The 72089-nt window shown below is 33.7% G+C and overlaps 1 protein-coding gene and 1 long non-coding RNA gene across 2 annotated transcripts; both read left to right on the forward strand.

Annotated features, from left to right (window-relative positions):
• Positions 1-7811: 7811 nt before the first annotated feature.
• On the forward strand, positions 7812-29352 carry LOC137394792 (uncharacterized). The gene is made up of 6 exons (XR_010978375.1): positions 7812-7950; positions 10730-10785; positions 12525-12580; positions 19405-19518; positions 25040-25177; positions 28665-29352. It is a non-coding gene; the product is annotated as an uncharacterized lncRNA (long non-coding RNA).
• A 3632-nt stretch (positions 29353-32984) lies between these two features.
• Positions 32985-45867, forward strand: LOC137394391 (toll-like receptor 13). Its single transcript, XM_068081105.1, has 7 exons — positions 32985-33059; positions 36781-36882; positions 38505-40071; positions 40629-40810; positions 41385-41544; positions 43282-43406; positions 45667-45867. The coding sequence occupies exons 1-7, from the start codon at positions 32985-32987 to the stop codon at positions 45865-45867; spliced, it is 2412 nt and encodes an 803-aa protein (XP_067937206.1).
• The last annotated feature ends 26222 nt before the right edge of the window (positions 45868-72089 follow it).

Here is a 72089-nt window from a genome sequence, read left to right on the forward strand (position 1 = left end):
CCAATAAAAAGCTCAATATAAAACTTATCGTAGAACTGGTTTATGACAAACACTTCGGGTTTTACCGAAGACACCAAATCAAATATAGATGCTTGCTACTTTACCGTTTTCTTTTGGTTTGGTCTAATCGGCAAGTCGTAATCTGATTATGTGACCCAATACATCACATACAATTTCTGCAGCACTTTTCGGTTACAATCCAAAGCGTACAATCCGGATGACGCATTTTAGATAGTATACATACATTCCAGAGAACGCTCATCAGATTCATTTAAAAAACCTACCTCAAGTGACTCATGTGAATTATTTCAGTGATGGATCTGGCGCCCAATACAAGAATTACAAGAACTTTGCCAACTTACGTTACCATGAGCTTGATTTCAATCTTACAGCATCTTGGAGCTTCTTTGCCATCTCACATGAAAAAGGTCCGTGAGATGGGATTCGCGGGGTGGTCAAGAGACTGGCCACCCGTCACTCCAAGCAGTTAGTTAAGTCAGGAAAAGAAAGACTGCTCAGTGCTAAACCACTGTGCAAGTATGCTAGAGAAAACATTGCCGGGGCGGAGGTGTTTTATGTACTCACTGAAGAAGTTGCAGAACAAGCAGCGAATTAAAAACCAAGGTTCAAGGCAGCACAACGAGTCATTGGTTTTCAGAACCAGCACTGTTTCAAGCCGCTCAGTAGAACAGCCATTGAAGTTTGCTAACTTTCACCACTGGTTGATGAAAAATGTATGCTACAAGAATACAAAGTTGGGAAGACTGATGACTCACATGTTACCAGCAATACCTTAACACCCCAACCTGGTCAATATCTGGCCTGTATATATGATGGTCGATGGTATATGGGGATGGCAATTATCTATGATTGAGAGAACGTTTGTGTTAATGTGAGATTCATGTGCAAAGGCTCAACAAACAATTTCATATGGCCACAGCAAGATGACATCTGCTGGGTACCACAAGAGCATGTTCTATTAGCTGTGGCGCCACCATCTACCACCAACTCAGGCAAAGCATATGCATTTGAAGCTACAACAATTGATAACATTGAGGAATGTAAGTTAAGAAAATATTTTAGGCTCATTACTATCACAATCACAAACCACAATTACACGGCATATTTGAACTTGATAGGATAATATTCTAATAATCAGCCAAGTTAAAGCTTGACAAGGGGGGATAACCTCATTTGATTGAGGCAAGTTTTAAAGGAGTTTGGAGGGCATTTGAAACTCAATTTTCAGCATTTTACAGGCTGAAACACAAACTTTTGATAGTTTTAATGAAATCTGCATATGCTAATTGGTGTAAAACATGAGAAAAATGTCCGACTGTTGAAACCGCAGGTTGACCTTGACCTCTCCTTTTGCAGTAATTCGATAACGACGTTATTCTTGTATGGCTTCTAGACGCTGACCTGATACATCTACAGAGAAGATGAGACTAGTTTTGGATAGCTGAGGCATGGAGAAATTCAGAAATAATAACAGAAACAAAGGCAAATTATATGATAGGAGAGATAATTGTTTTTGAATAGTCGCTAAAATAGCATTTTCGTTCATTTTTGGATGAAGTTATCTCCCCCATTATTTATCCAAAAAATTTCAAACCTCTTTGTTTGTGTAAATATAGAGACTTTGTGTAGACACAAAAATCTAGATATTTAACTTGTATATTCTTCAGATCATATGAGTCTAAAGTGAGATACATGTAGATGTGCTATGCCCTCAAACTCGGGCTACAAATGGTCAATGTTCAAATCTTCTTAGCACCTGAACCAATGACCCTAGAATATCAAAATTTGGGATATAAGCGTTTTCAACATGGGCAACAACATATTAAAAAAAATCATCAAAATCTGAGACTATGAGGTTTTTTAGTTAAACTTGGTAAATTATATGCCAAATATATTTTTGCAAAACTCCAATTTTTAAAATAAAGCCAAAACATGTGTGCTTAACTGAAATGGTTGATTTTTACAGTCTCATTTTTATTTAATGAGTTTCCAACATACTTTTAACTTGTCCATGAATGACATTTGAACAAAGATAGCAACAGGGATTCACACAAACATCTATTAACAAGGGGACAAAAAGATTCTTACTTTTACCATATATCTGAAAAATATTAGGAAAACTTGGAAATGTTTATAATACAATAAATTCTTTATACTTCAAAGTTTAGTATGTCATAACTCAAATTATTTTAGAGTGTTTTTTATCATGACCATGTCTAATAGTTGTTGAGATGAATTGTTGAAAAAACGCAACTAGATGCGAAAATTCAATTATTATCACAATTTTCTTATTACACACGCTGTCTGTTGGCATGTAGCAGCCACAAGTAAAAAGGCTTGACCTCAATATTAATTAACATCTATGGAGCCAGGTGCCCTTTTTGAGAACCCGCAAGGTTGGCCTTGGTGTCATGAAAGCAACCAGCATGAAGTTTTGGCCTTCAGTTACCACAGTTCTTAGATGGGTTATTTAAGAGACAGGAGTGGTTTTGAAGTATTTGACGGTGCGATTTATAAGATTTTGAAGCGATGTTGAGGCCTTCACTGTTGGTTTGCACCTTCTTTAAAAACTCCATGTATCAGGAGGGGAGGAGTCTACAAATGCTATAATATAGTTATTTTGATTATACTTCAACATTAGTCATATTGGATGATGTAGCAATGAAAATGTGAGTGAAGCCAAGATTAATTTGTATCATCAGCTTGCGTTCAGCTCTGTATTTTGCCAGATCATCAAGCCAGCCCGTAAAACAATGTTACCTAACCAACCTCAGAGCTAACCTTTAGAGCTAATTGTGGTGTACCAATTCATTGCCTATAGTTGCTGGGACAGGCACAAATTTCGGTCTGTTACTCCCTTTATTTTTAGCCCTGCCTAATTTAGGTGCAGGTGACCAATGGACTGAGAAATATGGGTCAGAGTGGTCAAGTTTCAGCTGATTGCCGAGGTTTATCCTGTGGGCCTATAAATACACCTATTTATGAAGCAAGACTAACATTAATCGTCACAGTATTGCTAGATGTGACAGATATGTTATTTACGGCTGCTGCAGTCAAAGCAAGGCCAATGTTATTACAGCTGCTTATCTAGTATTTTGCAATATTATCACATACTCGTTATATACGCATTATGTGGCTCTCAGCCTGAAGGGCCAGTTTGTAAGGCAGAGCTAGTTAAAGAGTGGTAGAACACACATGGGAATAATAAAGCCTGCTCTGAAACACTTACTAGAATCAACATGTACATTCAAACATAAAACATTAAAAATACCTATTTTTGTTACGGTATATGCTTGCATGCTATATGCTGACCTTAGAGCAAATCAGATGATGCAGTTTACAGAAAGCTGTTTGGAAAATAGAACTGTCTGGGCCCTAGCTTGTATATTATTAATGTTAGCCGTTTGGCCTTGCTGCTAGAATTTTTAAGATAACACAATAGCAGTTTAAACAAGCGAGAATAAATAAATGCAGGGTTAAATCCAGATATATATATATACACAAATCTCAATGTTTGTCTGTCTGTCATTCATTCACCAAATTATAGCGATAAAGCTTTAGCAATGAGAAAATCGCCTTGCAGTATATTGGACTCATGACATTCAGAAAGCAAGTCTACTAACAAGAGTGACTAACCACAAGGCTAAGCTATTCTTATCACTCCCATCACTCTTACCATATACAGTAAACGCTCCTATAACGTAGGCCTATACTTCTTAGAACTAAAGTCTAGACGACATACATTTCTGTAAAGTTTTTGCTTTCGACTACCAAAAAAATTCCATATTACATGCTAAGTCGAGTAAGTTCTCAACTTTGATTTAAACGTTAGTTTATATTGATTGCTTCATATGCAAGAGAGAAGACTATGTGCATATAGCATTATACATATTATGTATATAATTTTTGTAGCAATCTAGTTGGTTGTGACAGATTGCCAGATGTACCGACAAAACAGAGAATAGGGTAATTGTGCAATGTTCATAAATATAAAGGCGATTGATTGGCGCAGGTGTTACAGCGTTAGTCCACCAATGTGAATGTAACGAGTGGGAGTATCATCACTAGTTCTATTTTTTCCTAACCTTGACCTCTGAGTACAGATAGGTGATGAGCAGGCAGAACAGCTTTTGTAAAATATTTTGTTGTTTTGTTTCCTCGTAGACATAAAATATTTGTTATTAGTTTTCCTTTGCAGATTATACATTGCTGTTTAGAAAAATTAGTAAATCGTTGTAAATGAACGTCAAATATGTACGCTCCCCAAGTTATTGTGGAAGTACTGAAAAATGGTAAAAAACAAATGAAGTTGATCAAAAACAGAGAAAAGTTGTCAATGCACCCTAATATTACTGCAGTTACAGTACACCCCACATATTTAAAAAAATTACGTCAAGTTTTTCCTCTTTGTATGCCCGAAAGGTCAGTTTGGAAAGGTCTTTGCATAGGTTGTGCAATTCACATGTATTTTAATGTTCTTATATTGTACAATCAATATATTGTAAACTTCACAGGAAAAGATTATTTATGCTGCAAGAGCTCGTAATGTAGGCCTACTGTATATTCTTTCAACGATTGGAAAAGCCAAAGTTGCACTTCCTATAGGTAGCTAATTGATATTACCTTTGGTGTTTTTTTTAAATCTAATTTTTACCATTATACATTTTTAGTTGGTAGTTTTCAATGGATTTCAATTTTCAATTTTCAATTTCAATTTCAAAGGTCCTGGTACACTCATGTTTCTGGTTTTCCTAAGATTCGATCACTAAATATACATATGACTAACAATATACAGTGTCGTATATGCTTTCACTGTCGTATGCTTATTTATGTGAAATATATGGTCGACTGCGCATTTTCACGAACTTCCCAGTAATTGCGTAGTAGCCTAATTTTATTATCCGTTGACAACATAACCAATGATATTTAGGACTTTTATGGTATTGACAATGTTGTCCAAAAATGTTGTATTAAATTAGCATTGAATCACAAGGTAATTTTAAATTTTTGTTTGGAAATTTCCAACCGAAAAAACCAACATTATTGTGTAAGTTTTATGTAAGAACCTTCCGAGATACATGTGAATTGGATTACCTATCATAAGCAGAGTAGGATTAAGTCTGTCATTAAATACGTCATTAATAATAATTTTAGCACTGGCTCACATTCAATCATCTGTTAAAGTATTCATGATGTTTGTCGTCATTAGTTAGTCTTGCCTAAGGTATGTTATGGTATGCTATTATAAAGCAATTATGCTGTGGTTTTTGTATCTGTTTTTGTCGTTGATGAGTTATGCTAGTAGCATTGTTTTGCTGGAGTCAGTGAGCTATGTATGCTTTAACAGTAAAGGAGAGTATCACAACAGAGCTGAAGATGAGAGGCATTTAGTGAATTTTAGTAGAGCAAGATACATAACTTACATTAGACAACAGATAATGACTTATGTTGATGATATTATAGCTAATTCAGATTTACTTTTTTTTTCAATAAACCGACAAAAAATAGCAGCACTGACTCTGATGGTAGTGAAAGTAATATTTTTGTAAGAGTAAGAAATATTGAGGAGGATTGTTTTAGCTTTGTAGTGATTGTACTTTACATCGCTTTATCAATGCACAAAAAAGTTATAAAAACAAACTGAAATATTGTTTCCAAGTCTATTTATAAAAGCCTTTTATGAAATTTTTTTCATATCAAATATTCCAGATTTATAGTTTTATACAATTATTGTTATGAAAATGAAATACAGATCAACAACATACTATAGGGCTCAGCAAACGTTCAGAGTATGACATAGCAGAACAGTAGAACCTCAGCACATTTACTATTACGCAATCTAGACAGAAACTGGTAGCCACTCCCTAATTGATTCATTATACCAACTACCTAACTGTATATGTAGAAGTAAAAGCATTAGCTCTTGCTACTATGCTTTTGAAATGCACAAAATGCCATTTATTTGCATTGCAATTAAGTAGCTTGGCTATCTATCACAAACCACTCAAGAAAACATGTTTTTCAATTCTTAATGAAATTGTTGCCATAAAATTTGGCCAATATCTTATAATTGAGTTATATAACATCTATTATAGATGTTATATAACCCAATAATAAGATATTGGCCAAATTTTCTGATACAATAATAATAATACATTAGTTACTTATTTGGCTTCAGCTGTTAGCCAAACCTAAAAAAACAGCAACCTATTTGGGCTAGGGGCGCTTATCGGATCCAATCATTAGTATTTACAAGTTTGGATTAAACCAAACAATGTTCTTCTGTTTTTTAGGTGTGAGCTGTCATCACAAACTTGGAGAATGATTAAGCTAGGCTCCTTTTTAACTTCCCACCCTTTCATAAGTTTCATTATCTTTTTAGACAGCCGTTGCCTGTTCAATTAGAACTCCTGGCATTCAAACTGTGGTTCATTGTTCAATTCTCAAATAGGCTCCTATGGATGGCCAGATCTACATCAACCCCTGAAATGTTCTCTTAGCCAATGTTCTCCGCTAATAACTGTTACTTGTTATTGCTATAATAGTTCAAAAAGATTGTGTTGGCAGAAGATTGTTCCATCATACAATAGTTTTCAATTATTATCATGTATGTTTTATTAGGAGTTGCATAATTTCCAATTAGGGATTTTAAATGTTTTTCAATTTGATGAATCCAAACATCTATGTTTAGAATGATTGTGATTAGAAATAATCACTGCCAGAGCAACGAGCTATGGGGATCAGTGAATGTCCAATTTGGCGCAGCAGACCCTCAATGCTAAAGTAATTACGTAATACCTATGGAGTGTCTCCAGCTCGACAAAGGATGAGAGAAATTAACAGCAAATGACACAGCAAAAGTGTAGCAGTGCCTGGCTTTGATAGAGACACACTAATTAAGGCAATGTCATTTCACTGTCACTCTGAACTTTGACGTTTTTACTTACTCCAATGCTTTCAGTAAAAGGCTTTCAATAAATTTTAAAGATGTTGTATTTACTCAGATATCATATATATTAAACTGCAAAAAAAAAGATTTAACAAAAGTTTTTACTGCCGCTTAATGTAGCAGTGTTTTTAAACTACTGTCATTGACAATCAGTTAGCCATGATGGATTAAGCATGCTGATAGCTTGTGAACTGTATACTGTTTTAAAGCTTTGCAGAAAGCCATGCAGTCTTAAAATAAATTTCATAGACATACCAGATAGGTGAGCCTTCCAGAAAGCATTTAAAAAACATTAAAAGGCACCTATATGCTTCAAATGAATTTTTTTCTAAAGCATTTTATGCACTATGCAAATATTGTTTTTTAAATTTGTGCTCAAATTCATCCCCGCTTTCATCATTGCCTTTTGAACTGATGATTTGGCAAGTCTCTTGCAGTTATTGTTTTAAAAATATAATGATATATTGTATATATATATATATATTATTGTGCATGTGGTAGCGTATAAATTAAAACCATCAAAAATTTACAAATCCTGTAGTGAAGTTTATCTTATCTTGAAATTATCAAAGTGTGGCACTCCTTTGTCTGCGCATGCTAAGGTGAGGCCGGGTTCAGACCTGGGGACAGCTGCGTAATCTCGACTCATTATGTATCCAACAGCTGGAAAGCAAACAAATTGTGTAGCTGCGTATAGTCATCAAATTAATTTAATTGCGCAAATGACGACATTTCTTTCTGTAGGACATAATAGTCGCGCACTCTGAGCTTGTAGTCCATGAGCGATCGCTTGCATAACAGGTACTCTGTCTCACGTGTCTTAGATGCCATATTGGTTCGAACCAGGCCTAAGTAAGGCTGTAAAACTAACTCATTCCATCTCGTTTCAGTCAGACTTTTAGCTTTTAGTTTCTGATTTAGACGAACAAGGATAGGCTAAAACTCTATTTAAGAAATAGGACAGATAGTGAAGGTAGCAGGTATGTGTGCTTATGCTTTAGCTCTGGCTTACCATGTACTTTGGAGATTACATTGAACTAAAGAATTTATGGTTGTCACTCATCCAAAGTAACAAAAAATTAGGACTTTTATTAGAAGCCTGAATGATTGTAGCCTAGCATTTATTTTATATTCATGTTTTTGATGCAGTCACTCTGACTTTATATATGTGTTAGTCGTATAACAACTGAAAAGCAGAAAATCAAAGAAGATAAAGGCTGTTATGAATGCTTAGATATAAAGTTATAGGGAGCAAAAAATATGCAGGTACAAAACCCACCTGACCGCGCAGGCCAAGACAACATATGTAGTTTTAAACTCTGCAGATAACTGTAGAAATGTCAAGTGATTTGCAGGAATTGAGAGTCGCTATCCTTGGTAATGTTTCCGTAGATATGGATTACAGAAAAATGTTGTCTTGCTAACTGGTTGCTAGATGCAGGCTTTACATTAAAGCTTCAAGGTCGCGCATGATAAGTTTTTCAACATTTTAAAGATGTCAAGGGATTCAAAAATGTACAGCAACTGTTTCAATAATATGGTTTACAGAAGGATATTTAAGAATTGAATAGTGAAATGGTATATAATTTATATTGTAATATTCATACAAAAATTATTTCCGTACCATATGCTTATCAAAGCTTCCATTGCAAGGCAAAAGTTAGCAGTAGTTCATTTTTCAGTATAGAAATATAGGACGAAAAATGGATGTAAAATGAGCAACATTGTATAATGCTAGAACTACATGTAGCATCAGCTTTGCTAGCAAGGCTTCATGAAGGATATTAGATACGCATGACATGAGGAAAATCTTTTACCATGGATGTTTATACTATCAAATGATATTATTAATATTCCCAGTCGCAGATATTACTTTAGGGAAAATGACTATTTTGCCATTAGCTTAGCTTTTGAATATTTTTTTGATTAGCTAATCAACCATGATACAGATACATGCAAAATAATTAAGCTCTTTGTATACACATTAATATACTAGTTAGCAACAAATTTGTGTGTAGCATTAGCAAAATCAATGGCTAAAATTTGCTTTATAGTTTTCCAGTGTGCTGCAGGACACTTTTTGTCTCTTGTGAGCTTTAGCTTTCAGAGCCAGACATTACCCAGTTCAAGAACTGAAGGTCATAATCTAGTAGCTAGCATTATTTAAACATCCATTTGTATATAGCTGAGGGTATGGCATTATGTAATAGCATGGCTGGTGGTTGTTTAGTTCAGGCTAATCCCATCAGCCACTGTCAACACCTCGCTGGCACTTGTTACATGCATTACTCTTGTCTTTGTCTTGTCACATTAGTCTTTGTCTATTGGTGCGTTTAAACTGGCCGATTTTGTCACCCATTTTGTCGAGCACAGACCAATTTGATGAGTCGGTGTCGGCATCGGTCGGTGTGAGCAAAGAGATCGGTGTTGGTACTGATTTGAAAGTCGGTGTCGGTGAATCCCAGCAGCTCATCAGCCAATCAGAAGCTAAGAGCCTCTGATTAAATGAGCCTAAGCTTTAATGACAGTTCTAAGTTTATGAAACGAAAGGGCTAGGTTTAATGAGAGGCTAGGACACTGTTATTAAACTTTCCCTAGTGCTCTTTCTGATAGTGAGCTTTTATTTAAAGTAATTAAAAGTGAATAGCCAGTTGTATGACTACTACTAGTACTACTGCTAGTTCTACTACATGTAGCCTACTACTTTAAAGGAATTTGCCGGTCCTTACTTGGCACGATCTAAATTATTTCATACAGAAATAAATTGAGTGTGATTTTATTCAATGTTTTATTAGCGAAGGAAATTTACTAGCCGAGGAGCGTACGGACATTTGCTCTGTCTACTAAGTGTGCGTTGCTCCCTTATATACAATAAAATTGCCCGTTACGGCTAACGGGACTGAGTAGGAACACCAGGTAATAATGTTTAAATGGCCAATAATTAGGCCCGCTAGTGCGCTGATATGGCAACATAAACGACGACAATTGATAGTCTAACAAGTAACAAGGCTATAATGAAAAGGAAGACACATATAATAAAATATTTATAGACTTAAAATATATACAAACATATAATTACATATAATACAGACTGTCAGAGCTCCCGCAGCCGATCCTACCATCAACAAAATCTAATCGTCATCGGAAGATTCCATTCGGCAATCAGTAGTTGCTTCTAGCGGTAGTATTAGGAGCAGTAGTAATAGTGTAGTACTAGTATATAATTTTCCACATCAAGCGCGTTGATTTTTATGTGTACTCGTCTTTGCGTGGTCGGGTGAAGGTCAGAAGATACATGATACATGATACAGATACAGATACATGCAAAATAATTAAGCTCTCTGTATACACATTAATATGTTAGTTAGCAACAAATTTGTGTGTAGCATTAGCAAAATCAGTGACTAAATTTGCTTGATAGTTCTCCAATGTGCTGTGGGACACCTTTTGTATCTTGCGAGCTTTAGCTTTCAGAGCCAAACATTACCCAGTTCAAGAACTGAAGGTCATAATCTAGTAGCTAGCATTATTTAAACATCCATTTGTGTTTAGCTGAGTGTATGGCATTATGTAATAGCGCGGCTGGTGATTGTTTGGTTCAGAGAAATGGCTAATCCCATCAGCCACTGTCAACACCTCGCTGGCGCTTGTTACATGCGTTACTCATACGTCTTTGTCTAACTTGTGATTTACTGTCGAACTTGCCTTGGTCAACATGAAGAATGCATGCTAATCATCAATTGTCTTTTTTTCCTGTAGATTCTGCAATTGTGTTTCGTAATGGTGCTATGATGCCCGACTTGCTTTTGTTGCAGGTATGTACTGACAAGATAAAACAATCTGCCTCTTTTTTTAATTTTGTTTTTCAGGGTTCAATTATATAGTCTATAATTTTGACAACAACTGCGACTTAGTCTTTAGCTGAACGCCTTTTTTTCTTGTTATTTTTTTACTGTTATTCATGCCAACAAGAAATTTAAAAATCATGTTGTTTTAAATAATTATAATAAGAGCCTATGGAATACTATTTAAAATAGCCTTTATCTGTAGGCCCACATAACAAAGATCATAATTAGCAATTGATTAAGCTCTGGTCATGACATTAAAATTAACATTTTTGTGGTTTAGTGTCATACTTAGCCTCTGAACATTGATTTCAATGTTTTCCAACTTGTTTCTAACTTGAAAGTTTTGAACTCTTGAGATTACACCATACTGACCCTCTTATAAAGCTAAACCCTGTATATAACAATTATGATTTCATCTAGTTTTCAATAGCCTAGCCAACTAACCTTACCCACACTGTGTAGTACTGTTCTCATGGTATTGTGGTTGACTTTTGTTAGTACAAAGTAGTATTATACTCACTGGAAATTCGAGAATTATCTTCTCTCAAATCTTGATATTTAAAAGTTTGAGTATTTTTATCTTGTTGGCTAGAATTTAGACTGATGCGTGTGAGATTTGGCGCATGAATTATTTGAACAGAATGGATTAATGCTGGGTTTACTGGGACTGAAAGATGTGTGATATTCAACAACCAGGCTTGCTATGAACTACAGCAACTATGGAAATAATTATAATTGCATTTCAATATCATGATGACTAAGCTGGCGTCTTGTAATAAATTAGGTTGTACACATAAAACACCATAGATATAGCATGTTTCAGTCAGTTCTACTAGTTCAATTAAATATGACATGGAGCCAAGTAGTGTTTTTATAATTTTAGTCTCCATTCTTCTGATTTGAGATTCTGACGCTTGTCGCCAATGTTTTTGTAGTTCTACCTGCGAAATGATAAAAAGTTATTTTTACCTGTAAAATTACAATTTAAGTATATATATTGAATAATACTTAAATTGTTCTATATACTCGAAGAAGAGATAGAGATAAGGTTTGAGTGATCAAAAAAGATACCTGTATGCAGGGACAAGAACACTCCAGATAACCTAATCGCAAACCAAGAAAACCTCTGTAGTCATAAAATTCGAAGAAACTGTAGAAATGTCAAGCGATTAGCAGTAGTCGAGAGTTGCTATAATTCATAATGCTTTGGTAGATATGAAATACTAAATAATTTTTCAGCAAGCTTACCTTTTGAACCATGATACAGATACATGCAAAATAATTAAGCTCTCTGTATACACATTAATATGCTAGTTAGCAACAAATTTGTGTGTAGCATTAGCAAAATCAGTGACTAAATTTGCTTGATAGTTCTCCAATGTGCTGTGGGACACCTTTTGTATCTTGCGAGCTTTAGCTTTCAGAGCCAAACATTTCCCAGTTCAAGAACTGAAGGTCATAATCTAGTAGTTAGCATTATTTAAACATCCATTTGTGTTTAGCTGAGTGTATGGCATTATGTAATATCGCGGCTGGTGATTATTTGGTTCAGAGAAATGGCTAATCCCATCAGCCACTGTCAACACCTCGCTGGCACTTGTTACATGCGTTACTCATACGTCTTTGTCTAACTTGTGATTTACTGTCGAACTTGCCTTGGTCAACAAGAATGCATGCTAATCATCAATTGTCTTTTTTTCCTGTAGATTCTGCAATTGTGTTTCGTAATGGTGCTATGATGCCCGACTTGCTTTTGTTGCAGGTATGTACTGCCAAGATAAAACAATCTGCCTCTTTTTTTAATTTTGTTTTTCAGGGTTCAATTATATAGTCTATAATTTTAACAACAACTGCGACTTAGTCTTTAGCTGAACGCCTTTTTTTCTTGTTATTTTTTTACTGTTATTCATGCCAACAAGAAATTTAAAAATCTTGTTGTTTTAAATAATTATAATAAGAGCCTATAGAATACTATTTAAAATAGCCTTTCTCTGTAGGCCCACATAACAAAGATCATAATTAGCAATTGATTAAGCTCTGGTCATGACATTAAAATTAACATTTTTGTGGTTTAGTGTCATGCTTAGCCTCTGAACATTGATTTCAATGTTTTCCAACTTGTTTCCAACTTGAAAGTTTTGAACTCTTGAGATTACACCATACTGACCCTCTTATAAAGCTAAACCCTGTATATAACAATTATGATTTCATCTAGTTTTCAATAGCCTAGCCGACTAACCTTACCCACACTGTGTAGTACTGTTCTCATGGTATTGTGGTTGACTTTTGTTAGTACAAAGTAGTATTATACTCACTGGAAATTCGAGAATTATCTTCTCTCAAATCTTGATATTTAAAAGTTTGAGTATTTTTATCTTGTTGGCTAGAATTTTGACTGCTGAGTTTGAGATTTGGCACAAGAACTCTTTGAGCAGAATGTATAAGTGCTGGGTTTACTCCACTTGAAAGATGTGCAATATTCAGCAACTATGCTTGCTATGGACTAATGCAACTCGGGAAATAATTATAGTTGCACTTAAATATCACGCTGACTATGCTGGTGTCATGTATTAAGTTATGTTTTACAAAAAAAAAACGCTGGAGATGTAGCATGTTTCAGTCAGTTCAACTTGTTCAATTAAAATGACATAGAATGGTGTAGTGTTTTATAATTTTAGTCTCCAATCTTCTGATTTGAGATTATCACGCTTGTTGTCAATGTTTTTGTAGTTGTACCTGCAAAACAAAAGAAAATTATTTTTCATTTGTTTTTACAATTTAGGTATAAGGAACAATACTAAATAAAAGAATAAATAATGCAGTATCTCATCAATGTTAGCCCTCTGAACCCTCACAGCTGGTATTACGGAATCGCGTAGGCTGTGGCAGAAACCTTAACGGCGGAATACAGGCTTCCACATGGTTCTGTTTACAAAATATGTTTTTAAGCAACAGCAAAAACTAATAAAATTAATTCTTTCGCAGGATGTTAGATTCTAAATTTCACTTCCATTTGTAACATTTTTCACTTATCTTTATCTACTTCCTTCATTATAATAACACATTTTATTAGAATGATATCGCGAAACAATCAATACGACTCATTCGTTGGTAGGTCATAAATGACTGTGATACAAATGTAGAAAATTATGATAATAAATATAAATTTCCAGTATATTTTGAGTCATGAAAGGATGATGAGTGTGCTATGGATGAATATTATATGTAAATGTTTAATCAGTGGTTAAAATCGTGCGAACTTTTATAGTTTTAGCCCGAATAATGGTGACATACTGTTTTTTTCTGTTTGATGACATCTGCTGTAGGTTGTCCGACTTTTTGTGCTGCTGTTTCACCAAATATGATTGCATTGTTAGCACGTTTAGATATATTTGGTAAAAAATTAATAACTTCGGATTGCTGGACATATCGTCTAGGTTTACTGACACGCATTGATTAGATCGAGCAAGGATCAACGGGTTAAAACTCGGTTTTGTATCATGGATTTTTACAAGTTTGTATTTATATTTAACAACTATGATATTATCTTACATGTATTTACATAGCATTGTCTAATTTATTTGAAAATTATAGAGCTTTAACTAGCAAATGTGGTTGCTGCCTAATGACACAGGCTTGGGTAATATTTCATACCAAGGGTTAGTACAAAGCCATTTGCATAGCTATTCATCCATATCTCGTGTACTGCTTTTCATTTGACCAGCACTTTATGTATTTCTATATCAAATTCATTGACATATAAACCGGTGGTGACTCACGGTTCCTTCATCTATATAGGCCTGGGCGGTCATCAAGGTCCTCTTCCTTGCATTGTCTTCCGGAAGATTTTGGCGATGAGTAGATCATAAATGTCAGTTGAACGCTTCTTCCCTGTCATTAGACACACACCCAACCTAATTTTAAACAGCTGGTAAGTCATCATTGACTACTTGACTTGATGGGCTTTGTACCTAATGACCTCCCATATACTTTCAACACATTAGTCATAACTTATAATAAACTTTCATGGGTAGCAAAATAGTAAATGATGCAGAATTTGAAGCTAACACGAGTCAATACACAAACCGGAGTCAATACACAAACCGGCTATAAGAAATCAATTGATTCTTCAGAAGATTGTGTCAGTCTACCCCAAACCTTCAAAATAAATATATTGATATATGTATATATATATATATATATATATATATATATATATATATATATATATATATATATATATATATATATATATATATATATATATATATATATATATAACAAAAGCCAATGGATAGATTTAAGAATTCAAGCAATTTATTTTTACACAAATTCTGTACCATTCACTATCTCGCTACCCACTTTCGCCTTGAAATTCTAGAAATTAGAGATGCGAGTTTGCAAGGTGGTTTTTGAAGTATCACTAAATGCCCAAGGATGCGAGAGGCCAGTTACGGAAACTACATCACTTGGTTTTCCCGTCAGGTCTGCTTTAATTTTGTTTTAAAAAGGTTGGCTGAAAATGAGAGTATAAGCAAATTGAAAAGTTTGAATCCAAGAAGAGATGATTTAAAAATGAAAATGAAGAAAAAATAGAATTAGCTCTAATATAAGATCAGAGCATTTTTTTCAAGTATGTTTTATCAAGCTAAATTCAGTTATATTAAATTTATACTTTAAGTTTGTTTATGCGATTTCACAAAAGTGTAGAGTACCAAGCGTGTTGCATCAAGTCTCTCTCACACCGTCATTAGTGCTATGACTCTCAGAAAGGTCAGAAATTCATACGGTATGCTACTGTATGGACTGCTGCATACTGCCACTACTCAAAATTATGTTATACATAATACTGCTACATTTTAATGCAGACCATAACCTTTACATAGGTATTTGTAACCTTGGAGGCATGGGTATAGAGCATGAATAGATAAAATCATGTATTTTTTCATTGTTATATCTCTTATTGGTAGTTTTTTAGAGGATGGCAACACAATAATTTATCTTTAGTTAATTTAAATGAAAAACATTTTTTGAGATAGGACTTTAAGAAAATTAACTTGCGAGCTTTTGTCCAAGAATGCATTTTGCTCTCATATCAGACATGGCTGTACAGTAGGCGCTCCTAAAAGGGGATGATCGGTTCCAGGAACGTTTACATGATAAGGATTTTTCATTATAAGAATGTTAACATACATTTGTACATGTAAATTATCTAAACCATTTCAGGGCCTTTCCAAACTCGCTCATGTGAGAATCTGACTTAAATTCTTTTGAATGTATTGGCGGTGCCTTAACTGCATTATTATTGGTTTTCATCGACAACTTTTCATGATCAACCTCATTGGTTTAATAGACCATGATTGTGGTAATTTGACAATAATTTGATGAAGAGCGCATAGTTTTGACGCGACAGCGACTTACAACAATTGACTAAAAAAAAATAGTTTCACTATAAAAAAGCGGTAGTACCTTTTCGTCATCTATTCGTCCTTAAGAGCTCAAGATTGCAACTCCAACTTGTGACATTCAGATGCACTGACCAATAGCCTTAAAAGTATTTATTAACAATTGCACTGCTATATGTACCTATTCTCTGTTCCGTCGTCACTTCAGACAAATTATCACAAGAGTCAGAATGTCATGGAAATTGTATGTATTATATGTATAATGCTTTATGTACAGTGTTGGGAAAAAATCTTTGTCCGCCTGTTTAAGTAAGTGTAGCACTGCAATAAATTCATCATAACTTGGAAATATTTTGCACCGCATACATAAAACCCTGTATCAAAACAATCCTAATGAGCTGAAGAATAGAAATAACTAGATTTTAAAATTGTCAAATATCTTCTATTGTATCAACCGCTGCCTACTCATTCACACTACATACCAGAAAATATGTTATCGCAAATTTTGTTATTATCTCTTCTTTAGTTATTTTCTAAATTGAAAATAACAGTCTTGTACTGTTATGGGCCCAGAAAAAAGCCATTGGGGTTGTTTTGCATTTCAATATTTTATCTGGTAGCCTTTGCAGACTATAACCATTCTGCAGCCTTAGGCATGCTGTGAACAAGCCTCACGAGCGCTTGAGTGTTCATAATCTGAAACCAGCAATCATGTTGGACAGCTGGTTTTTTCAAACGCCTTGATCGTGGTAGATCTTTGGTGGTTTGATGCTGCGTTCATTTCTTTACCACTTAATTTTCTTTAGATCGAAATACTCTAAGCTTCTTCGCTATTTTTCTACTGCTCAGATTGGCCATCGTATGCAGGTGAATGATGAGGCCGTTGACACATTTCTTATCCATGGTTGATGTTGACGCTGGTATGAATTCTGGGATCTTTAGCTGTTCCTTTTTTAACAAGCAAAACTGTAAGCCTTTGCTGCACATGCTGTCCAAAAGGACCCGTATTGTTGTAATAATATTCCACTTGAAAATTAATAATGTCATATTGCGTTTGAAAATGAGTTAATAAGCACTGATTCACATTGATTGGCCTAAAATTGATTATTGATCCCTGATTAACCCTAATTTTATTACTGATGGTGTCAACAAGATCTAATGTTAACTTACTTTTAAATGATGCATGGTTTGTCAGGGTTCAATCCCTCTACATGACTACAACAACAAATTTACCTAAAATGGGCAGTGAGGTTTGAGGTGGACAAAGACTTTCTGACACCACTGTATGTCGCTTTCTTTTCTTGCAGGTGTGGCAAGACAGACTAACACTCAAATCGAACTTTAGAACTCGCCCGATGATACACTTTAAGTTATATGGCGTTTTTTACGCGGTACGAAGCAAAAACTTTACAAAATTGCCTGACTTTTTCTAGAATTTATGCTATAGGAGGTATATGTTATAGGAGCATCTAATTTACTCTAAAAGACCATGTGAGTTTGTGAGGTACAAATATCATGTTTAAAGTGTGCAATAGCTCCCATGTAGGATACTTTTGCTCCCTCATCACTAATTGAACTCTGTTCCAAATTTTGGTCAGGTTACCACGTTTTGTCACAATGTCTCAGCATTTATGCTATATTTTTTTGTAGACAAATAAAGTTTATTGTGTATTATCTATTTTTTATCACTTTTAGCCTTGCTTGTCCTCTAGCGCAAAGCCGACCTATTGCTCCTAGCTGTGACTCTGGCACTTATGGGATAAAAGTGCAAGCTGAGTTATCAGTTAAGATTTTGACAGAACTGTTCATGAAATGAGTGTGAGAGTGCTTTAATTTCAATGCTGTAGTTTATCCCATTTTCTTTCCACTCAACGTGGAATGTTTGATTAGTACAATATTTTAGGCAGTTTGAGGCAGCTTGTTTTTGGGACAATGTTTAATTATGACTGCTGATGTACTGGCGGTTAAGACATTTGAAAAGCTGATAATGGTGTTTTTTATAAAACCCCGACAATAAATGCAGAGGAATTTTTTGCTTTGTAGCATATTTGACTCAATAGAACAAGTGTTATCGCTGAAGCATTATCTTAAGGTGAAAACAAATTAGGCGATAATTAGAGCGATATTGCTGCGTGGCGCTAATCTGCGTTAAAATTCACTCAGCGTGTTCATGCAGAGCGATAAAGCTAGAATTTCTCTACACAACTTTATTGCTAACGAGATGCATTTCGATTGGTTGGATTTTACCAGAATGTAATTTTACGGCGGGTAATTATTTCTTACCGATGTTCAACAACGTACAGCAGCGCCAGTTTTCTATTTTGTTACGATTGAAACATCTTCAGAACGAACACTCAATTGTTCATGAATTTAATAATAGCACTCCCAGTTCTGTCCATCATAACAAACAAAATTAAAAAAAAATCTGAGTTGAAATCCAACATCTGGAGTCAATCGTTGCGCCGGTTGACCATCTTGAGAAGGGTAAATATTTAATATATTAAATATGAAAAACCACTACAAAATATAATATGTATAAAAAATTTGTAAAAACAATACAGTTAAAAATACAAGAATCGTTTTTCTTTTGTCTTTTTATAGTGTAGGCAGTGTACACTCTTTGAAAGGAAGATAGGTTTAATAACAAATGTGGAGGTTGTTCATGTTGTAGCTCAGACGACGACATATTGACTGGCCTAAATTTATTAACAACTCCGAAAAAACTGATGATACGGATTTTTATTGGCAGTTTGTGAGCGTGCCCATTATATCATTTACTAGTAAATCGCTCAAGTGTGTTTATGCACGCACGAGCGATATCTTCGCCCTCCTCATGACGCTTGTAATAAAATCGCCCTGTTTGGACCTTAAAAGCTCCTTGCTATATTTTCAAAAAAAAGTGAATATACCTAAACCTATACCTATACTGAGAAGGTAACATACCTCCTCAAATAGAGGTGGCGTTCATTAAAAAGATGGCGCTCGATTTTCAAAGCACTCTCCTGATGTGGTCCCAAATAGCGGTGCCAATCAAATCAAGGTGCATTCAAATATAGGTTTAACGGTAGCTCACTTTCAACATTTCTTCCAATACCAAATTGAAGGTGGTCAGAGACTCTGTGCATAAAGTCCTCATCAACTTATTTTTTTATACAATGTTAAAAACTTTGTGCTTTTGTAGAAGTTGTTTAATCTGGAGAACGAAGATGAGCTCACCAAGCAGAACTATTGTTCTTTAATCATATTCTCACAGAACTAATCATATTGGCCTACAAGTTTTTTGAAAAACTGAAGGGTAAGTTGATGAGTCCTCTACCTTTTGTAGTCCTAATCTTCTTATAATTAAATTGGGCTTTGATGACTAAAGTGAGCTCTGGAGACTGCAGTCATTACATTGGGTAGTTGGCTACACTAAAATACTATAGCACTGACAATCCGCAAAAATAGTAAAACAATAGTTATGAAGCAAAATAACCATGTATGGAGTGGCATCTACAATTGATATTTAAATTGTACAAATACAATATCAAAGTATTAAAATATTAACCATTTTTTAAAGATTGAATGTATTTCTTAATGAGTGTAGCCTGGGTTTTCCAAATGGAAAAAGTCTAAAACACAATCAGATTTTGGTCTAGTCCATTAATTGAGTGCATACAACAGGCTGCGCAGTGCAGCTCAGCACAATGTATGCTTATAACCAAGAGCAATGCGCTAAAAAAATCTTTGTACAAAACATTTCTTATTAGTGAGTAGGCAATTAGTTAGCCGGTCATATGTGTACCTAATAGAAAAAAACCAATCGCCATCCTGCATCTAACTAATAGAAAACATGTTAACAGCCAACAGGGACCAAAGTTTTTGAGAATCATTATTTTTGTTTTTACAGTTTATTATTGCAATAAACAGCTGTGTTAGACCTTTACAGCTACCAAGGTTTTAGAAATGGGCAATAAATAAACCTTTGGAAAATGGACTACTGATTGCTACCTATTGTATCAGCAAAAGAGGATGAGAACCTGACCAAGCTCATACTGCTATACACTTTTTAGATTTTTTGTCGGTAACATTAGGCGTAAAACCTTCTGCTGATTAATGTGTATGTTAAAAAACTCTGATAGGCGGTGTGGTTCATAAATAGGGTCATCTTAATCTGAGGGCACACTTCATTGGTGAAAATTAGGTCTTTAATAAGAGCCATCACATGTAGGACAAATTAATGTACCAAAGTCTGTTCTCTTCTAATAAAAAGTGTATTACGTTATTCAATAGAAAAATAATATGGTAATGATGCTACCACTACCAGGCACAATAGCCTTTTAGCTTTTACTTTGAACCAATTTTTATTTACCCTTTATAGCCACAATGTTTGCGCTTTAATTCTGAAGTTGTCTGTTCGTGTAATAATGTTCTATCTACCAATCTTTCATACAAATAAAAGTGTCCTCAAGAACCCTGGCCATCATTTTTTAGCTGTTTTTTTATGAAATCTAGAGGCATTTGAAACGTTCTTTCTTCCAACAGCGTCAATAATTGTTTAACCTTGTCTTAGCATTTTATAACATATTGAAGGGTAAAGTAACAATTTGTTCAAAACTTCATGAACTTGTGGTATGGCTCTTACTCTGTTTTTTACACTAAGTCTGCTTATAAAAATGCTGATGAAATGCAGTTGCATTTAAGTTCTGCATAAATTGTCTAAATTGTTTTTTATCACGGCTTCATTAAGAAATTAAATACTTGGTAAATTTTGATCTTGCAGCCATTTTTTCCCAATTGTGCACGCAGTATGATGCTCAATTACAACAAGGCATGAAGTAAATGTAATACGAAGCAGTTATTGCACTGATTTCTTATGTCTTAATTTTATTTTGAAGATGTTTCAGTGTGAACTCTTAAACTACCAATAGACCAGCTCGTTTGGCAATGTGTTACTGTATGGCCAAGTGCTGCATGATGCGGCTTTAGCAAGCTTTTGTACAAATTGTTTCCGATTACTGAGTAATTAGTAAATTACCTTATTACATCTATACCTGATTAAAAAAAGCTATTATTTGCATATTTTGAGCAAATAAGAATGCGTTTACAACCTGAGCATAGTATTGCTTTGCAAAAACTTGTTTTATGAAATCTTCTTACTGATGACCAGTAATTTCAGAAGCAATACAGCCATAAATGGTTACTAACTTCAGATCTATAGACTGAGTAACTTTATTGAGCAATAGTACTAATGAGAGTAATTATGTTCATCAGATTAATTAACATGTAAACTAATAATATTCATAAATCATCCGACTAGAGTTTTGTGCTTATCTCACAGTAATTTCAAAATGGACGAAAAGTGGTCCCTCTCACTCGGCAACTTGTTTGTAATATTTTTGGGGGCATGAACTAACATAAAAACTTATGCTGACAAACTTGCTATAAAAATATTGTTAATAAACATTTGGGGTGTAAAGTTATAACCATTTATACACTCTTTTTAGAAATTAGGTTTCACGAAACACTTATGTCGCGGTAGAGAGATCCATTTGGTAGTAAATGAGTTGAAGTTATAAGCAGGTAGATCATATGGGTCGCGGTCACAGAAACCATGGTTAAGTCGCAAATCACGAAGTTGAGTTATTCGACTTTGAAGTTGCACCAACTGAACTTATAATATTGGTAACAAATTTTGTAACCTGTAGTTCTGGACCAATCAAAGAGTGATCTTTCTGAATCTGAAGTCAGTTTAGCCAATACAAGTATTTTACCCTCGAAAAAAAACTTAAAACCGTTGCTATGCTAAACAAAAAGTACTGAAAAATGGTGTCCGATTAAAATAATTGTTTCTTTTTTGCCAATTTTAAAGGTAACTTTGACATTTTAGACACTTGTAATAAGTACTTTGGAATTCTAACTGATGTCAAAAGCAGTGAAAGTAAAGGGAGTTGCGGTGATATTTTCCTAACGATTCTTACCAGATTACTACAATATTTAATAATAAGAATAATTATTCAATTTTTATGAAATTATTATCAGATTTAGTTAGGAGAATAATTATTTGAGTTTGCAAGGTCGAAGTATATAGTGACCGATGGTGTGCAATATGTTACTGTTGTTAATTTTATAAAGATTTGGTTGATGATTTGGGTGTGCCCAATATCGCGATACTTTCAAGCTGTTTTTAATATCTGCAAAATTAAGTAATACACTTTCTTATAAATATACAGCTATTTCTTTGAAAACCAGCTAAAATCTGTTTAGATTTTTAAATTCAGCATAATTTTTTGGATCCAAGTGCAGAAATCTAGATAAATATCACAATATCTTGATATTGGTTGCTATGTCGTTTTGAAATGTAAACAAAACTGTACATTTGTTTTCGTTTCTCAAACTTTAACACCAGTTTTCTTGGAACTATGTTTTTGCACTAATGGTAAACGTGCTTCAGTTTTTTGACCATAAAATCTGCTGTAATTTGGCTAGAATCAAAATTTTGTTTGCTAAATCTTGTAATCCCGACTTACCATGAATTCTGTGATCATGACACATATTAATAGTTAATGCACTGTTTGGAACTTATAGTGCTATTGTAGAACTACGATAAAAAATATGTCATCACTAACAGAAATTAACTACCAGTTTTGATTTTGTATAGGTGTCTTGTTTTCTATTACAGATTTTAATGCGTTTGCAGGACAAAATGAAGCAACTGCAAAAGGTTTATTATATAATTTATTTCAAGTTATGTTATTATGATAAAACTTTCCGTAACAAACTTTCATTTGGCTAATACTTGTATCCATTTTTGACTAAAATAAGTCGAACCAATTTGTTTCACTCCTACTACCTGCTCTAAATTGGTGCAAATGGTCATCAGAAATGTGCTTTCTTTGCGCTGTTAAAATGACCCATTAAATGTACTTTAATTTGATGAAAACTCAAATATTGGTTAATTATTGGCTTTTCCAAAATACCGTAAAATACTCATCTGATTTGCATGTACGACTTAGCTGCCCAAGTTGTCAATGCATGGTACTGGAGCTTGTTATCATTTTGCTTGTTGAAGGTTGACTTGCAACAAAATTTCATTACGGTTATTTGGTATCAAAAGATTCACCATGGCTTACTCTGCTGTGTTGTAGGTGCAAAATATGGAGAACTGTGATTACAAGCTCTTAAAAGCTAAAAAAGAAACAGTTAATCTCCGCGATCCCGAAACCGCCGTAGATTGGAATCAATTTATTTCTCTGACATAGTAAAATGATTTGGTTATTGTTTTGACTCGTGATCTTCTCACATGAATTGTAAGTTCCGTAAAAGGCTCAATATAAAACTTCTTGTAGCACTAGTTTATGACATAAACTTTGGGTTTTACCAAAGAGCTCTTACCAAATATAGATGCTCGCTAGTTTACAACTTTGTTTTGGGTTGATCTAATCGTCTAGTCGCAATCTGATCATGTGACCCATGCTTCTTGCCAAACAGCGAGCATAATTTCCGCAGCATTTTTTGACTATCACAGGTGACCAACAGGCTTTTCATGCTTAGCAGATGATGATATGCATTCCTTCGAGCTAAGGTTTAAAATTAAACAATTTTTTATGGTAGGTTTTGAGATATCAGTGCTCAAAGTGACATCAATACAGGGATGAGGAAACAGATGCTTGAGGACAATAGACATCGTTTTATTGAATGCGTGAAGTGTATTTGTGAAATAATTTAAATGAATGAGGTTGCATGAAAGTGTAAACAGAAGCCATCTTGTTGAGCTACGTTGCATTTGACCCATTTTTGGAACGGGATTGTAATCTTCGGCAATTTTGTGATGGCGGCGATTAACTGTTCGCTTTTCAGCTTTTAAGAGCATGTTATCACATTTCTACGTATATTGCACATGCAACACAACAGAGTAAGACATAGTGAATCTTTTGATACCAAATAACTGTAGTGTGAATTTTGTTGCAAGTCAAGCTTTAAGCATTAGTGATCTTTTCGAAAAATGACAAGACTTTCTTTTGGAAACATACCTTTCAAGCAACAACGGTATGCGAGTGCCACTGTACGTAATTTTGATTAATATTCTTAAACTTCATAATCATTCTTAGTATTGACTAAGTATTATTGCTTTTTAGTTTGTGTATTTCTTTATGTAATTTTTATCTGTGAATGTTTAGCTGAAGCTTGTGCAGGGCTGTCATCAACAACAATTTAGTTGAATGTCATTTACTAGTTGTTCCGTTTTACAAATTGGACTGTGCCCTGTGAAATAACTGCTTTATTTTAATTGTGTATACAGCTCCTATTCACCCTTGCATGTTTATATTTGTCATGTTCTTGCATTCTGGTTGCCTGACCATTGACGATAGCACTTGTACAGACTATATGTAAGCATAGTGTCTGGGATAGGAACTGAAACTCACAGTTAAAACCTATGGTGACCAGCTCTAAACTTTACCTTGCAATAATATCTAAAAGCCAAGTCCAGATCAGGGTCAGACTACTGACTATCAATTTTACGAATGAGTAATTGCTTTTGAAATACCACTTCAACATTTGAAGTCCATTTTTTTAATAGGATATGAATAAGTTTTTACATTGCTTAACTCGCGTTCTTCTACTGCCTACAAATCACAATGATGACAAATATCAGAGCTGGGATTGAGAGTCATAAGCTAAAATATCAGATGCACTTCTGCTTGCTCAGTTTTTTCCTTTTTTTGCAGCAATCAATGGAGCTTGCAATTGATTAGCTATGAACAGAGTTTAATTTAAATCGGAAAATCATCTATTCAAAAAATGTGATATTTCTATTTTGTTATTACTAATTGCAGGGTGTTGCTATAACATGTTCCGCACCCACTCTGGTGCTAGACAAGTTATCTAAAGAATTGGCGATTCAAGGTTACAAAAGCTTACATATTTGGGGAGGTTTCTGGTCAGAGGAAAGCGGACAAAGGAACTTAGTGAAGGTAAATTATGGTGTCAAAACACCAAAATATTGAGTGACATAGAATGAACCTTGGTGAAAAACAATATTTTTTTAGATGTATTTTACAAATATTGAGATGAAAAATTTTGTGCTAGTCCGAAAATTTCAATAATATGTATTTGGACGATGTATCTAATAGTCTGCAACAAGCTATAGCTTTTTTTAAAAACTCTGAATGACACTCGTATTGCTTAACTTGCATTTTTGTACCATTTACAATCTCTGTTTGTGAGAAATGTACCTTTTGTTCCAAATCCAGTTCGGCCTGTCATAGCTGTTTTCTGAAGTCATCATTCAATTTTCGGGATTAACGGGGACCAGGGTCTTTTGTGGACAGTGAAAACCCACAAAAATAAAAAGTAATGTTTTTAAGTATATACATAAATGAGCCAAACTTTAAGGCCAAAACACTTGCATTGTTTCATTAGCATAATGTATTTGTTTCCTATGTGAAAAGTAAATTAATGTTCCTTTCATTGACTTTTGGGTCATATTCTAACTTAAATCCAAGTATTTTAACTCAAATTATGAATTTTTTGTACTATGGGCATAGGTCAGATTTTTATCTGGTTGGAATAGCTGTACAGCAAATTTTGCTATAATGTACATGTATACCTATTATAACGCAAATTCCTCTCAATGTAAAGAATTTATGTAAAGCTTTTGTTTGACCAACATAAGTAATGCCATATAGGGTAAAGTGTCAAGTTGGTGAAAATTCCCAAATTTATTAACAAAATTTTCAGAGTTGTCCTTAAAAATATCGCTTACATTCTTACCAAACTTGAGCAATGATAAGATGCATAGGGTTCGCTATTATAGATACCAATACATTGTTAAACTAGTTTGTCATTAGAGATTGTCATTTTTGTCAAAAATATGTAAAATGATTCGCCTCGCAAGAAATCAGAAATATTTGAAGGGGGTCTATCAGTGAAAGCTTTGGAGTGTTAATACAGACAGACTCCTACTTACGAACATTCGAGTTACGAACAACGGTACATACGAACAGGTCTGCGCGTATATTCATCGATAATACCGACGGTATTACCGACGTATTAGCGGCAGAAAGAGGCGCTATGTAGAAGCATCACCCAGCATCCACCTTCCTCTGCCCAGTTCGTTGCAGTGCATAAGTGTGTGAACGTATCTCCGATGCGCAAATAACTTTTTTATTTTTCCTGTATGTATTGTAAAGGAGTTTGCCGACCTTTACTTGGCACGATCTAGACTAATAAATAAAAAGAAGAGTGTGTGTAGTTTCATTCAGCTTTTTATTAGCGAAGGAAATTTCACTATTCAAGGAGCGTACATCTATCTGCTCTGCTCAAATAAATGAGAGCGCTCCGTTATATTCAGTAATATCAACCGTTCCGTTCTAACGGCAAACGGTGAGAACACCGGCTAACAAGGTGAATAAATAGGACCGCTAGCGAGTTGGTATGACAACAATAAAAGTGACGATAAATGATAGTGTTATGATGGGATATCAGATATAACAATAGCATAACGAGTGAAACAACGATATAATAAAAGGACAACACATTAAAAGGACAACAACGATAAGTTCCAGCAAACGATTAAAACAATGATATAATAAAAAAGGACAACACATACAATCAATAAGAAATGCAGTGTCATGGCCCGGCGTCCACCACAGTATTCTCTCTATTTTATTAAAAAGTTTTTTCAGTACAAACCAATTTACAGGTTACTTATACAAGCCTTAAACATACTTATATAAACCTTCAATATACTTATGTACATGTAGGCATAAATAATAAATAAATACATTTTGAGCATAAATTATAATACAAAATATAGCACTGAAGCAACTTACGAACAAATTCACTGCACAAACAAATGTTCGGAACGTAACTCGTTCATAGGTTGGGGACCGTCTGTATACCAAGCTGAATGTCATGATATCTAGTCTCATCAAAATCTATCTTGCTCCCAAGCTCTTCCCGACGATGGATAAATGATAAGTCATACAGACACTGATTTTACTTTGTTAGCTAGCCGCAACAAGTAGCAGTCTGTCTCTTGTGGCTTTTATTCACCTCACCTTCTTTTTGATCTCCAAATTCATGTTTACTACCTTCAAAACTGAATGTTTTTTTAATTGCCAAATCAGTTGATATCAGCATCATAATTAAATTTTTAGCTGAGCTAGAATTTATTTTGGTCATCTCAAATAGTCTACGAAGATGAACTGTTATAAACGAGCGCATTTGCACAGACATGCTAATGGCAAAGAGTAGCTTTATTATATAAGCAGAGACTAAATAGTGTAAACAAAAGCTAAAAATATGTTTTAATAGAAACTTCTAAAATATTTAAAGAATTTCAATAGTGTCTATATAATTAATGATTAATGTATAATCCTAAATATTTAGGATTTGTTTGGAGTGCGCGAGAGGACAACTCTGCTTTGCAGAGTAACCTGGCAGTAACCCTATGCTTAATTTGTACATGTATGCATTGCAGTGAAAGGCATATTCATACACACCAACCTTACAGTGTTAAAGGCCAACTGAATGAAAAGGGACTTTTATACAATTTATAGTCAATTTGTGCATGAAAAAAATTGACTGTGTAGACAGTTAGGAATTTTACTCAGCTCAAGATTTTGAATCAACTTGGCTTGTACTAAAAAATACCATGGCAGTGTAGAGTGCTGTAAAAGATTATCAGTTGCAATAATTATGCAGTCAAATATTGCAAATTATTACAAGGTCAATTAGCATAGTTGTAGTGTCAGTCTAGCAAGGTAAATGTTGCAAGTTCAAATCCTGTGGGATGCAAAATTTTTCCATTATCCAACGGTGGCTTTATATGGACAGACACGGTTCTCATCACAGTACAGGCTGAATGTGTAAAATTTTGTAGATTTTGGTGCATTTTGCTTAGAAATAAGAGGAATGGTAACGCTGTAATTATTAGTTTGTAAAGCAAAGCTTTTCTTAACCCAACTATTCATTACATTTTATATTTAAAAGATACCATTCTTACCTAATAGTTTGACAAAAAAGCTTTAGCTTAAAAGAAAGCATTAATGATAATGTTTGTTGTTTTTTACTTTTATTGAGTTAACTTGTGTTAACAACATCGAAACAAGAATGTTTAAGGCTTACTAGGTTAATTTTTTTTTAGGCAAAACATCAACATAGTGAGAACTGCAATCTCTTTAGGGAAAACATAATTATGCAGAGTTTTAGTGGGAAAGCATCTTCTGTGCGACCTAAATTTAGTACAGCCACCGATATAGATTGCTGGAAAAGCCTACTCTTCAAGTTTCTGGCCAATCTCCTAAGCGTTCTAAAACAACATGATGGAGCACACTTTTTAGTCAGTATTGTTTTAAAGCTGGTTTGATATCTTGGGAAAGTCTGTAAAATGAGTAATGTTCAACATTCTCCTAATTTTTAACTATACTAACAGGTTAATAACTGGTTTCTTTGCAGGTAGAGCAGCATATTTACCAGTGGAGGCAAAGTGGTCAAGATTGCCTAACCTTCAAACAACAAGTTGATGTTCAATTTCCAAAAAGGCATCCAGTGACTGAAATGACATCCAACCTTAAAGTTCTTTCTGTAGCTGGGCGTGTCTACAGTCAGCAAAGTTCCCTTGCGAATTGCTTCAAAGATCTCGAGCTAAAATCATATTTTAAACGTTGTGCAGAGCCCTTAGTTACAGCTACCACCACTCCACACATTATACTCGAGGTGCCAGGAAATGGTCACACAATTTGCAAGACAATTATGGAGCTCAGTGTTTTGAAGCTCTAAAGCTTTATTTGACAGAAATAAAATAGTCCACTTTTGTTGATGTTTTATGGTATTCTTGTGAATGCTTTGATTTTTAATCTTTTGGTAATGTAACAGCTGTTTGGCCTGCTTTTGATAGGTTGCTCCATTTGCACTAAAGACTTTTAGATTTATACAAACTCATTGTGTTTTAAGAATATTTTATTTGTCACCGTTGCACTCACTTAAGCAATTTGTTTGACGTACTTATATTGAGCATTCCTTTTCTGTAAACTCAACTCCTTGACGGGGTTGCTTAAAAAGTCAATTTTTTTCCTTATGAGTAAGTTTGGGCTTTTTTTAAAGAAATATGCTGACCAATGTTAATAAATGTGAGTTAGATATACATGCATGCAATCTGCACAGTGTGTTCAATGTTACTGCATGGTTTCATCGAACGCTCTTATCTGAAACCTGTTATAATCCAAAGGGCCCCACATATGCTATATTTCCCAGTTTTGCCTCAGTAGCAATGAATTGACTTAATCAAATTGTATAAGTAATAAATGTGGCCACAGGTATGCAAATATCCCATGATTGACATTTATGTTTTAAAAAATTGGGTGTCTCTGACTCTACCAGGCATATTTGGCAGCATGAATATATGCACTGTTTTAATTAGTATATGTTTTAAAAGTTTTCTATTTGACAACCAGGATGGTTTCAATACTAATTACTTGATGTCAATACCATCATAGTTTTTATTGCAACTTATTACAACTTTTTTAAAATGGACAAAATGCTTGTTTTTGCCATGCATGCCCACTAACAAGCAATTAAGGGAAAGCATAAGTTTTCAATTTTATGAATAATACATATGATAAACTTTAGATCAAAGCACACACAGATGTGCCTGCAAATCATTTTTCTTAAGATCTGTTGGCAAAATCCCTGAAACCCAAATTAGTTTGCTTTTTTAACCAATTGATAGAAAATTAAATGATGCAATAAAGGTTCATTACAACTAAAAAGAACCAAACTAAATATCATAATTAGCTAAATTTATATAAAAAGAAAAGAATTAGAGCTTGGAACTAGGACTATCTAATTCAAGATATAAAAACATAATAAGAGGCCCTGAAATTAATGAGAAGGTAACTTCTCTTGCAAAAGAGAAGACAACTCAGAATTTTGTATAAAGATTTTCAAATTTTACGCTAATGGGAGGTCCTCCATTTCAAACTACAGAGCCTCCTAACCTGCAAAATTTTCCAAAATGTTGAACTCTCCGGCAAAATTTATGCAAAATACAAAATAGATACGTATGCGATCAGCATGACGAGTAGAGTTGTTTAAGCATGTTTCTAGCGAAGCCTCCTATCAGAAGCCTCCTATTATCAGAAAGCCCTATATCGTGGATATATTTTCCAAAGTGGCCTCCTATTCAATCTAATTTGACTATATATATATATATATATATATATATATATATATATATATATATATATATATAGACTATTGTAAGCTTATATATTTTAATAGTATTTATGAACTTCAAGGCAAACTTTTTGACAGGCATAAAAAGTGAATGGTCCACTAGCTGTTTTTAGCTAAAGCCAGGACATCGTCAGCAACGGTCGTATTGAACACAAAGTACCAGCAGCATCAGGCTGGCACAAATGGATAAAGTGCAACTGCAATTGAAAATTTTTCAGTAAAATTTTTAGTAAAAGTTGATAGCATTATGTATGAAGAATCTCTGCATTAGAAATAGACCTAATGTTAAGCTATCTGGTTGGCTGTTCCTAGTAAGCCAGAAAAGCTTATATGACGTAAATATATGCAGTTCATGATGCTATTTTGATAACAGATAAGAAGACAACTTCACAAAACTATAACTAAACTTTGATTCCTTTTTTATTATATACTAGGTGAATGCCCAGTATTGCCCAAGTAATAAAGAAGTCTTTGCGCAACAAATTATTTTTATTTAACATATACTAACTACATTTCCCAATTTAACTTTTGAACTTCATATCATGAAAAAGTACTTTTTGTGCAGTTCAAACAGATTATGAAAACAAATAAACAATGAGTGCATGGAAGCGTGGGTATAAAAAGGTTACTGTTGCAGCAAAAGCTTGTTGCATTCACAGTTTGCTGATACTGGTACGTCACGATATTCGCACAAAAAGAAACATTGAAATATTGGACTACGTTTGTCTGATACTTTGTCTGACTGAACGTAAAGAGAATGTAGACGCAATTCCTAATCCAGATTATACAATGTCTACCTAAAACACTTAACTCGAAAAGCACAAAAAAGGGTAACAGTTAACCACTAAAATCAAATAAATGTTTTGATATATAGTGTTTGAATTACCTTGCTGTGCAAAGAGAACACATATTAGGTAAAAGATTGTTAAAGCAGCTAGCCATAATACACTATTTCCAAAATAATTGTTAGATATTATTTTCGATTTATTTATATCATGTATGTTAAATCAGTTCAAAACCTGTAACTATTCTGTGAAAAGCAAGTTAACGAGCGATGAAACATCTCGAAACCTTTAATTTCTGTAAAATAAACCTTCACCATAGGTAAAGTAAAAAATGCAAAAATTGGGAAAGATTATTTGTTGAAATGAGTTATGCTAGAATACGGTGTAGATTTGCAACTAGTCCTTAATTGTAAATCTAATAAGTGTAAATTCTATTAGCATTAATTCTTGGCAGTGTGACAGAAATTCAACATCTCTATTAATAAAAGCAACTTTTTCATTGTGTGTGTCTATTGGACTGCATAAATGCTGTGAATATGTATACTTTCTGGCTAATTCTGTCATAACTTCTCACACATATTTTTTGCATCTTCGGGTCGCCAAAGATATTTGGTTTCAAAACTTGATCTAGTTTCTGAGAACCAGCCGCTTAAACACCAACATGATTAGTAACCCAATAATGACCTTCACCTACGTTAAGGATAATCGTCCTCAATAAACTGGTTCATGGATTGTTGTTCTGTTAAAACACATGTGTTGAAAATCTACAAATGTCATGCGGGCTATCTGATTGAGAATAAAAAAATCTTGAAAAATATGAGCTTAATGCTAATTCTATATTCTAATATTCTAATATTCCAATTCCATGCAAACCCCAACAACTTATTAACCAGGTTACCAACAAGTCTCTACTAACAATGGGAGAATATGTACCTACTGCTATAGAAGGTACAGAAGTCTTACTTACCATTGCTTTGTCTTAAAATACTCAAGTAGGTGATTAGTATGACCAGAGTTGTACAAGGAAACCTCTCACTCACAAACTTAGCATCACTTCTAATACATTCCGCAGTGAGCTTCCTCTTTATATTATTGTTTAGCCTTAGCCTCACTTCTAATACACTTTTGCAGTGAGCTCTCTCTTTATATCATTCTATTGATAAAACAAAGCACCTCGTTGCGTTAAAGATTTTTTATTTCTTTCTGCCTAAGTGTTAATTGTGTTTCAAATTATGCAGTAATTAACTACGCATCAAGGGAGCAAAGCCTTGATAACAAGAAAGTCTTTTAAAATTAATAACACTATATGAGCTGATTGAAAAATGGCTATTAGCTGGCCAAAATAGAATGACTTGAAATGAATTATTTTTCTCTGTTACAGCGAGAAACAGGTAAAATTTTACTTTCTGTAGAAATGTTTAAAGGTCCTGTTGGGCCATGTTCAGTTGATACAATCTAATAACGCCATGTTGTTAAAAAAGCAAAGAATTTTATATGTAATCAACTAACTTCAGTTCATTTGATGCATCAGCTTTCTTGTAATTGGCTAAAATATACATGCATATTTAGCAAGGGCTCAAAAATTACCATTAGTATCTTCCAGTCATTTGATGTACGTATACTGATAATTTCATGATAATGTTTACAAAATGCAAGACTGAGTTCCTAAGTGCTTCAACTAGTCCGAATTTATTTCTAGAGTCAAGAACTTATGCTAGCTGTATGTGTAGAACTCTCATTGCTATCACCTCCCCCTATGTCAACTTACGGCCAAAGGCAGGTCTCATACCAGATGTCTGTAGCCTGGGCCAGCCTTCCTGTTTATCTCAAGGTGATAAAACGTCTTGCTACAATTAGAACAAATAAATAAATAAATCAAACAAATATATGCACTCTATCAGATTCTGTGTACTACAATAATTCTGTTTCTTCTGCTATTTCCAACACTTCACTTTATTAGAAAAAGTGCAATAAGAACTATTCGCTTCATTTGATTTCTGTTTTTTTTCGTTGCTTTTAGAAAGCCTAAAACTTCATAAAAATATTCATTTTCAAAAAGAGTTCTGCTATTTTAAGTGCGTTCACAGTCATTGGAAAGTTTTTAATACGGTCTAAGATCAGGAGACCTGCTTAACAAAAAACTTTTTTTTATTGGTTTAATTGAATCCAATATTTTGTAATATGAAAGAAAATTGTTATAAAACTGGATCAATTTAAAATTTAGAACAAATTAACTTTTCTAAACCAAAAGAACTTTTTTATTTTGGTTATGTAGAATCAAGCCAAATTATGTTGAAGTTACAGTGCATACACCTTTGTGTATAACTTTCTTTTAGATTTCCCTATCATAGGCTCATAAAATGATTTGGAACAGACCAGTTGAACATATTGATCTTTTATGAAGACTTCTTTTAGAGTTTGGTATATAGCTGTAGTCTTCACAAAAGCATTACCACACTAAAATAAAAAGTTAGTGCTGCTTCCCTATGTCATGTAATCGCATAATTACATGGATGTTGAAAGGAAGGGTGACCTACATGTATATCACTATAAGCGGTAGTCAAGTGATACAGAATGTAGCTTTGTATTAGCAACATGATTTAAGTGAATACTGACCTTCTATACAACCAAAAGCTGTAAAAAACAAAAAGAAACAGTTTCAGATTCAAAATAATAAAACAACATCAAACAATTATTAACAAGAATTACATTTAAACTATGTGCTCACTGACTAATCTCAAATATTTTGGAATAGTGTCTCCTTGTATTAATAAGGCTAATGCAAACCATTATACTGTTGTTCACTGATTGCAACAAGAATTGCTCATCGTGGCTTTGCTAATTATGAGTTGACTTCCAGCTCATCAATTATGTTGTTTTATGTTAAATGTGACATATAATTTTTCCACCAAACACTTGTAGAATTTAACATATTGGCTTGGGCTGAAAGGAGACAACTCCAACTAGCAATAAGTCACTACGATTAATTTTAGTCGAAATGAGGGATCACTCCTAATAGTTTCAAATAAACTGTAACCTTTGTCTTTAATTTCTATGTGCCTAGCATACTCATACTGTTACACATATGAACAGCTTTATTACTTTAGACAATAGACTTTAGAAATAGACATGCTAAGAGAAATCAGATTGCTTGTTTTGCTGTTAAAAATATTTCTATAGCTGACTATAGAGTGTTGAGCTAGACAGGACCCTTAGTGATGAAAACCAGCCCTGATGAATATGTGTAACATATAATTATAGCTCTCCGGTATTTTAAGCCTTGTTAGATTGCTTTAAGAGACAGATTTATATACGTGTAGATATTATATTACTGAGAATATCATAAATACATAAAACAAGATCACAAAGTTTTATTGCTCTTTTATTACAAGCATTGCAGTCAAATGGAAAGACATTTGGCCATCAGATAAAAGATAATTTAAAACATAGGCTATAGATGTTGATCACTAGAGATTGTTAAAGAGCTGGATAAATAAATATGCTCTCAGCGCAGTTATTAAATTATACAACAGCTAATAGACATTCTAAAGACTCAGATAGTGTTAAATGCTAGTTCAAGATTTTAGATTAAAAAATGAACTGAGTTTATGAAGAAATTCTTAAAAGATGTGAGTTGCGGACTCTCTATAGATAGTTTATTGTAGACACTGTTGGTTACAGTAGATATATTAATAACAATGTACAAATGGCTGCAAGAGTAAAAGGTCAGCAAACCAAGGTTGTGTTAGAGTTAACTTTTACTGTTAACCATTACTTTAGCAGTATACGGCGCTGTAGCACCACCAGTTGTTTATAGACACAGAAACTGTATAAATAGATGTCTTTATCATTCAACCTGTGGAGAAAATGTTCAGGTTGAATACATGGAAGGTGAGAGGTCAATGAAAGAGAATAACAATTTGAGTTCCAACATGTCTGCCTCAAAGTAATTCAGGGATAGTTTTCTTTGTTAATTGTTTAGTGTCATGATTGAATAAGAAGGAAAATGTATAAATAAGAAAGATTTAGGTCTTTAAGTCAATAGTTCTAAAACATATCATGGTGGCTACGAGGGTGTACTGAATATTTGTAAAATAAGACTTTTAAATGTTTTAATAAGATAATACGAAGTGTTAAAGATTAACTTACCCAAATTTTTTGTAGATTTGATGAGAAAGTATTGATACTTGTTCTCCACTTGCAATTCTTTTCATATTTGATGTGATCTGATTTTGAGAATGTTTCTGGATGTAAGCTATTTTACTGTTTCAACGGGAAAGTTTAACATATCAGAGTTGCTTGTAAATAAACCCTTTGTACAATGTTCAGATCTATTCAAATACAATAGAGTTGCATAGTGATATAAAGTTGTGCAGTTTGAGAGATTGTAGGTGCATGCTGATGATTGTCTCACTAAATATTTATGTACCTTTGAAATATGTTTCATGCCTATGATTGAAATTGCTTCCTGTGTACTTTTATATTAATACTTTGATGCAAGAAATACTATAACGATATATAGGTCAGCTGAGTATTGTTGGCTCACTTCAAAGATAATCACTGTTTCCTCACATCGACAGGTGTGTTGAGAAAGACAAGCGACCTAGATGATGTTGGTATTTTATTCCTATCAACTATTCTTATAATTGATAAGAATAAATGACTATAAAAGCTGTGTTGGTCCATCCATATGTTAGTAAAGAAAAATGCTTGACACAATAATACAACTCCTATATTTCGCCTTTTTAGACTGATACGCAAACAACTGCGCCACGCAGCCATTTTTGCACATTTACCTTTGCATTAGTTTCTCAGCTTACCATAACAGTAAAAGATATTTTTACTATAACTAATTTAAAAATACTCTTTTGTTTCAAGGCTTCAGAATGTTTTCCTGAAGTAGTTTGAAGTTATTTGTTGTAATAATCACTGACAAAAGATTATAAATTTCTACATGGTAGCATTTGAAAATAATATATTTTCATGAGGGAACTAAGATATGCAACTAACAATCTTAAACCTTCTCAGATGTGTTTGTTTTAATATTCAGCCTTTAAACTGGATTAAAGCTAAAAACTAATCCAGATACAGATAAGAAACTAGTAAAAAGTTTTCCGAACATCTTTTGACCCAATAGACTAGCTCAAACTTCAACCCATAAACCTCTAAACAAGACTTACGCGCTTTGCTGAGGGGATATTTTTCTCCTTTCATTTAAAGTTCTGATCAATACTTCTGAACCCAAACATCTATTAATGAAAATATTTTTATAATCATTTTAAATGAAGCAGTATCTTTACTATAAATAGAGTGAATTGAGTTGAGGTATAAAACCAATTTCTGTAGCATTGTCATAATGCTTACACTACCTATAGACAGTTCAATAGGTTTGTCAGCCTTTTAAGTGAGTAAACACAAAGTTTAACACTTGAATTGGAAAGAACTAAAGGTGTTTAGACAAGATGCTGCCTTTGTCAGTGTCCAGTATAGTAATGTACACTAATGGATTTTATAAAAGGCAGCATTCACAAGCACTGTTGATATACCATTAGGGTGACTTTGTTGGTCTGTCTCTGACGTGTCTGCTACTCTCTAGCGAACTGAGTCACACTCTTATACAGGAAGCAATAGTAAGTAGGATTCCTACACCACAGGTAAGCATCGAGTCGGAAGGTCTAGGTATTTAGAGATTTTGTCTAGAAGATTTAAAAAAGGCTCAGCTGCCAGAGTGACTCATGTCGGTATAGGGCAGCGCTTCCCTTTTTATTTTCATTACTAACCCCTTACAACTGACGGGACAATCTCACATCTCCTCATTTTGAATGAAACAAAAAATGCTCAAAACATAATAAAAAGCAGACATATTTAGAATATATCAAAACAATATGTTAGCGAGATATAATTTTAAAAAGAACTGTTTTTCAGACAGCAGCAACATAAACAAAAAACTCACTTTGGGATTGCTTACTTTTTTCTGCCTCATCTCCGCTATTAACTGATCAAAACGTGATTCCTTTTGAGTGAATGAAGTACGTCAGTAATTGAATGTTGAATACGCCGATCATGTTAAATATCTGAACTGAAGTGACCCTACAAAACTCAGCTGACCTATATACCGCTATAGGGTTCCTTGCAAAGTGTTAATATAAAAGTACACAGGAAGCAATGTCAATCATAGGTGTAAAACATGTCAAAGGCACATACAAATTCAGTGAGAAAAATATCAGAATGCATCTACGGTTCCTCCAGCCGCACAACTCTATTTGAATAGATCATTAAATTATACAAAAGTTTATTTACAAAAAACTCTGATGTTCTAAACGTCTCTGGTGAAACAGTAAAATGAAGCGCTGTGTTAGTCACAGGGTAATGCACCAGTTAAAATGTCAGACTAATATTGGCTAGCTATTTCTAAAATAGCTTGAAAAAAATATTTTTTAATAATTTTAAAACTTATTTTTAACATTTTAAAAAACATACAAGCAGCACATGCAAAATTACCTACGCTTAGCGCCAACGAATATGCAAAAATGACTCTATTTTTCCTATATTTGCAATATCTAAATTGTCCAGAAATCCGTAGGCAGATATAACAAAGTATAAACCACAGTGTTTGCACATACCAACATACACAGAGCAGACCATAACAGACAAATAAAGAATTGGATTTGAAGTAGTTGCTAATATGAAAAAGTAATTACTTTGTAACATTTGTAAAACTCTTGTTAAGCCTTCTTGTCATTGGCATCTCTCACCAACAATGACTGAATTTGGTACTTGAGAACATGAAGTTTAGGCAGTGGGCGGCCTAACCTGTTTATGAGGCAATAAAAGGTAAAGACAATGAGTGCAGGTCATCACTCATAAACCTGTACAACTCTCACCATACTATGATATGTTATGATACGTTACGTTATGTACACAAGTCATATAAATATCAAATGTGTAGGAACTTTGCAACCAGCTTCATAGAAATTTATTTTATGTATTTTACTATATTTAACCTCAAATCTCTCACATTTCACAAATATCAATGGCATAGACGGGCTACAAATGTATTCAAAGAATTATTATTTATGCACATAGTTTCATTTACTTTCTATCAACCGGTTTAAAATTTTTTGTTCAGTCGACTTTTCAAAGGATTTAAAGTCAGATGAGTTCTGATAATAAACGCTCAACAGAAATTCACTATACGAAATTAAATTTTAAACTGATTCTTGAACAGACGGCAGAGACTAATTGTTGGTTGTTAACAATAATCACTCTTTTGTAGAAGTTACAAGTTCTTCTATGCATCTGGATTTGCTTCATAGCGATCTACCCAATTGTCAGCAGCATCTGTACATCTGAGCCAGAGCTATGTTCCGAATGTACAACAATCGCTTATTGTAAAACTAATACATCCTCTCAGATTATTCCACAAAAGCTTTTGACCTCTATTCTGGAACTCAACATTTTATACAAAGGAAATGAGAATGCTGGACTCAACACTGCCTCTTTTGACAGATATGTCAACTTGAGAAGCATCACTATATCAGGAGCTAAAATAACATTTATTGAGGAAAAAACGTTCTCAAGTTTGAAGTCTTTGGTGTGGTTGGCAATATATAAAACCTCCATAACCCAACTTCCAAATGAACTTTTGCCTATGTCTAGCAAAATAGTATCTCTTGTTTTAGAAAACAACCTTCTTACCAATATCCCATCATTTCTTTTCCCGAATCTACCAAGTCTCACCAAGTTGGATGTTGGATTTAATCACATCATTCATAAGAACTGTACAACGATTGGTGAAGACTTTAAACATCTTTCTAATTTGAACACCGTTATTCTCTCCAACATGACAATTCCTAATGAGTGTAAAACTGAAGTGCCAGATGATTTCTTTCTCCCTTTGCAACGTACTGTAACACACCTTAATTTAACCATCTCTAACATTTACCATGGAAGTCAGGCAATATTTAAAAACTTTACTAAATTAGAAGTCCTCGATATTAGTATAGCGGAGCGTTTTACCAGTTGTCCAGCTGATGCAAAAGAACTTTTCCTAAACCTGCCACAGACTCTAAAACGGCTAGTTTTTCGACGCTGGCGAACCAATCGCATTATAAATGGAAATTGTACAGTTACGAATGAAACTCTGAAAGGTTTACGTGAATCACCAAACCTTGCAACAATTGATACAATGTTTAGTGATTTTATGTTTGGAGACACTTTAAATAATTCCGTCTTTGTTGGGTTTCAGAACCTTAAATATTTAAACATTGGCTACAGCCGCTCTGCACGCATTGAGCACGATGCATTTCACGGGTGCTTAAATCTAACCACGCTGCACCTTGATGGAAACTCACTTGGCTCTCGTCCATTTAAGTTGTTCCAGAATCTTTCACAGTCCAATCTGCGTTACCTAAGCATGAGAGAATGTTACGTTTACTCTGACTATAGCATTACATACGATGCAGCACCTTTACTAAAGGTTTCTCCATTGAACTGGATAGACCTTCGACACAATTATATTGTTACCATGCCTAGCTTTGCAGACAACGAAACTGATCAATATCATCTGAACAGCTTGGTAACAATTCATCTCGACTTTAATCAGCTCAGTGATATCCAGTCAGGGGGAAACCTGACAGCACAATGTGACTCTCTAATGGCCTTGAGGAACCTCTTTATATCAAACAACAGACTCAAAAAAGTCCAGGGACTCTGTCCTTCTATCAAAAACCTTAATCTTGCATCGAACCAGCTCTACCACTATTGGTTTTCTTTGAATGAAGCATCAATCACACGCCTTCAACATCTTGAAAGTCTTGATATCTCAGACAATCAAATTACAAGTCTTTCATGGAACTTTACATCCGTAATGACAAACTTAACAGAACTCATAACTGTAAAAAACAACATAACTTCTATAGATCATAGAAGTTTTAATCAAAATCATCTTCTCAAAGTCCTTGACGTTAGTGCCAACTTTTTGACTGAATTTAAGTATATTTTAGTCAAAAACTAAGGAGAAATCAAAAGTCAAAAACTAGTCCTAGTAAACTAAGGACTTTGAAACTTGATGATAATGACATAACATCCATTGATGAAGATCTTGTGAAAAAATTTGTGAGCAAGAGCAGAACCTTAAAAACTTTTGGAGTAGTAGGAAACCCACTGTCATGCCTTTGTGATCAAGAGTTCTTTCACCATTTCATTAACCAAACAGACAAAATTCCATTTGCTAACAAGTTAATATGTCATGATCCGGCAAGCTTACGAGGAAAAAAGATCTACGAATATAGGCTAAGAATATTTGAATGCCATATTAAATTTTTTTTTATAATATTTGTAAGTTTACTTGGTGGAGTCATTGTAGCAGTACCTTTGTACAAATATCGGTGGTACATAGCACATGGCAGAGTTGTTGTTAAAGCCATCATCAGACACCTTTCAGATGTACAGTTCGAACAGACCTGCTTATACGATGCTTATATAATGTATGACTCCTCTTCTGAGGAAGACCAACTCTGGGTGACTAAAGATCTACGACTTGCTATCGAAGATTACGCAACCACTGACAACCCCTCCACGGTTGGTTTTCCTTTTAACTAAGCTTGGAAATGCATGACTGTAAATATTTATGGGTTTTTATTTTGTCTTCGAATATATGGACAGCTGTTTAAACACCAGATTTGTTATTGTATACTTTTGTCATGTGTCTGTACTCTACAAACTCAGTTGTAGATTTTGTGAGACAGTTTTTATTTCAGCTCAACTTTAAAGATCTACGACTTACAATTGAAAACTGCCTTTTGTCAAATGACTCATCCGTAGTACGTTTGTTTTCAACCAATGTTTAGATGGCTACATCTAAATCAGCCTAAATCTTTTCTACTTGGTTCCTTTAAAGTTGTTAGCATTTTTATCAAAGTTTAAATTACAGATGTTATTTGATTATGTCCAGTATTGCTTTGACTGCACATAGGAGACTGCTTAGCCAATAGTAAACAACTAGCTTGGCAGAAAATATGGTTTATACAAAAATTATCATTGGCTGTAGGCTTGTTTTTACGAAAAATTGAACTCGCTTTTGTGTAAATAAAAATTGGAGTATATAACCAGTCTTATTTTCAATCATGAACTAACTTTCACTTTCTATTTACAGACAGACCTGAAGCTCTACATAACAGATAGAGATGCGCTGCCTGGCAGCAATGTCTACACTGAAATGATAAAAGCCATGGAGAAAAGCAGGAAAATAATAATTGTACTGAGTAATTCCTTTTTGAGAAGACCTCTTTGCAAGGGACAAGCTGATCTAGCTGGTGAGTTTGCAATGGTATACTGTGATACTGTCAAAAAGTAGAAAGTTCACATCTTAAAAAATATGGTTGGTTATATTTCCTATTTTCGAAAAAGTCTAACTGGAAAATTTGGTATGAAATATCTACCGTAATTACCCAAGTAAAGTGCTTACTCGAGTGTAATACTCTTCCTAATTTTAAATAAAAACTTGTCCTTTTTGACATACCCAAGTATAACACTCCCTAAAGTTTTCAGTGGCGAGACTGACTTGATGTCAAAATTGCGTGATTAACTTAAATAGTAAAATTGAAGTTTGAAGGATAAGCTAACGAGGCTTGAACTAAATAAGAAAATAATTTCACTGATTTTCGTATAAGTCTGTGTGTTACCACTGCACAACAGTTTTGTATTTCCGTGTTGAAAATAATTTGGACATGTCTCCAAAAAAGTGAGTGCAGCCTCTGTTTTATTGTTCCGTTTCAACTGAACAATGGTTTTGTATTTTATTAGCTTACAAACGACCATCATTGAAAGTTATTGTCAGTTGAATGAACTCTGACATGTCTGATATACCTTTGGTCTACTTATTGCACCTCATAATCCAAAGAGCCTTATATGTTGACAATGATTCTTTATTATTCTTTTAATCCAATGCATCTTACAGCCTGGAAAATGTGGTACATGAGCAGGTTTTTACACTTCTGCAACTTTCTCACTGTACTATGCCGATGAATAAATAATTGCAAACATACCACTAAATTTTATTACATAATGTGATTTTTCTTTACACAGAAGCTGTTTCCCTTTACACAGAAGTTTTTCCCCTTACACAGAAATTATTTTTCCTTACATAGAAGTTGTTTCCCCTTACACAGAAATTGATTTTTTAAACTGGGATTTCTTACATACTCAAGTATTAATAATGCTACCCAACTTTTGTTGATAAAATTTGGGACCAAAAGAGAGCATCATGCTTGGGTAATTACGGTACACTTTGTTAAAAAGCATAGTGATCAGTCTTTGGATAGAAGATACTTTTGCTAAATTGTTTGGAATAAGAAAGAAAATCTAGCAGAAGAAAGTACTTCTTGTTCAGTATATAGATATAAAATACCAAAACTGCATTAGTTTGGCTTTAGATGCATAACATAGCTATTATATAGGTCAGTGCATGGTAAACTGTTTTGTAGACTATACATTAATCGTGTAGTCATGGCCTAATAATATTGACTGTTAATATCAACGGATAATAATTTTTGCTTATCATTTCTTCAGCACCACATATTCAGAAATCCAGCAATATATTGTTTATCAGCACGTATTCAGCAATATGTTACTTATCAGCATGTATTCAGCAATATGCAGCTTATCAGCATATATCCAGCAATATGATGTTTATCAGCATGTATTCAGCAATATGTTGTTTATCAGCATGTATTCAGCAACATGTTGTTTATCAGCATGTATTCAGCAATACGTTGTTTATCAGCATGTATTCAGCAATGTGTTGCTTATCAGCACGTATTTAGCAATAAGTTGCTTATCAGCATATATTCAGCAATATGTTGTTTATCAGCATGTATTCAGCGATATGTTATTTATCAGCACATATTCAGCAATATGTTGTTTATCAGCATGTATTCAGCAATTTGTTACTTATCAGCATGTATTCAGCAATATGTTACAATTAGGTTGGACAATTCCTTTGAACTTAGTTTATGGTAAGGTATGACAACTCCTGACATCACATTTTACAGGGAGAGAATCATTTGGATGCAACTACTACCAGCCACATAGAATCATGGTACTGGTAAGAGATAAACTGGATGAAGAAGCTATTAAAGCTCCATTTACCTCTCTCCTTACTGAGAATGTAGTAGATGTGAGTATAAAAACTATCCTTGTGAGAAATGTTAAAATTATGGACTGGAACATGCTCAAGTAATGTTAGCTTTGAGGCATGCAGAGATGCATCAGGTATTCATGTGAAGAATTGGATACTCTGCCTATGAGAATGATGTGAAACATTCTCATGACGCAAAGCAGACTTTGGAATTTCTATTGCAACCAATCAGAAATTTATGAATCATAAAATTTGGTCAATTAATAATAATATACGTTTTGATTATATAATAAACTTTTACACAAATTTAAAAAGTTGCAAAATATTTTCAGCTGTAAAAATTATTCATTAATACTAAAATTTTCCCTGTCAAACAGCCCACGACTAAAGTGATATCGGAATAAACAAAGGGTACTGCTGGTTGGGAAATGCAATATCAGCAGTCAAATGGCACTGCAGTACAATAGGAGAACTGCAATGGCAGCTGCAATGGTAGCTATAATGTACTGGGTGTTATTATGTAAAACAAACAGCAATAATGAAAGGAGAAGATTATATGTTTATATCTCTCCTCTGCAATAGGAGAAATGCAGTGTTAGAAGTAAAATGGCAAGCTGCTGTGTAATTAATATACACAGTTTAAAAGTTGGTTGTGTTGAATGTATAATGGTTTTGACAGCAATCTGTAACCAACGTGAAGAAATGGGTCTTGATCACAGAAACCATGGTTAAGTCGGGTGTGTGAGATTTAGAGTTATTTACACTAACAGAAAGAGCAAATTCTCAGTTATTTTGCAAAAGAATTTTGATTCCAGCTTAATTACAGCAGATTTTATGGTCAATAAACTGAATGCATGTTAACATTAGTGCAAAAACATAGTTTTAAGAAAGCTGGCGTTAAAGTTTGAGTCGCGAAAACCAATGCACAATTTTGTTTACATTTGAAAATGTCATAGCAACCAATATCAAGAAGTTGTGATATTTTTCTAGATTTTGTTTTTGATATGCAAAAGATTATGCTGAATTTAAAAATCTAAACAGATTTTCGTTGGTTGTCATGGAAATAGCTGTATATCTTTAAGAAAATGAAGGCCTATTACTTAATTTTGCAGATATTAAAAACGGCTTGGCAGTACCTCAATATTGGGCACAGCCGTAGTATCATCAACAAAGTCTTTAGAAAATGCACACCATCGGTCACTATATACTTCGATCTTATAAATTCGAATAGTTATTCTTATAATTAAATCTTATAATAATTTATAAAATCGAATAATTAATCTTATAATTAAATATTTTTGCAAGATATTAAAAATGGCTTGGCAGCACCGTGATATTGGGCACAGCCGTAGTATCAACAACAAAATCTTTAGAAAAATAATAACAGTAACATATTGCACACCATCGGTAACTATATACTTTGATCTTGTAAATACGAATGATTATTCCGGTAATTAAATCTTATAATAATCTTATAAAATTGAATAATTATTCTTATAATTAAATATTGTAAAAATCTTATAAGAATTGTTAAAAAAATATCATCGTCATTTCCTTTACTTTCACTGCTTTGGACATCAGTTAGAATACCAGAGTACTCATTATATGGGTCTAAAATGTTAGAGTTATGTTTAAAAGCAGCAAAAAAGAAACGATTAATTTTCAGTACTTCTACGTTAATTACAGAAACCTTTAGCGATTAGACAATGCCATAGACTGGTGAAATGGGCACGTTTTTCTCGTGAAATGTGCACGACTTTATGGTTCTACTATTTGTCGCACGGCTTTATGGGTGTTTTGTTGGCCGGTCTTAACTTTGATCAAAAAAGGCTTGTCAGGTTTTAATGGCGATTTTAGACCAAATTAATCTGTCTAGTTATGTATTATCCAATTAGATGGGTAAGTTTTAGGATATTTTCTACACTTTGCAAAGACTTGATAACATATTTAAATAGGTTTATATGCGGTTTGTAATGTTATTATACTTAAACGACTCCACACAAAAATAGTTAAATCTTTTGATGAGATTTTGGTACAAGTGTTTGGATATGGTGTTGATGAATAATTTTCTAGAGTTGTGTGTGCATATGCATTTATCATAAAGCTCCCAAACACTCGCTTCGCTCGTGTTTAGTCGTGGAAATACCTAAACAAAATTTAAATTCTAAAAATCTAAATTCTAAATTTTAAATCTAAATTTAAAATAATAAAGTTTTGTGTGATGACATTGTAAATGTGCTCAGTAAAGAAAATAATTGATTTGAAATATTTGCAATTAATCTCTTGCGTCTTTTTATAGGCCCAGGCGACAAGTGAGCAGAGGATAGAAAGAACATGGCAGCGAATCAGAAAGTTCATAGCACAACCAACATTCGAATTTGTGAGAAATGAGCGCAGTTCCTTGGAAATAAGCATCAGTAATTCTTCATCTGTAGACAGCGAAGGAAGTGATAATCATACAAGTGGCGACCCAACAGAAACCACACCTCTAATTGCATAGAACAGAAATTGTCAATCTTGTTTACTTTCGTTATAATTATTGTGTAATCTTGAAGATTTTAAATCATCAAAACCAATATATAATGGCTTTTAAGTTTTAAAATAATATTCACTCTCTGATCAAATTGTATTGCTGCAAGTAAGTTTGTTCTTTGTTTAGAAACTTCTAGTTCAAATTTCTAAAACAATCTTGACATAAATATTATTTTATAGATTTTATCATTTGCATCAAAATTTTATTATTAATACAAATAGATGTGTGACAATTTTTATAGATGACTTGTTACAAATATAAAACAATGTGAAAAATCAGAGAGGTCACAGCACCGGCAGCACATAAGTAAATTCAAAAGGATCGCTTGAACTTTGATGAAAGCATCGCTAGATCAATATCAGTGAAAAGAGAAAAAACTGACTCGTGCAAAGCTACAACTTTACTAGTGTGAATTGCAAGCTACTACATTGTTGGATTTGGTTGTATTCTAAAATATGTATGGTTATGGATCCTACATAAATCTTTACTATAATAAGAACAGTGTCTGTGCGTCTTTAAACATCTGTCTGAAGCCAGCTTGCTATACATTGGAATAATTGTGCATATAGTCCCTATTTGACTTGGAGATTTGTTTGAAAAGCCAAATTTCATAATTTACAGTATCAAGACATTTTACGTTTCATCACAATAAAAAATGACAACTTATGAAAGTATATTTTACAAATCTAAGAACAATTTTTAGACAAAACTTTTAACTGAATAATGAAAAAACATTTTTACCAAAATGTAAAAAGTCAAAATATAACATTTAGCAGGAATTCATCACCATAAATGAAATTTATTAAATTAGAAATTATTAAAGCTTTACTTACTTCCTGTTTAGTTTAACTGAGTGAAAATAGGTCAACTTTTATAGCTAGTCTTATAAGTATATAGTTTGTTAATCAAAACTGCTATTCAAATAGTACAAGCCTCTAATCCCACGAGCAAACGAGCGGAGCGAAGTGTGGGAGTTTTTATGATAAATGCATGTGCACACAACTTACGAAAATTATTCATCAACATTGAGACGAACCCTTGGCTAGAAATTTCATCAACAAATTTAAGCATCGTCTTGTAAAGTCATTAAAGTATAATAATGATACAAAACACATTTAAACCTATTTGAATATGTTACCAAGTCTTTGTAAACCGTCGGTATTATCTTTAAACTTACCCATCTGATCGGATTATACCCAAATAGACAGATTAATTTGGACGAAAATTGCTACAAAACGCTTGAAAAGCTCTTTGAAAAGGTTTAATAAAAGTTAAGACCGAAAATTGAATTGCCAATAAAGCCGTGCGACAGATAGTAGAACTATTTAGCAGTGCGCATTTCATGAGAAAACCGTGCTCATTTCATCAGTCTATGGCATTTTTTACTTGTAATCGAATTTATTCGAAGGTTTCTGTAATAAACGTAGACCGTTTGAGGCGTAGACCGATTTACAGGTACGAAATTGTGGTACACAGTTTATCAGCCTGTGTTTTTTGTCCAATCACCGAAGGTTTCATTATTTGAAACGTTAGCCGAAATTCTTTTCAACTTATGTACAAGCTAGGGCCGAACTACAACGCCCCTTCATGACGAGAACATTTTTTATTTTGCTACAGTTTTATACGCGTGAATGCTCCTACTCACTTTCTGTCAAAGATCGCTTATCAAAACCATTCTACATTCAACGCAACCAACTTTCAAACTGTATATTGTACACAGTAGCTTGCCATTTTACTTCTAATTTTGCATTTTAGAGTTATAATAAACATATTTCTTTATTGTTGTTGAATTACATACATTACAGTAACTTAGGCCTACAGCTTTATAACACTTTTATAACAGCTTTCATTTTGCTGCAGTTTGCAGAAATCTTCCAGACGTGTGAACGCTCATAGGTTTTCTATTATTGCTGTATTACTATATTAACAATATTGGTTATTTTAATAATATCAGTGCATTTTACTTATAATATTGGCCAACATTGCATTTCTCCTATTGCAAGGGAGAGATATAAACGTGTAATATTTTCCTTTCATTGTTGTTGTTTGTCATGACCAAACACTTTTTAAATAAATTTTCTAAAAACCTATATAAATACCACAACTTCTCGATATTGCTACCTATGATGTTTTGAAATGTAAACAAAATTGTGTATTGGTTTTCTATTATTAGTATATCAATAAAATTGATTAATCTAAGAATATCAGTGCATTTTACTTCTAATATTGGCCAATATTGCATTTCTCCTATTGCAGGGGAAAATATAAACATCTTTTCTATTCATTATTGCTGTTTGTTGTATATAATAACACCCACACCCAGTACATTACAGCTACCATTGCAGTTATCCTATTGCACTGCAGAGCCATTTGATTGCTAATATTGCATTTCTCAACCATCAGTACCCTTTATTTTTTTGCCAATATCTCTGGCCATCTTTTTGGTCGTTGGCTGTATGACAGTGGAATTTCTAGTAATAAAATATCAAAGTCGATATAGAAGCACACTTGCACTCTAATGATCTGTGAGAGACCATCATGTGTAATGATTATTTGCACCGCTAGTCAAAAACTGGGCTGTATGATTTATTGATAGTGCACTAGGCTTCCAATTTGTGCCCCTGATTGTCTGGGTTGATTCTCCTGCAGTGCAATCTCATTTCTTTAACGTTCATCGCTGGCTTCAGACAGATGCTTAAAGACGGACAGACACTGTTCTTATTATAGTTAAGATTTATGTAGGATCTATAACCATACATATTATGGAGTACAACCAAAGCCAACAATGTAGTAGCTTGCAATTCACACTAGTAAAGTTGTAGCTTTGCACGAGTCAGTTTTTTCTCTTTTCACCGATATAGATCTCGTGATGCTTTCATCAAAGTTCATGCGATCCTTTTGAATTTACTTATATGCTGCCGGTGCTGTGAACTCTCTGATTTCTTACTATGTTTTTTATTGGTCGCTAGTCATCTATTTAAATCTTCATACATTTATTTATACTAATAATAAAATTTTGATATAAACGATAAAACCTGTAAAATAATATAGTATGTCAAAATTGCTTTAAAACCTTGAACTAAAAGTTTCTAAACAAGCAAAGAATATTAATAGCGGCAGTTAAAATATGATCAGTGAGTAAATATTGTTTTGAAACTTAAAATTCATTATAAATTGTTTTTGATGATATAAAATTTTCAAGATTACACAATATAACGAAAGTGAACAAGATTGATAATTTCTATTTTACTCTATTAAAGGAGTGGTTTCTGTTGGATCAACACTTGTATGATTATCACTTCCTTCGCTGTCTACAGATGAAGGATTACTGATGCTTCTTTCCAAGGAACTGCGCTCATTTCTGACGTATTCAAATGTTGGTTGTGCTATGAACTTTCTGATTTGCTGCCATGTTCTTTTTATTCTCTGCTCATTTGTAGCCTGAGCCTATAAGAAGACGCAAGAGATTGTTGTGATTATTTTAAAGCAAATATTCCGAAAGCTCATGCTTGGCCAGTAAGAATGCTTCTAAGCATTCTTATAGGCAGAGCATCTACTTCTATTTATGAATACTTGATGCATCTCTGTATGCCTCAAAGCTAACATTACTTGAGCATGTTTAAGTCTATAAATTTCACACTTGTCACAAGGTTGTTTTCATACTCACATCTACTACATTCTCAGCGAGGAGAGAAGTAAATGGAGCCTTGATAGCTTCTTCATCCAGTTTTTCTCTTACCAGAACCATAATTCTATGTGGCTGGTAGTATTTGCGTCCAAATGATACTTTCCCTGCAAAATGTGATGTCAGTAGTTATCATACCTTACTGTAACTTGAGCTTTATAACTACATGTAGCTACTAATTGAATGTACATAAAGCCCTAGTAATACTCTGACTTATTTAAATTAAACAAATGAAGCGTTTAAAAATTATTCAGCACTTTAAATTTATTTTAGCAGAAAAGATGAAAAATAACAAAGGTGTGCATGAAATACACTTTGCCAAATGTTTTATAAAGTATTGTTAGCATGATTATAATGAACTCAACCAGCCAGTATGCATAATATACATACTGCCTAATTGACTAACTAACTTGTGGCAAATTTTTAACTGTTAACTAGCAGATTGATCATCATTCAGGCTTTGACCTAAAGCAAAATTGTCTTCTCTTTGTAAATACAGTAAAACCTTACTATTGCCTTGTTATATTAACTAGTAAGCATGCAGTACCACGGGAAATGAGAGATCTTCATGCATATTAACTATGTGCACAATTATTTTCAGATGTGGACAGTGCTAGTGTGCACAGCTTAGAAGCAGTATGTCTGGGTTCAACTCTCGTGCAGTGCAACCTTTTTTACAACGCTTTCAGCGTATTTTTGGATGGACCCAACTTTTATTATTGTAAAGATTTTCTCACAATCAAAATCTAAACAAATAGTTGTCTTTACACTTAATATAGTCTTCAAAATGTGCCCTTTTAAGTTTTTTAAAACATCCGAGTTTTCAACTTAAAGTTAATTTCTTGTAAATCAATGTTGGGTTTTGGAACAAATTTATTGTACTACAGTAGACACTCCTATAAAGTATACCATACATACATGCAACATGCATACAACATCTATTTCACATAACATAAAAAGTTTGAGTAAAGCTTTGCTTCGTACTGCGTAAAAGGTTCCACATAACGTAAAGTGGCTAGTTGGCGCAACTTCTAAATTCAGTTTGAATAACGCTCATCCCATGGTTAGCCTTGAAAATCGCGCTTTCCCTTTTGCCTCACTTTAAAGAGAAAACGACGTATAGGGTTATCTTTTACATATACTACTATCCTGGTAGCCTAGTTTGCCGTGAGACATTATCAGGTGTGTCGATAAAACACAGATCATCAATACATGTAGCTGCACAATTATTTGATGTACTTGCTAGAGTGTCCGTCTATTGACTTGATCTGAATGTCAAGCATTGGAGTACCGCCAAAAGATATATTTTATCATAACCTTGAACCTTTTCAACAGATAGACGGATGAACAGCTAGGCATCACTTTTGATATTGTAAAGTTATATTTTGTTTTACCTTATTTTAAACATATAAAAAAATTTTATAGTTTCAGTTTTGCAAAATAGACCTTGCTCTCTAGAACAAAAGAAAAACTCCAGGTAACTTGATATTGAAGGTGTGCATTCTCCTTAACTCATTGTAAACTTACCACTGCAATCGTGGACCGTGAACCGAATGAAAGTGGTAAGAAAAAGGAGAAAAGTCATCAATATACAATAGTTTTAAAATATGAAAGAAAATACACATGTATGTAGAGGTGTGTACATTTAAAAATAGTAGGATTTGTTTACAAGTTGAATGCTGCCACTGCTAACTCACCAGCTAGATCAGCTTGTCCCTTACAATGAGGTCTTCTCAAAAAGGAATTACTCAGTATAATGATTATCTTCCTGCTTTTCTCCATGGCTCCTATCATTTCAGTGTAGATATTGCTGCCAGGCAGCGCATCTCTACCTGTTATGTACAACTTCAGGTTTGTCTGTAAACAATCAGCCGAGGTCTAGACATCTATGAGATATGTAGCCGTACGATAGAGTAGTGAATTGCCAGGAAGGTCTGTTTACACTAAACATTTAATTAGTGTTTACTAGTTATTAACATGTGTCTGTTAAGAATCTCTGCATGGAAAAGATTCTTAAAAAAATGCTTCTTGGAAATCCTTTAATTGTTATAACAAACCAACCATGCTGGTGCTTACAAGTTGATTTCTGCTTATAAATTATATATAACATAGTTTATATATACAACATTGATTATATATAGAACTTTTTTTGTAATTTTGATAAGAGTGTTTTAAACTTTAAACACGATTACAAACTTAAGCCTTAATGTCTAACAGAAGTAGTATCATGTGAACCTTATTATTTACTGCTGAACAATAGGAGGACACACAAGGACACATGAAGGTCAAACTATGTTTATCATACTGCTAGTTATACTAATCATGAGTTGAAATAAAAACTGACCATAGAGGTTTCATCAGAGCTGGAAAATCTCTCAATGGCGTGTCTCAGAACATTGATTGTCCACAATTGGTTTTCTTCAGAAGAAGAGTCGTACATTATATAAGCATCGTATAAGCAGGTCTGTTCAAACTGTACATCAGAGAGATGTCTGATGATGGCTTTAACAACAACTCTGCCATGCGTTATGTACCACCAATATTTGTACAAAGGTACTGCTATGATGACTCCACCGAGTAAACTTACAACAATTATTAAAGCAACTTTAACTTGACATTCAAATATTCTGAACTTATACTTGTAGATCTTTTTCCCTCGTAAGCTTGCTGGATCATGACATTCTAATTTGTTAACAAATGGAACTTTATTTGTTTTTTAATAAAACCCTGAAAAAACTCTTGACTACAAAGGCATGATAGTGGGTTTCCAATTACTCCAAAAGTTTTTAAGGTTTTTTTCTTGTTCACAAAATTCACAAGATCGTTGTCAAAAGATGTTATATCATTATCATCAAGCATCAGAGTTGTCAGGTTTAAATTCTTGACTGCATTAAAATCAAGATTGGTCAAATAGTTTTTGCTCAAGTCAAGAACTTTGAGAAGAAGATTATGAGAATAACTTGAAGAGTCTATAGACGTTATGTTGTTGCTTAAACATCGAAAGACAATCAAGTTTGTCATTAAGGAAGTAAAGTTCCATGAAAGACTCGTAATTTGGTTATCTGAGATATCAAGACTTTCAAGATGTTGAAGGCGTGCGATTGATGCTTCATTCAAAGAAGGCCAGTTGAGGTACAATTGGTTAGATGCAAGATTAAGGTGTGATAGAAGGGCAGAGTCCCTGAACTTTTATAAGTCTGTTATTTGATATTGTGAGGTGTCTCAATGTCGATAGAGAGTCGCATTGTGCAGTAAGGTTTCCACCTGACTGGATGTCACTGAGTACATTAAAGTCGAGATGAATTGTTACTAAGCTGTTCAGATAATGTTGATCAGTTTTATTGTCCCCGAAGTTAGGCATGGTAACAATATAATTGTTTTGGAGGTTTACCTCATGCAATGGAGAAGCCTTTAATAAAGTTGCTGCATCGTATGTAATGCTATAGTCAGAGTAAACGTAACTTTCTCTCATGCTTAGGTAATGCAGGTTGGACTGTGAACGATTCTGGAACAATTTAATTGTACGAGAGCCAAGCGAGTTTGCATCGAGGTATAAATGGGTTAGGTTAAAGCAACCGTGAAACGCGTCATCCTCAATCCGAGTGAGGCGGTTGTAACCAATGTTTAAGTGTTTAAGGTTTTGAAACCCAGCAAAGACGGATTTGCCTAAAGTGTCTCCGAACATAAAATTGCTATACACTGTATCAATCATTGCTAGGTATGGTAACTCACGTAAGCCTCTCAGGGTCTTATTTGTAACTATACAAGTTTCATTCATATCGTGGTTGGTCCTCCATCGTCGAAAAACTAGTGTTTTTAGAGTTTTTGGCAGGTTTCGGAAAAGTTCTTCTGCATCAGCTGGACAACTGGTAAAACGGTTTGCTATACTAATATCAAGGGTTTCCAATTTATTGAAATTTGCAAATATTGCCTGACTTCCTTGGTAAATGTTAGAGATGGTTAAATTAAGGTATGTCACGGTACGTTGCAGCGAAAGAAAAAAATCATCTGGCACATCTGCTTTACACTCATTAGGAATTGTCATGTTGGAGAGATCAAGTTCTGCCAATTTAGAAAGATTTGCAAACTCTTCTCCGATTGTTGTGCAGCTGTTGTGAGCAATGTGGTTAAATCCAAGGTCTAGGTGAGTTAGTGCTGGAACATTCCGGAAAAAACCTGAAGGAATGTCTGTCAGGAGGTTATTTCCAAAGTCAATAAACACGATATTGCTTTGCGAAGGCAAAAGTTTTTGGGGAAAATCTTTGAATGTAGTTTTATATAATGACAGGTGCGTTAAGTGTTTCAGACTAATGAATGTATTTTCTTCAATGGATGTAATGGCTCTTCCTGAGATAGTGACGTTTGTCAAGTGAGAATATCGTTCAAATAAAGAAGGTTTAAGAGTGGCGCTCTCATTTCTACTGTAGATGATGTTAATCCCCCGTAGACTTGTCGGAAGGGTTTTAGGAACAACGTTGTCTGGTTCACTCGTTTGATAATCAGCATCTACCGTACACATTAAACATAAGTCCGGTTCAGGTTCGCAAAATCCTCCAATGGAGATGACATAAGTAGTTAAGAAGGAGATCCAAATGTACAGAAAGACTTGTAACTTCTGCAACAAACATTTGGATATTTGGCAAGAAACTTTGTTAAACAATTGCTCAAACAATTTTTTAGTACTGGCTCTTTTCCAACCTTTATTGATGGAGAGTACGTATATTGAGCTAGATCAATAGAAGCCAGTCAGGTATTCACCCTAATTAAAGCATTACCGTAAATCAAATATTTTAGCTACATCACAACTAATCTAAAGCTTCTGAAAGACACACCTGTATGTCTGTATGTCTGCCTGTCTCACCAACAGTCTCAAAGTTAATATGATATCTTGCACAGGTCAAAACAAAACTTTGAAAAAAGTTACGATGATTCAGCTATTTTCAGTCTGGTGGTTTCACGTTACATTTACATAACGCTGTACAATATATTGCTAACAATTAAAATATTTGGTTCTGTCACCAATATACAACCTTGTTGTGTTGTACAATCTTAAGATTGCACAACATATTGTTAGTGACTGCTGCTTGCAACTATTGCTGCTTTTTTTGGGGTTCACTTTCCAAAAAGGCCGCTAGTGGTGACAGTAATGACATTCAACCTTAAATTGTTCTCCATAATTGGACAAGTCTCTAGTTGTAGAGGTTTTCTTCCAACCAGACTCAGATATGTCCAGCCAATATCACAGAGCCAATGTTTGTGTAAAATATGTGACACAATATGTGACTAATTGAACATGTAACAACAAGAATAGTTGCACTAAAAAACTCTCATCAACCATCACAATGAAATATATAAAATGCAAACATTTACAGTTTCACAAAACAGCTTAGCAATTGTTCCAATTTATTGACAACATGATTTGATTGATAATAAATTGTTTTTTACTCAAAAAATGAAGACAGCACACAACCGAAAAAAGTTCCTGAATAAAAGGATTGTTGCAGTAAAATTAATCAGCGGTAGAAAAGATAGAAGAAATAAATCTGTAGGACAGAGAGAATATGGCATCTAGATAGAGAATAGGGAAAACTAACTGGTACAACTTTCCGAAACAATAACTAACCATAATTCTGATGCTAGTCATTTATAGTTTGAGTCTCAATGTATTCTTCAGATTAAATTCTTGTTTTCAACTTCTTTTGCAAGATTTTGGTAATAAAACTTTAAATGTTTGCCATTCAATTTTTAGAATGCACAGGATACCGAAACTATTCATTGCGGCAAAACTAAAGTTTTTTAAGCTTGTTTTAAAAGCTTTTTAATGTTTGGAAAATATCTGTTTTTCATCAACACTGAATTGTATGTTTTTTTTCTAACAGGTTACCAACAAACCAATCCAATCATTTTATGGTCCATATTCTCTATAAATCTACAATAAGTTGAGAAGAGCGCACATCTTGGGCATTTATTTACAACGATTTGTTTATTCCTTTTAGACCGCATTGTCTATTCTGCAAAGGAAAACTAATAAAAAATATTTTATGACTTAATATTAAATTAATGCACAGCTACATATTCTCTATGTCTCATCGACCCATCTGAAGATCTTTCATGGTAAACTAGTATATCATGAAAATTGTATAGATAATAGAGATAACACTATACATAGTCGTTTTTCTCTGACAAGTGGGGCGAGGAAGAAAAGGGCATTTGAATGCTAACTACAAGACTATCGTTACCCAAATCAAAGTTACGAATTTTCACCGACTTGACACTTTGTGTTATAAAGAATTTTATGTGGTATGAAGGGAAAACCTTTCAAAAATTATTTAGGTTTTTGTGGAGCTTATGCTGCAGAAGGTATATGTTATAGAAGTGCCTACTGTAATTAAAAAGTTACTAATTTATAGCCAGATATGATTTTAGTTGTTTGTTCATTGACTACATTATTTGCAAACCCCAACAACTTATACGCTGAGTTTTTAACAAGTCTCCACTAACAATTGGATAATATAGACCTAGTACTATAGAAGATACAAATGTCTTACTTACCATTGTGTTGTTTTTTAGTACACAAGTATGTGATTAGTATACTTGAGTAGAGATTGTTATTTCTAAACAGCTAGCAGCTCTCTGGCAGCTCCTACACCTAACTTCCTTTAAGCTACTGACTTTACCTCTTCTTAGTATATTTTATCTTAATATATTTATTTGTATTATTAACCCAAAGATCGGAGAAGACAGCAATCAGTGTCAGCATATTTCCATGTTCTGTTATCTTATGTAAATTACAATACATTTAGTATCTATTGACATTTAACAGCTTATGATGTTGTTACTGTAGCCTTATCGTTAGGGCTTTTACAAAAACTTCCTCATCAGTCTTGATATTAAGCTAAAGGAAATGAAAATTTAAATTAAATCTCACAAGAACATCACAAAGGACATTTTTATCTGATCAAATTGAACGATAATTGAAAAGTGACATGTTTATCAATGGTACGACAGGTCTAAACAAATGATAAGGCACATTTTACGTAATAATTTTGATATTTCTTTAAAAGTAACCGCAGATAATGGGATTAAAAGCCGCCGCTAGAATATCATACATGATGACCAAAACAAAACCTGTTGGCCGACTCATGAAAAGAGTTGAAACCCATTAGGCATCTGGAGTTGCCTACTCTTGTGTACTATAGCGCCTGCATGAGGTTTTAAGATTCCAACTGCTTTATTGTCATACTAGATGAATGCCTGGCGTAGCATGGATAATAAAAACGCTTTTGCTAAAACATTTATTTTGTACTGGCCAAGTTTATTTACTTAACGAGTCTGAGTAACTTAAGCTAGTTTAAACCTTTACTATAATAAGAGCCGCGTTTGTCTGTCTGAAGCCAGCGTTATTAAAAAAGATTGCATCATAATCTCTCACTCAATCATGAACTTCAAGCGTGCTATAGAAGCGTGAAGCATGCTATATTAACCAATCAGCATTAAATATTAGAATGTTCAATGAGTATGATAAGCACAATTATTGCAATGTGTGACCAGAATACTTTGAACTCGAGTATCAGAGTGTGAAAACAAGTGTAAGCGCATAACACCTACGATTTGTTAGCCACATAATAGCAGTGTCATAGACATAGGTCTTGAGCCAAGCCAATTTATAGATCCATCTATATGTACAAGATAAAGTTCCTGCACTTGACAGGAGATTTTGTTTGTTTGCAACAAAGGATGCAAGTCAGCTGAGGGCATAGTTGGTGTTGCTATTATGACTGTAACAAGTTTATTTAATTCACAAGTTTAAATCACAATCATGGATAACAGTTTTATTACAGATATCATTGGTATTTGGGTTAGCATCTGAGCTTGGTACATTCACAGCTGTAGTACGCTGCTTATTAGCCGCAAGATTGACATAAGTTTCATGGTAGGGTCTCAGATGTACATACTTGGTTCAGCCTCACAGTTTGGTCGGTCTGATTGCTGGTAGCCGAATATGACAACGGTTCAATGACTTCTCTTTGCAGAACAGGGCAGAAAGTGTTTTACAGAACTTTTTTCTATTACATTTTCAGAATAAGACATCTAATACTGAAGCGCAACATATCTCTGGCAGACTTGTTATAGAATCATGGAAAAAGAATTTTCTGACTGTCTCATCCAGACCATTAACTTTTCTGGAATTACTTCCCGTTGGTAGGATTGACTGAGTAATATTCTCCATCTGTTTTTATGCTTGGCAATTAGTCAGCCCTTCAGTAGGAGTGTTCCGATACTCCAAGAGAGCAAGATATAGTCTTTGGCTTGCCTTGTTATACTTTTCATAATCATTACCACCTTTTCAGCTTTGCTACTAGACTGCTGATGATACATTCACAGCTGAATGTACCATCAGCTGATGTCCTGGTGAGGGCATTAGCAGTCCACCAGCTGAATCTCACAAATTTTAATTATCTGAACTGTACACTGTTGTCTGACTGACTGAGCTTGATGTGATATGCTATTTCTGACCAATGTCTTTTTGCAAAACTTAATGACTGGTGAGCTGTTGGTTACTGAGTGGTTCACAGTCAAAGAAGTCTGAATGGTAGTCCGCTATTATCAGGTATTCCTTGCTTTAGTAAGTCATAATATCTATCTTAATATTACTCCATAGAGAAATTGGTATACGTTGACTGTCAAGAGCCTTAGCCGACTGACTAGGGAAATTAAGCGCACACGTGATGCACTGATTGGTTCTTTTAGCTAAGCCCTCGGACAGCAGATCCAACATACTGCAACTCTAGCAGCTGTTTTATGATGGTCGCTGTAGAGTCTGTTTGATATTATTGGTTTAGTGTTATCAGGTATTCCCATTCTTGGCCTTTTATACAATTCCATCAAACAAGACAAATTAACCTTTATATGTGAAATATTGTTTTAGAGATTTAGGAAACTCTGTCAGCTTGGTTGGGCAACCTGAAATGGTCATTGACCGAAGTTTGCAAATTGTTAGATTATTTTTTGTGTGTTGTTTGATCGGTTGATATGTTAAGCCGCTTTCTGGAAAATATCCTTTAGAATTTTTCATTGTCAGATCTGCCATAAAGCTCTGAAACTGGTTAACAGTAAAGATTTGTTTATCAACAATGCCTGCAGCCTCTGGCTCATCAGCAGGAATATGCTTGAAAACATATCAGCTGTGATTTTCCTTTTGCCTGGTTTGTAAATCACCTTCATGGAATTTTGCTGAAAAGTTAAGATCATGGGCTATAGTCTCTTTGGCACTTTGTTCAGGGGGTTTGTAAAGATTTGGGATAGATCAAATGGACTATGGTTAGTGTGAACTGCTGCATCAGAGTTCTCAAATGCATTCTGGTTAAACTTCTACATACCATCCACTATAGCTAGTAGCTAAGTTTAATGAAAGCATAAATCTTTTAACTTTCAGGTAATTTACTTGATGAATAATCGACAGGCTGACTGTTTGGTAAAAGCACTACTCAAAATCCATCAGTGCTTGCATCTGTCTGAATGGCAACAGGCTCATTGACCTGAAAGTACAAAACCAAATAAAAAAAACTTAGCCAAATAAAAACCTGAAATTTAAAAATCAAACTAAAAATAAATCTTACTTCATCTCTCAAAAATACATGAATCAGAGTGTTAAAGGTACATATGTGTTACATAATCAAAAGGAAAACAACATACATGTATTTAGTATTGCCTCAAAATTATTTTTTATATACTAACTGTAAACCTTGCATTTGATTGGTTTATTTATCATATTTTACTCGAATCTTGCGCTTGATTGGTTCAGTTACACATAGTGCAAAAAACAAAGCAATTTCAACTGAAACACGTGGAGCTTCAATTAAAGTCTGCATTTGTCAAAATATAAGTTTTGCACTCGGCGGAAAACATATATACCTGTTGTTATTATGCTGTTTCTACAATAAAAAAGATTTAGGTTTTATTTGTCTGAGCATTAACCTCATGATTAGCTTTTGATAGCCAATCAGGCAAAGACATTCGGAATATGTTTTTGTAGCTTTCGGTGACAAAAGCCCATCCCAAAGCCTCTGAGAAAACTATTACCTTGAAGCAACAACGCGTTTGACGTAGTATTGTTGAAAATTAACTCTACAAGGCTAATAATAGCTAGTAGTAAATTTTTAACATGTATTCATTTACTACAGAGCTTTTGTTGGTTCTTAACTAAAGGAGTTATTTTCTCAACATATCTGATAAAGTTAGAAGTTGTCTCCTTAATCCTTGGTAGCTGTGAAGTTGTAAGAACATGCATTGTGGTTGATTTTTTACTGGTTATTATTAGCTGTGCACATGCTTATGCAGCCTTTGCAAAATACTAGCATAACCTTTATTAGCATAAATATTCAGACTAGCTTAAGTTACTAGCATAAGTTACTAGCTTAAGTTACTAGCTTAAGTTACTCAAATTCATGCAACACCAGACATTCAGCAAGTTAATTATTTAAGTTCAACAATTGTGACCATTTGAATGCGCATATTTATATACCATATAATATATGGTATATTTGGTATATTTATATACCATATAGTTATATATATATAATATATATATATATATATATATATATATATGTATATATATATAATATATTTATATAACATAGAATTGTCACCTTAAGTGAGGAACGTAATAATATAATAGACTTAATTCAATGCACTACAACAGTGTACATCAGAAAGGTGACCCAAAATGGTTGATTCAGTGCACGCTTGTATGTATATATATATAATACTTTATTGGTATTAATTTCATTTCTAAAATATAATTTTTTTTCAAATTTGGCCATTCAACAAAACAAAAACAAAAAAAGCAAAAGAAAGGACAACGTTTAGCCATTAAAATCAAATAAATAGTTTGACAAATAATATTTAAAATGCCTTTCTCTACTGAGAGAACAGATATTAGGTTGAAGATTGTTAAAGCAGCTGGCAATTATATTTTTAAAATAATTGTTAGTGGTTGTATGCAATTTTTTCATATCAAATAAATTAAAATGAGTTGAGAACCTGTAACTGTCATTTTAAAAAGAAGAAACAAACCATGAAAAGTCATGAAACCTTTTAATCGAAGTAAAATAAAAATTTAGCATAGGCAGAATAAAAAGAGGCAAAGATTTAGAAAAATTACTCATTGGAATAATATATATATATACTATTTACTAGTATATATATTATCTTGCATAAATGCAGGAATATGTTGTAGATTTGCAATTAGTCGAAATGCTCTTTTTTGCAACAAAAATAAATCCTTTGTTACATATCTTGGAGCTAGATTATAATACATGTGAATACCATAAACAATATGGCAAAATATTAGCTGATAATAAAATGCAATAGCAGATTTTGAGTTCATGTATGGCTTGCAAAACTGGAGCAGAGTCAATGACTTTGTGACCTTATTACAAAAAGTGGCGACATAATTACTCCAAGAGAGTCGATCTGTCAAAACAAATCCTAGCAGTTTTGTCTCATGTCTACAAGTGATAGACTGACTGTTAAATTTAAGAGTAAAGCTTTTTCAAATTTTTTCAATATTATTATTATAAAGAAGAAAATGTGATTTTTGTAATTTGATTGTCATATGATTTGAAATACACCAGTTGCTGATAATTTGCATGATGAGATTGCAGTTCACCTCAAGAAGTTTCACATTATTGTGATGACTTACACAGACAGTATCATCGGCTTAGTCAAAGCCTTTTGGAAATAGTCTGAGAAGATCATTTATATATATTAAAAATAATGCTGGAGCAGTAAGAGACCCTGTGAAACGCCAACACCTATTTCTTGCATCAATGATTCCTTGTCATTCATGACAAACTTGTGACGCCTTTTGTGCAAATAGAGTTGAAGCATTTGCAACGATTTACTCTTAAAACCAGCAAATTCCAGTTTATGAAATAATTTTTTGTGATTGACACAGTCAAAATCTTTGCTGAAATCCAATAACATTCAGCAAGTCTTTTCACCCCTTGTTTTTAGATCTAAACAGCCTGAGATTAGTTTATGAACAGCATCGGCGCATGAGTGACTTTTTCTGAAACCACACTGATATGGATGTAAAATATCATTTTTGGACAAATTAGAGTAGATGTGGATATTTAAGTGCTTTTCAAAAACTTTAGATAAAATAGGGAGTACTGAGATAGGAAGGAAATTTGATGGGTTGCTGTTATCTCCTTCTTTAAACAATGGAGTAACCCGTGCATACTTCTATGCCGAAGGAAAACAGGCATCAATCTATGTTCTGTTAAACATATCAGTGATTATAGGTACGATGAATGGAAGAAATGCTTTTATCATTTTTACAGAAATATTGTTTAAGCCTGATGTATGTATGTATATCTAAGCCGATTATCACAGGTGACTAACAGGCTCGTCATGATTATCAGACAAGGATATGTACTCCTTCGAAGTAAGGTTAATAAATTAAATGAATTTTTACGGTAAGTTATAAGATATCAGTGCTAAAAGTGACAGCATTACAATGACGATAAAATAAACGCCTAAGAACAATAGACATAGTTTTATTGAATGAGTGAAGTATATTTGTAAAAAAATTCCGACAAATAAGGTTGCATGAAAGTGTAAACAGAAACCATCTACCACAACTACGTCACATTTGAGCCGTTTTGGAAAGAGAACCCAAACTACGGCGGTCCCGTGCGGCTGCGATTAACTGGTCGTTTTTTAGCTTTTAAGAGCTTATAATCACATTCCCACATTTTTTGCACCTACAACACAACAGAGTAAGACATGGTGAATCTTTTGATATCAAATAACTATAATGTGAATTTTGTTGCAAATAAACCTTCAAGGAGATTTGTTTGCCAAAACATCTCTAGAACATTGATTTCAATCAATAAACACAAAACGTCATGTTTAGTAAAATAGTTTTAACTGTTTTGCTGTGTTTGCCTTGATTTACGTCAACTCGGCTGATCAGTCCATCAGTAGTAGAGCTTCATTATATAGTTATTTAATCGTTTGATGAAGATTTTTAAGGTAGTCAAACTAAAAATAGCCACACTTTCATGACATAATGCCAAGTGTATAAACGATATAATAGTGTAATGACAATTTATCTTCTACCTGATATTTTTCATTGTGAGCAATACTGGAAGTAAAAATCACGGACCTTCTAATCTTATAATAGGTTCATTCCATGGCCTTCGACACACTCAGCATTCATGAAATAAGAGATTTTAATTATTATGAACGCAAAACAATTTCTTTCTGAATTAAAATATACAAATATATATTAACAAAAAGTCCTAAAGTTTTTTGTTATAATAAGATTAATAATATTGCAATATATTGTGAATTGTCTATTTTCAATATCGAATGCTTTGGTGATTTTTGAAAGTCGTGACGCTTTAATCCAAGGGTAGGGAACCTATGGCTCTTGAGATATATGTGGCTCCTTTGATGATTGCATCTGGCTCTTTGATAAATCAGTGGAAAAATTATCCATAATTTGGCTGTTAATTTAATTAATATAAGAATGCTAATAATGCTGAAATTACAGTAACAATAAACAAAATAACTTCCAGTTAATAGCAATCTATTTTCATTTGAAATTTTTTGATGTGGGGCAAGCAGCAAAATTTTTTTAGTGTTTTCTGTACTCTCCCTTGCGCAGGCCAATCAGAGATTGCAGGCGTCATCTTTAAATCAAAAGGTAAACCCTTCAAAGATGCTAAAAGAAAAAATTGTTATTTGAACATTGTGGTTCAAAATAAATCTAGTTTTCTTATACTCTAAAATTGTTCAACATACTAACTTTGTTGGTCATCCTTTTAAACTTCATGTTTTAGAGATTCAAAATATACATATGGCTCTGCTAGAATTATATTTTGAAACATGTGGGTTTTTTTGGCTCTCAGCCAAAAAGGTTCCTGACCCCTGCTCTAATCAATAGGGTATATGTTTACAAGAAGGTTCTGCCATATGGCATTGCATACAGCCTAACTGTGACAGCTGGTATGATGTAATATAACAGCACTATAAGTAGATGGTTAATATAGTAGTTATTTCAACTATAGCAGGATACTCCTTTTCAATGATTGTCAACTATTTCAACTATGAATGTCAACTATTGGATGCTTATAAATACTCTAGCATGATTGTAGTTGTCAGCTCTTTCTATCTTGAGAGGACAACTTTGATTTTTACCCTTCAAATTTCAGCACCTCTGTTGTGATGTAGTTAACCATATGCCAGTGCTGCTGTGCATAATTAACAAACTTTAGTTAGCAAATTTTAATGATATTGGAAAAAGAATTTAGGACTACTTTGAGCCATTCTGCTTAGGTTGAGCCGTTCCTGTAGGTTGAGCTCATCCTCCCATCCTACTCTTTACAGTGCTGTTTGCTAAACCTGTAAGGATAAACATGTCTACAAATAAATAATGATTACAATCATAAATTTTCTTATTATTCTATTCTAGTCATCAAAAATTTGAAAGCAGCGAAAGGTTGCACAAATGTGTTGGTCTCTGGATGACTACACTAAATAATTTGTAATGCCATTCTTCTTTTTGAAAAGCTTTTAGGAAATAACAAATAATATCTATATTTTTATAAATGCCACTTCGTCATGCGTGTTTTAGCTTAGGTGAGCGCTAAAAATTTCTGCATTGTTTCACCGATTTCATCCAATCTTTACATGCATGGTTTCATGCCTTGCGACAGACTACAAATATTTGGTTTAAAACTCCCCAGGTTGCAGAGAACCAGTAAATACCGACCTTGGGGCTTATTCATTGAAAATAAAAAAGTCCCAGGCATCGCTGATTCCACAGCTAGTCTCTGATACGTGTGGTTATAAACCAGCCAATAACATTCTATTTTCATATTTATTAACAACAAAATCATTATTGTACGGTAGATATGCATTGGAAGAAAATAAACCATAGAAAAACAACTGGTAACATGGCAGAGTTACCATTAATGAGACTATCCCTAATATCCTGCTTTTATACTCACATCTACAACATTCTCAGCTTTTCCATCTAGCTTTTCTCTAACCAGAACCATAATTTTATGTGGTTGGTAATACTTTCTGCCAAATGATTCTCTTCCTGTACAATTTAATTGCAAAAGTTGTCATATTTCACCTGAGTTGTCATATATACAGTAGCTTGAAACTTATAAGTAACTATTCTTTTAGAGTAAATAAATTTTTAGCAATCAGCAAGTTGGACTAAATAAAAGAGAGCTTAGCCAATCAACGAAGTAGCCAATCAAATTGTTCTGTCATATGTGCACTCTATCAGCAGCTGTCACTGTTGCGCTGGCTATCAAGCTTCTCTGGTAGGCCTTTGCTTGACCTGATTATTAGGAACAACTACACAGTGTAAGATGCTCTTCGTATCTCTTAAATCTTAAGACTCTCATCTGAGTAATAAGACTGTAAAACAGTACTAGTTACTGGTTGCAAATAGAGTGTTTCCTTGCCTAAATTTATGCAAAGTTAAAAACTAATATTTTATCATCTAGTTAACTGCCATAAACATAAATAAAAAAATAAATGTCTGCTACATACATATACAATAATGACCATAAAAATTCAAGTTTGTGATAAGACATTTATATGCATATTTATATATATAAACAAATATCAATGAAGTATTTATTTTTATAGAACTATATTTTCGCAATCATATATGTATATTTGAGAACTATAAAACTTAGAGAAAGTAAAACTTGATAAATTAATGACAAGTTATTAACACGAATTTTTTTTTCAAATATTGATAATAACAGTAGTATGAAACAATTATTGCTCTGCAATCAAACTACACCATAAAACCACTTGTAACAAATTGGATCTCAATGCCACAAATTAATATTACAAAAGCATTGCACTACATGCTATTCCTTCATTGAACATTTAGTAAACTTTGACCTCAAGCTCGATGAGCTAATGGGAAATCTCTTTGATGATTTCATTTATATCTAAATCTGTTACCCTTAAAAGTATTAAAGATTTTTTAGTGGCAAAATTTGTGACAGCTGCAGCTGATCTGTAAACAGTTAAGGACTTTGGTAACATATTTGTTTATGATTTAAATTCTTTATGGTTGTAATTGGCAGTTGTGTGTTTCTAGCTACATTGATGTTTGAGGCCATGGCAGTTGCTAGTAGATACAACAACTGCAAAAAGTTGATGATATACGGATATTATGTAGTATATGATGTAAGTTAGTTGAGAAGAAGATACTGAACTTCTTTTTTGTTACGATCTCATGTAAGTAACTGTCTTCATACTTTTTGTAAGATCGAAGCTGACTACTTTGGTGTTTGAGGTTGAAGCAGTTGCCAGTACTCATGGCAATTACGCAAAGGTCATGACGCACCGATATTACTCAGTATATAAGTTAGTGGAGGAGAAGAAACTGCCCTTCTTCTTAGCCACAATCCCATATAAACAATTTGTCTCTATAGAACATTTACAGAATATGATATATGAGCAAATCAAAATTCTAAGAAAAATCGGGTATGTCTTAAGTAGATGAGAAAAACTAATAAGGCTTTTTATGTCACGCTACCAAAGGCACAGTTTCTGCTTGATTATTACTTGTGTGATTGTCAATTGACTCATGGTGATCTGACGAATGGTCTGTTATGTTTTCTTCAAGGCTAGTTCGCTCCTCTCTTATATACTCATATGTTGGTCGTGCTATAAACTTTCTGATTCGTTGCCATACTCTGTTCATCCGTCTCCCATCATCTGATTGGGCCTGTGAATGACGAGCAAGAAAATGCTTCTGAATGTGTTAGGGCCATTTGCGACACCATATTAGTCATATGTACATATGATTTTGGATGTCATGGTTTGAAACCATCATTATCTCAAGTCTTTTGCTGTTGCGCAATTGATTTCAACTCAGTATATTTGTAATTGTGTGTTAAGGACTAGTGCTTATTTAAATTCAACACTTTTTTTATATATGCCCTAGCGATCCGCAGTAACAGCACTTGACTGAGCTCTATCTACTTAAAAGTAGACTGACAAGAAAACTAATGGAAGATGGTATTTTTCACATCTACTTTAGATTGCATTATCAAAACCAAAATGTAAAAATTTGGCTTGTTGCATTTTCAAATTTTGAGCAATGTAGATTAAACAGTATTTAGTACAATTACTAGTTCCTCCGATGTTCAGCATTAGCATCGGAGTAAATTTAGTAAAACTTCCTGGGTGAAAAATTTTTGACAAACCATAGAAAAACAACTGGTAACATGGCAGAGTTACCATTAATGAGACTATCCCTAATATCCTGTTTTTATACTCACATCTACTACATTCTCAGTGAGTAGAGAACTGAATGGCGCCTTGATAGCTTCTTCATCTAGCTTTTCTCTAACCAGAACCATAATTCTATGTGGTTGGTAGTACTTTCGGCCAAATGATTCTCTTCCTGTACAATTTAATTGCAAAAGTTGTCATATTTCACCTGAGTTGTCATATATGACTTGAAACTTATAAGTAACTATTTTTAGAAAGTAAATAAATTTCCAGCAATGAGAAGGTTGGACTGAATAAAAGAGAGACTAGTATTTTTTTAATGTCTTTATTGTTAGAAGTGCAAATGAGGCCAACCAAAAAGTCTGTGTGATATCACTATTCATTGAGATATTAAGTTTTGAAATATGCTCGATACAATATAATCTTTCTAAAGATGGTTTTGGAATGCACTTCAAATCTATATGTTTTCATAGTACATTAAATACATTTCACTTTAGTGATTTTTTTTCTTAAAAATTTGGAATAAGAGAAAATTTGCTGACAAAATGCTTCACTCAAGTAATATTTGTTAAAACTTTAATTTCTATCACAGTTGAACTCACCAGCTAAATCAGCTTGTCCTTTACAATGAGGTTTTTTCAAGAAGGAATTACTCAGTACAATAATTATTTTCCTGCTTTTCTCCATGGCTCCAATCATTTCAGTGTAGACATTGCTTCCTGGCAATGCATCTCTATCTGGTATGTAAAGCTTTAGACTTGGCTGTAAACAATATTTTTAGCTAACATAACTTAGGCACCCTATAAAACAGTGTGTTATCTGAGAGGACTGTTTACACTGAACATTTGGTATAAACAAACTTGGGTTTACAGTAAATACTACATGTATTTTATGCAAAACAAACTATAACCAAGTATAAAACAACTACGAAAACATGGTTTTAACAGAACTTACAATCTTTAAAAAACTTTAACTTTAAATATGGTCACAGTGCATCAAAACAAGTCAAATCTGGCTTAAATCAGTTGGTGTTTATGTGCAAAACTAGGAGAGTTGTACAAAATATTTGTGTAAATGTCGTTATGTACAAACTGAAGTGTTTGACTTTGTTAAAAAAAGTTTCTTAATATAAACCATGATGATGTGTGAGTGAAAATACAAAATATCCAATCTACATGTATGAATCTCAATATTTGTCTGCCAATTCTCTGTCATTTTTTGTTTGGGTGTACCAGTATTAGGTTTTGGCAACGAAAATTCCACTAGATACTGGATTTGAAGTCGCAAAATTCGAATTGCAAGTCTGCTAACAAGCGTGTGTAACCACAAGGCTAAGTCATTCTTATCACACCCTAAGCTCTTACTATATGCTGCATATCCTTTCCGCGATTGCACCTGCTGAATGTGCACATTTTAGTATTATTTATTGCATTGCGCTCTCAGGTGACGATCTCCCTGGTATACCGTAACGATTTGGAACATGAGGTTTTTTCGTTCTCTTCATATGAGCGCAAAAATCCTTTTGGCTTTTTTTCGTCATATGTTATCAACAAAAAAACTTTTCAAATAAAAATTTGGCAGTTGGTGTGCTGATTACTTCAAAATAGTAAAGATGCTGATATGCTATTTGATGAAATCCCTTTCCCAATGCATGAAAGAGATACGACTCGCTCACTTTTTATCTCAGTTCAGCGTTATTGTTTAAGTTATAGTGAAAACGAAACTGAAAACATATAGATGATAAAGTTTTAGCCGATGACAAAGTTGCAGTCTAGTTTAATTAAATACAGATTAAAACTTAACTTTAAGTATGTGTTTAGTCAGCTAAGTTTGTTTAGGGTAAATTCAACATTTATGTTATACCTCTGTCTCACAGGTAAGAAAACACTATGGTACATACTGTACATCGTAATGTTACATTTAAGGGCAGATCATAACCAATAAATACACTAAATATACTAAAGTTACTGTAGGTAACTATAGTCACTGAATTTAACATATTATTTTGTTACTAATCTTTTATATAAATAATACATTATACAAAATTTTGATGATTTTACCAGGGGGTTTTGCATTAGATCATTACTATGGGTTTTTCTATCTCTACCATATAACATTTTCACCTTACCGTGCCAACGCTGAAACAAATTAAAATCGCATGGCAAGGGTTCATTGTATTAAATTTTGCATTTGTTATTTTATGAAAGTTTTTTGAAAAGTTTATTTGGTTTTACCATTACCTATTTTTTTAATTTACATTTTTAAAGTGTACTATTCCAGTTTTAAATGTGCCGTTTCAGTCCTTTATCTGGATTTCCCTAAGGTTCAACTGCTATATTTATAACAGCTAAATACTTTTTAAGCAGATAATTGTATTGCCTCGAGTAGGAATTGTCTCTACGTTCTCTCTCCATTTGGTCGGACAAAGTGTCAGACAAGTACCGGACAAAAAAGTCTGATATCTCATATTTATATTTGTACCAGTATTGAGAGGTACCAGTACATGTATTATTGTATTCAAAGCTTCGGTGGATAGCTTCTGCTGCAACAGTAACTTTTTTATACACATACTTCTATGCACTAATTGTTATTATTAATTCAACATATTCATGATTACTATTTTTTCAGTTTGTATTTATGATTGTATTGTAAAACTATTTTTTTATTGTAATCATAGCAAAACAGATTATATTTAGCCATCACCTGCTAATTATTTCACGTTTACCTTTAAACACCTTTACAGTTGTTTTATTGTTTTCTTAATAAATTTCAACTACACAAAATACTTTTTTCATAATATGAAGTGTAAAAGTTACAGTTGCTTGAACAAGTTTGAAATCCTTAAGAGTTGTGATATTTTTCTTTCAAATTACTTAAGCCGCACAAAACACATTTCTCATGATTTGAAGTTTGAAAAATAAAATGGCAACTGTTGTTATTTGCTAAATAAAAATAAAATTCTGTGCAAAAGTTTTTTATTACCCAGGTGACACCGGGCATTCACCTAATACAAACTAAAATTGTCATACAATAAAAAGTAAGTCAGTAATTAACAATATTGGAGCAGGTTGCTAAACAAAGTACTGTAATGGAATTTTTTAATGTCAAATGACAATCAACTTCTGTATGTAATACAGATGGCGCTTTGGGGATTCACTTGAGTTTTGTAACATACCGTATGCTTTTTAGCAAATCACAATCATTTGAAATGTTGCAAAAGTCTTGAACAGTCTCGGAGACTAAATAGCAGCTCATTATGGCACTAAATACAAAAATAATTGCTTCAAACTAACCGTGGAAGAGTTGTCAGAGGTAGAATAGTCTTCAAGAGCAAGTCGTAGATTTTTTGTAGCCCACAGAAGGTCATTCTCAGAAGAAGAGTCGTACATTATATAAGCATCGTATAAGCAGGTCTGTTCAAACTGTACTTCTGAAAGATGTCTGATGATGGCTTTAACAACAACTCTTACGTGAAATATGTACCACCGATATTTGTACAGAGGTACTGCTACGATGACTCCACCAAGTAAACTTACAACAATTATAAAAGCAACTTTAATATGACATTCAAATGTTCTTAGCGTATATCCATAGATTTTTTTTCCTCGTAAGCTTGCTGGATCATGACATATTAACTTGTTACCAAATGGAACTTTGTTTGTTTTTTTAATAAAACCCTGAAAAAACTCCTGATCGCAAAGGCATGATAGAGGGTTTCCGATTACTCCAAAGGTTTTTAAGGTTTTGCTTTTGTTTACAAATTTCTTCACGAGGTCTTCATCAATGGACGTTATGTCATTGTCATCAAGTTTCAAAATTTTCAGTTTGCTTAGATTCTGAACTACATGATAATCAAAGTTGATGATGAAGTTGTTGCTCAAGTCAAGTGCTATGAGAAGACGATTATAAAAATAGCTTGAAAAGTCTACAGAAGTTATGTTGTTGTTTACACATCGAAAAACAGTCAAATTTGTCATCAGAGAAGTAAAATTTGAAAAAAGCGTTTTAATTTCGTTGTCAGAAATATCAAGAGTTTCAAGATGTTGAAGGCGTGCGATTGATGCTTCATTCAACGAACGCCAGTTGAAGTACAGTCGGTTAGATGCAAGATTAAGGTGTGTGATAGAAGGACAGAGTCCCTGAACTTTTATAAGTCTGTTGTTTGATATTGTGAGGTGTCTCAACGCCGTTAGAGAGTTACATTGTGCTGTCAGGTTTCCACCTGACTGGATGTCACTGAGCTGATTAAAGTCGAGATAAATTGTTACTAAGCTGTTCAGATGATGTTGATCAGTTTCATTGTCCGCGAAGCTTGGCATTTTAACGATATAATTGTGTCGAAGGTCTATCCAGTCTAATGGAGAAACTTTCAGTAAAGGTGCTGCATTGTATGAGATGCTATAATCAGAGTAAACGTAACTTTCTCTCATGCTTAGGTAACGTAGATTGGACTGTGAACGATTCTGGAACAACTTAAATGGACGAGAGCCAAGTGAGTTTCCATCAATGTGTAAAAGGGTTAGATTTAAGCACCCGTGAAACGCATCATCCTCAATGAGTGCAAACCGATTGTAACCGATGTTTAAATTTTTAAGGTTTTGAAACCCAGCAAAGACAGACTTGTTTAAAATTTCTCCAAACATAAAATCACTAAACAATGTATCAATTGTTGCTAGGTCTGGTAACTCACGTAAACCTCTCAGGGTCTTATTAGTAACTATACAAGTTTCATTCATATTGCGGTTGGTCCTCCATCGTCGAAAAACTAGCTGTTTTAGAGTTTTTGGCAGGTTAAGGAAAAGTTCTTCTGCATCAGCTGGGCAGCTGGTGAAACGTTTCGCTATACTAATATCAAGAGTTTCCAATTTAGTGAAATTTGCAAATATTGCCTGACTTCCTTGGTAAATATTAGAGATGGTTAAATTAAGGTATGTTATGGTGCGTTGCAGCGGGAGAAAGAAATCATCTGGCACCTCTGCTTTACACTCATTAGGAATTGTCAAGTTGGAGAGATTAAGTTTTGCTAATTTAGAAAGAGTTGCAAAATCTTCTCCGATTGTTGTGCAGCTGTTGTGAGCAATGTGGTTAAATCCAAGGTCTAGGTGAGTTAGTGCTGGAACATTCCGGAAAAGACCAGAAGGAATGTCTGTCAGAAGGTTATTTCCAAAGTCAATAAACACGATATTGCTTTGCGGAGGCAAAAGTTGTTGCG

Source organism: Watersipora subatra, chromosome 4 (genome assembly GCF_963576615.1).
Source record: "Watersipora subatra chromosome 4, tzWatSuba1.1, whole genome shotgun sequence".
Classification (NCBI taxonomy): domain Eukaryota; kingdom Metazoa; phylum Bryozoa; class Gymnolaemata; order Cheilostomatida; family Watersiporidae; genus Watersipora; species Watersipora subatra.

Bases quoted from the DNA above. Each gene is read 5' to 3' on its own strand.
- LOC137394391 (XM_068081105.1), top strand. From the start codon at position 32,985: ATGTCAACTTACGGCCAAAGGCAGGTCTCATACCAGATGTCTGTAGCC. The intron at 36,883-38,504 runs GTAAGCATCGAG...ACTCTTTTGTAG, and splicing joins GTAGGATTCCTACACCACAG to AAGTTACAAGTTCTTCTATG. The intron at 43,407-45,666 runs GTGAGTATAAAA...GTCTTTTTATAG, and splicing joins TTACTGAGAATGTAGTAGAT to GCCCAGGCGACAAGTGAGCA.